Source organism: Sapajus apella, unplaced genomic scaffold, assembly GCF_009761245.1.
Source record: "Sapajus apella isolate SASKATOON/1434 unplaced genomic scaffold, GSC_monkey_1.0 scaffold95, whole genome shotgun sequence".
NCBI lineage: Eukaryota > Metazoa > Chordata > Mammalia > Primates > Cebidae > Sapajus > Sapajus apella.
Window position 1 is genome coordinate 6,774,995 of NW_022437035.1, and position 69,424 is coordinate 6,844,418.

Sequence of the window (69,424 nt, forward strand, 5' to 3'; positions counted from 1 at the left end):
TCATCCTGTGACTAAGAATGCCTAACCTCCTGGGAGTGCAGCCCAGTAGGTCTCAGCCTTATTTTACCCAGTCCCTATTCAAGATGGAGTCACTCTGGTTTGAAAGCCTCTGACATTAGGATTGGGGAAGACACTTGACTGGTAGCATCAGAGGTTGGACATTATACACAGGGACAGGATGACATGGGCACCCAACTGCTGTGGGATAGAGGGATAGAGAGGACAGAGTCAACGTCCTGTTGGTTCTAGTCTGTTTCAGCACCCGTCACTTGGAGCAGGCCCCTCCTACTTTTCTTAGTTCCTACTCTCACATCTATCATCCTCTTCGCTTCTCCCAGGGGATTCATGTCAAATGGTCTCTCCCGGCCATTTTGATATCTCCTCTCCAGTCCTGCTCACTCTACTTTTAAAGTGCCAAACAAATCCCCTCCCTCTTTCTCAAAGCACGGTGATGTGCCACTGAGCCCTGCCCAGCACCTCAGTGGAGGGGGCCTGCTGGCTCTTTCTTTTGCTCCCAGATCCTGGGGTGGGAGAGAGTGTTTGATGGACTGGAGTTGGGGCAGGGTTGGAGAGCTGCAGCCACCTACCGCTGCTGCACCCCAGGAATACAGGATGTGGACATGGTACCCTCTGCCCAGGTGATAATCATGAGCTTCCCAAAACATTCTTTTTTTGTTTTTTTTTTGAGACAGAGTTTGGCTCTTGTTGCCCAGGCTGGAGTGTAATGATGCAGTCTTGGCTCACCGCAGCCTCCACTGCCAGGGTTCAAGTGATTCTCCTGCCTCAGCCTCCCGAGTAGCTGGGATTACAGGCATACACCACCACACCTGGCTAATTTTGTATTTTTAGTAGAGACAGGGTTTCACAATGCTGGTCAGGCTGGTCTCAAACTCTTGACCTCAGGTAATCCACCCACCTCAGCCTCCCAAAGTGCTGGGATTACAGGTGTGAGTGACCAGTCATGGCGAAAACATTCTTTTAAACACATTCGAGGAGCCCAAGGAGGAAAGGGACTGCTTATTCCCAAGGGTTATTTTGGGGGAGGGAAGGCTGTGCATAGGGGCATATTCTTTAGAATCTATTTTATTCATTGACCTTTTTTGGGACATGTTACCCCAAAGGTGTTTCTAAACAAAACAAGACAAAAATAACACCGAAAGGCCAATCTCAGGTTCTAAAATGGTGATGTTCTCTGCAGGAGTAATTGGGGAAGTTGCATATCTTCTGACCTCTGGAATACAAGTGTCTATCATTTATGTCTACACTTTAGGAGAATTCAGCCTTTTCTATTCTCCTAGGCTGGTGGTCTCTTATTAGTTTTGCAAAGGTGGTTGAGTTTTGGGGTAAGGCTATCACCATTTAAACTATAAACTGTCTCCCAAGGTTAGCTTGGCCTAAGCCCAGGAATAATTAGGGGCAGCTTGAGGAACAAGGGCAAGATGAGGACTTGGCTAGATCACGTCTCTTTCATTGCCATAATTTTCTCACTGTTATAATTTTTACAAAAGCAGTTTCACTCTGGGCTCCCTCTAGCCCAACACTCCCTCCATTGCTGTAGTAGCTGCCTGTGGAGGCCTCTGCTTCTCCTCTGTGAGCCCGCATCTGTCCTGGAGGCTGCGCACATCATCTGTGTGGCTCTCAGACAGCAGGAGCCTCACTGGCCTCATGGTGAGGTGGGGCTAGCAACAGAGACTCCTCCCACCAGCTTAGGAGGGCTGAAGTGAGACATCCCAGGTGTCCGGCATAGAATGGGTAGTTGCCCCCTCCCAGGCAGCCCATCCCTTGCCTCTGCCCCAAACTCCCGGGGGTAGTTGCTGTGTTTAGCAAATAACAGGATGCTCAAATGTGAATTTCAGATAAACAGCAAAGGATGTTTCAGAAGTGTGCCCCTAACATTGCATGGGACATACTTATACTAAACTGGGCATCCGGTATTTTACCTGGCAACCTTACCTGAAGGGGCATCCACAGAGCTGGAATACCTCCTCCAAACACTCTAGCCGTGTACAAGTGGGAAGCCCTCTCTCCAGGGGAAGCCAGCCCCTTTCCTGGGCATGGGACCAGAGCCAATTCTTAGTGATTATCACTTCAGTGCTAACTCATTAATATGGATGGGGAAACACGTGCGGAGAGGTCAACCAGACAGGAGGTAGCAAACGCTGGTTGTGATAGAAAATCGCCATCCCCTGTGTGAGAGGATGGAGCAGACCCCAGCTGGGATGCACCTCAGGGGAGCGTGGATGGGGCGGGGTTTTTCTAGAGCATGCTGGGAGTTGGGTCCCGTGTGGCAATCTTCACGCAATACTAGCAACAACCGCAAGGGGGCAGCATCTCCCAACGTGCCCATGTTGGACGATTCAAACTGGTTATTGATAAACTCTTAGTGAATGGGCACCGGGTCCTGTTGTAAGCAATTCATGCGATGTGGTTCATTTAATCTTAATAGCCTTCAACAGAAACAGGGTACAAAAATAATAGTAATCTTCACGACCTCATCTTGAGACAGATGTTTGGTCTCCATCTCCTTAAGTTAAAGTCACTGACCCAAGCTCACACAGCCCCCTAACTCCCGATACCTCCCCTAGCCGAGGGCTGCTTTTGCCCACCGCCGTTACATCCACGACACAGGCAAGGGCAGAGCTGATTCATAGGCTGTGTGACCTTGGGCAACTTATCTAATGTCGCTGAGCACTGGTTTTCTAGTTGCACAGTACTCTGTAATGACCTGAAGCTGTTGTGAGGATTACAGGCAAAATGATTCACAAAGCATCCGGGCAGAGTGGGGCTCACAGCAAGAGCTCCACAAATACTGGCCACTATTTTTGTGGCAAGAGACAGCCACTTCGAGGGCAAATGATTGAATCGTTCCATCTGGTGTCTAACCCAGATACAAAAAATGCCAATTATATGGTTCAGGGATTCCACATTTAAGAATTTATTCAGAGGAACTAATTGGACAATTGTTCAGAGATGTGCATCTGAGGATTGTTGGGGTCTTATTTGTGTGAACTAAAAGCTTGGAAATTTCTTAATTGCCCATTGCACAAAGGAACATTCTGATCTGATCACACTGGTGGCTGAATCTCTCCAAGTCCCTCCTCTGTCCTGATACCTTTCATGACTCCTCATGGTCCCCAGGATCCAGTCTGAACACCTCAGCCTGGCACTCAAAACCCCCTGGCCTCAGCGGTCTCATCTGTCACCACGACACATCTCTGCACCCATGATATTGCCTCCCCTGAGTCCTCGTCATTCTCTGGATGTGCCCTGTGCGTCCTGCCTTTGCAGGCAGTGTCAGGCCCTATCATCTGCCAAGAACGCCCTCCCCAACCCCATTTCCCTCTTTTTCCAGCCTTCAAGGCCCAGCTCTAATGGTACCCGCTCTGTGAACCCTGCTTGGCTCCCTCCCCAAGACCGAGTCATCTTGTCCTACAGTCCCCTCCATCACGCGCTCGGGCCTCCCCTTGGACACCTGCAGAGAACGAGGATGGAGCTCTTTCCATGTGCCATGCACTGAGCTAAGCATCAAATCATGTAACCTCCCTGACAGCCTCATGAGACAGGTGCCATCATGATCACCTTCCTGCAGATGAGAACATTAAGTCCACTGTGCAGCCAACCTTCATCAGCATTAACTCTGTGAACCCAAAAGTATCTGAGACAGGTCTCAATCAATTCAGAAAGTTTATATTGGTTTGGCGTGGAAGGATAAGACAACTTGAAGCAGGGGCTTCCAGGTAATAGGTAGATTTAAAAATTTTCTGATTGGCAATTAGTTGAAAGAGTTACTATCGATAGAAAAGAATTATCAATAGAAAGTCTGGGTCAGGAAAAGGGGTCATGGAGATTAAGGGTTTTGCTTTTTTTTTTGAGACGGAGTCTTGCTGTGTTGCCTAGGCTGGAGTACACTGGCATGATCTCGGCTCACTTCAAGCTCCGCCTCCCAGGATCAAGAGATTCTCCTGCCTCCCTCCTGAGTAGCTGGGATTATGGGTGCCCACCTCTGCTAATTTTTGTATTTTTAGTAGAAATGGGGTTTTGCCATATTGGCCAGGCTTGAACTCCTGACCTCAGGTGATCCACCTGCCTCAGCTTCCCAAAGTGTTGGAAATACAGATGTGAGCCACCTTGTCTGGCTGAGACCAAGATTTTATTATGCAGATGAAGCCTCCAGGTAGCAGGTTTTGGAGAGAACAGACTGTAAATGTTTCTTATTAGACTTAGGGTCTGTGTTGACGTTCATCTTGGTTGGCTTTTCCTGAATTCCAAAACGTAGGAGGGTATAATGATGCATGTCCGAACCCACTCCCTTCCCATCATGGCCTGAACTGTTCTTTCAGGTAAACTTTGCAATGCACTTGGCCGAGAGGAAGGGTCCATTCAGATGGTTGGGTGGGTGGGGGGGTGGGTCTTAGAATTTTATTTTTTGTTTACAACTCTTACTAGCTTTAGTAAATCCAATGTGAGTGAGGAGGACTTTGGAGTCTTCCTTAAAATCAGGGGGCATTGCAGATAGGCGTGTGTGTTTGACAGGGTGGGGACGGGTGTTGCTGGTAGAGGAACGTGGAAGTGTTTGGCCTGGACCCAGCTCAGCCATGCCCTAGGTGTATCTGTAGGCTCCAGGTTCCTTTCCTGACCCTTCTGGGTCTATTTAAGGAGGCTTTGGGGCGGCGGGCAATGTTGCTTTTTGACAATGGCTGCCCCCAAAGGGCTTCTGCTGCTTGCTTCAGTCTTGCTACTTGGTAAGGTCTGAGCATGGGACTCCCTTGGGAGATGGGGTGGTGGAGCAGGAGCCTTCCTCCTGCCCTCTCTGCCCATGACCAAGCCCACTTGGCCAGCTGTGCACCTGGTAAGGCCGCTCCAGGATACTACCACCCTAGGCCTGGGCTGCAGCAGGAGCTGGTCTTGGCATCTTGGGGATAAGAGCAATAGAAGACTTCTTTCCCCATGACCTGTGAATCGCCCTGCTGGATGCCCTCTGACAGCCCCAACGCCCTATGCCCCTGACCCCTGGGGTCCCTTGCTTCTTCTCACAATGAGATCTGAGGCCACCAGGACGCTGGGTTACCCATTTCTTTCCCTTGACCATCACAGTGAAATCTGGGGAGCCTTTCAGGCTTGTTGCAGGCTGAGCAGGGCCCTCCTGGAGTCTAGGGAAGTCCTGCTTCCTGAGGCTAGGGCTCCCCAGCCAGGCCAAACTCCAGGGACAGGACCCACTCCTACCTTGATCCCCTGGCCTCTTGGGCAGAGCTTGGCGTGTAGTAGATACTCAGTAAACACCAAATAAATGCCTTACATTCTCCTTAAAAAAAAAAAAAAAAAAAAGCCCAGACAAGGAGAGGTGGCTCATACCTGTAATCCTATTTAATCCTAGAACTGGGAGGCCAAGGCAGGAGGATTGCTTGAGGGTAGGAATTTGAGACTAGCCTGGGCAATGTAACTATACCTCATCTCTACCAAAAAAAAAAAAAAGGCCAGGCACAATGGCTGATGCCTGGAATAAAATGTGCCAACCTCACAAAGCTCTTGGCAAAGTTTCTGGTACGTAGAGAGCACTCGCCAAAGGATAGTTGTTGTTTTCTTTATTATGATTATGCCAGATGTGACTTCCTTTGCTTCCAGGAAAGTCCCTAAAACATAAGCTATATGCTCCAAGGGAAGTGGGTGAAGGTGGGAAGCTGAGCATGCAAGTCAGACAAAGCCTGATGTAGGCAGCTCCTATCAGAGGCATGTGGCCTTTGTGGCTGGGACCCTCAAAAGACAGCCACTGCAAGAAATCTGTAGACTGAATTGCCTGGGTTTGCAGGAAAGAGTCCAACCCCACCGCACCTCCGCTCCTGTCCAAGGTGCTGAAACCCACCCCACATAAGCTCCTCCCAGTCATGTATAGCCATTGAGTCAGTCGCCTGTTCTCTACCTCTGGTCCTCCATTCAATACCGCAAATATACACTGAGCATCTACTATATTTAGGGGGTGGAAATAAAAATTATTTAGATATGTGTTCTCCAACCCAAGTTGCTCACAGCCACAGGGAAGGAATTCAAGCACACACATACATGCCTTAGGGTAGGTGAGGACAAAGGCTAGGGGATTCATTTTCCTATTTCTTGAGTTTCAGTGACACCCACTTCTTGCATTTACCATTGCTTTTTCCTCTTCTGCAACCTTGGTACCCTCCAAGGTTATGCCTCTCATACCTTTCTTGATTTGACCACAGCAGATGAGTTTTCCCCAGGGCAGCTCTTTCTGTACTCACTAACATCACAGAGTCAGGAGGACTAACAATCAATTTCAGGGAGGGAGGGAGTGTAGGATATAAAGAGAAAAATCAAAGGGTTAGGAGGTCTCTGAGAAGTGTGGGAGCCACCTAGACAGGGGTGAGCTCCTTATCATACTTCTGCATGCCCTCGTCCGGGAGCAGGACCTCCACTGTGAAGCTGACCTTCTTGGCGTGGACAAAGCTATAGGTGTTGTCGAAGCGTAGGACATCTGGGGGACAGATGGAAAGAGGGGAATTGGGCTTGGCTTTACATACTCTGTGTCCCTCCCCTAGCCATGGAGGAGGACAGGCTTGTGTTCCCACTGGCTTTGTTTGTCAAGCTTGGCCAAGCTTCCCACCACGCCTCTTTCCTTCCGCATGGGAACTGCCACCCCAAGCAGGTCCTGTAAACAGACACCCACTTCCTCTTGGCATGTGCCCAGGCCTGGCTTTATTGGCATTGAGACCAATGGTCATTACATCCCATGGCCTCATACCTGGGCACTCACATAACGGGGGTGTGAAGCACATGGTTGGGTCTGTTGGAGACCTCCCAGCCCCCTTAGATGAAGCAGGGTTCTGGAGCAGGCCTGCTGGACACTGTTTGCCTCTTCACAACCACACCAAAAAGCAGGCATTATCACCCCTGGCTCACAGGTGAGCAAACCAAGGGTCCTTCCCAGATTGGTCGGACTTTTGCCCAGAACTATGCAACTACCCCGAGGCTGGGCTGGTACCCTGGAATCACACTCAGCTTTGCAGCTCTGCACAGTCGATTTGTTTTTCAGAGCCTCGTTTTCCTCATGTGGAAAGCTACACCTGTTCTGTCACTTGTCTGTGTTCTGCAGTCCGGGTGCCCCCAATCCCTTCAGGGCCTGTGTGTCTCTGGCTCCTGGTGCACAGTAGGTGCTCATGAGTATGGACTGAGTGAATGACTGTATGAATGAATGGTGCTCACCTAGGCTGTGTGTCCCTGAATGGGGAAGGGGTGTCACTGCCCTTCTGTTTCCTTTTCTAAACCATGGAACAGGTGGCTCTAGCCTCCCAGAGCCAAGGCCCAGCTGGGGAAGACTTACAGACGCCGGCCTCCAAGCACGTGAGGCTCCCATCCTCAGGCACCATGTGGGCATTGTAGCGCTGGTTGGGTAGCACCTCTGTCATCTCCCCTGCCCGCTGTCGCTCCCCCATCTTGGTCTTCAGGAAAACTCCGAAGCCAATGTCGGCACCGTCAGATGAGAACTGCCACCTGTCAACAGGAGGGGGAGGAGATAGGTTGCTGCTCAGCCTGATGGGTCTCTGAGGGGTCAGGGCCTGCTCCTACCTGAGGACACAGCTTGGAAACAGGATCTCGTATTCCACTTGGTGTGACGAGCCGCGGTTGATCTGCACCGAGTGCTCATACTGAGTTTTCACCTGGTCCCGCACATACATGGACTTGGGAATCTCCCCGCCATAGTTGATCTGCGGACATGGATGAGATGGGCTTGCTCCCCTGTCTTGGCCATTGTTCATGTTTCTCCTGCCTGAGACACTTTCACCACCCCCTGGAAGTATCTACTTCATCCTAGCCCCACTCTCCCGCCTCGTCAAGCCTTCTTTGACCTTCCAGGCCAGGCCAGTGCTTCTGCTGGGAGCTTCCCCTTCTAACTCATCCCTCTGGGTTAAAATTCTTCCATTTCTTGTTGCCTTTACAGCTGCTAAGAGCTCTGTAAGGGCGAGGATTGGATTGTCTAGCTTAATACCTAGTTCTCGGGATCTCTCTATAGGTACCTGTGGAATTAATGACTGGGTGGAAGGGGAACCCAGCTTAATTCTTGAGCCTCTCTTGTCTGGGGAAGGACTCTTTGTACCTTGGTTAAACATTTGGGGTTCCCATCTGGGTCAGTCAGGGTGCCCCCAAACTGGGCAGGCAGTTCCTCAGGACTGATGAGTTTCAGCAAACCTTCCTTCCAGTTACCTGGGAGCAGTGGGATTCAAGGATGGTTAGCAAGAATGAAGGGGAACAACTGGCCTCCCACACCTACCAGGATAATCTGAACTTGGGGAGAAGCCCTAAAGGAGGTACGCTGCTAGAGTCAATTCCCCAGTATCCTAGGCCTGGGGCTATAGGAAGTGTCTTTCTCAGCATTGTATTGCTTTGGAAATCTATTTCCCCCCTTGGTAGATAGATCAGTACTTTTTTTCTTTTTTTGAGACAGTGTCTCACTCTGTTGTCCAGGCTGGAGTGGAGTGCAGTGGTGTGATCATGGCTTACTGCACCCTCAACCTCTTGGGCTTAAGTGATCTTCCCACCTCAGCCTCCTGAGTAGCTGGGACTACAGACATGTAACACCATGCCTGGCCAATTTTTGTTTTGTTTTGTTTTGTTTTTTTATAGAGATAGAGTTTCACCATGTTGCCCAGGCTAGTCTCAAAGTCCTGGGCTCAAGTGATTGTCTCACCTGGGCTTCCCAAAGTGTTGGGATTACAACTGTAAGCTACCATGCCCAGCCTACAGCACATTCTTTTTTTTTTTTTTTTTTTTTAGACGAAGTCTTGCTCTGTTGCCCAGGCTGGAGTGCAACTTCTGCCTCTCGGGTTCAAGCAATTCTCTGCCTCAGCCTCCTGAGTAGCTGGGATTACAGGCATCCGCCACCACATCTGGCTAATTTTTATATTTTTAGTAGAGATGGGGTTTCACCATCTTGGCCAGGATGGTCTTGAACTCCTAACCTCGTGATCCACTTGCCTCGGCCTCCCAAAGTGCTGGGATGACAGGCATGAGCCCCACACCTGGCCAGCAGCATATTCTTGAAGGTCTTCCAGTCATGAGCAGTGAAGCTAAGAGTTATCTAATTGCCTCAAGGAGACTTTAGAGCTCAATGATGTCAACGGCCTTCTTGGGGTCACTCCGTGAGTAAGTGGCATGCCCAAGTCAGAACTCCTAGTGGAGGATGGACAGCCTTGGGCCTTTGGAGGGACCCTCCTCACCTCTCTCTGCCTAATCACCATGACCATAATGCTTATTACTGTTCTTCATGCCCTATGCAAATCTCTAAGAGTTCTGGATCCTGGCTGTTACCATGGCCCCAGCCTTGTGGCTAATCTAGGCTACCCACTTCCCAACATCCTCACTTTGGCCATGAGAGATTCCTTCTCTACAGTGGGATTAAGGGGAAGACCACAGTGTCCCACATACCAGGGCCAAATGAGCAGAGTCACGTGGGGCAGAGGCTGTGGATTTACCGCCTGGACTCTGCTGGTAACCTACACTGCTCCAGGCCTCGGAGGCTTAGCAGGCATGAGCCTGGACCCTTCAAACCAGGCCCTCATAATCTATCAAGTTCTCTATCCCAGTGGAATTGGGTAGAGGCAGAGACTCAGGTACCAGGAAGAAAGAGAAAGTAAGGATTTGTAAGGTCCCCCTCACCGCTGGATCCTTGGTTCTCCTAATTCTGTGATCTGACCATCCTGCTTGGGAGAAGTTTTCCTCAAATCCAGGGTCATTGGTTTGAGTTTAAGAACTATTTCCCCTCTTTCTCTTTCTCTCAGCCTGTCACTTGTAAATGCAACTATTTTTCCTATTTATAAAATTAATATATATTCTTTTTCTTTTCTTTTTTTTTTTTTTGAGACGAAGTCTTGCTCTGTCGCTCAGGCTGGAGTACAATGGTGCCATCTCAGCTCACTGCAACTTCCACTTCCCGGGTTTAAGTGATTCTACTGCCTCAGCCCCAGTCCTTATTGGGCCCACCACCACGCCCAGCTAATTTTTGTATTTTTAGTAGAGACAGGGTTTCACCAGGTTGACCAGGCTTGTCTCAAACTCCTGATCTCAGGTTATCCACCCACCTCGGTCTCCCAAAGTGCTGGGATTATAGGTGTGAGCCACTGTGCCCAGCCTAATGAATATATATTACTATACAGAGTTTAGAAAACATAGAAAATACAGGTAATAAAATTTAAAACCACGTGATTTCTCACTGTCAACAAATAAATATTTTGTTGTGTTTTCCTCTAGAAATATATATTTATTGCCCATATATTTGTTTTCATAAAAATAAGATTATACTTCCAGTTGAATCTTATTTTAGTTTATACTTATGAAGATAAGTTTATAATCTACTTTAAAAAAACTTAATGACATTTCCCATGGCACTAAATATTCACTCACAGAGTTCATCAAATGGATGCATCATTATTTACTTATCCCGTTCCTTCTTGTTGGCGCTCCTTTCTCAGAACTGTGGCTACTCCTTCTGCTTGTCTGCCTCATCCTCCTCAGCCGAGGTTGCCTTTAGAAGCACTAAGCTTATGAGTGTTGAACACAAACCGAGGCCTGTATACCAGAAATTGACTAGCAACCAAACTGAAACCAGTGAGGTGGTAGGTGTGGAGGCCTTGTCCACCAAAGGGGTATGGCAGGGAAAAAAGCAGAGGTAACAAACTCTTTAGGATAAGACCCACCTCACTGTTGGGAAGAAGGAGCCTCTGACTAGGTGATGTGTAGAGTTCTCTTGTTGTTTTTAAGACAGGGTCTCACTCTGTTGCCGAGGCTGGAGTGCAGTGGTATGAACACGACTCACTGCAGCTTCAGGCTTCTGGGCTCAAGTGATCCTCCTGCCTCAGCCTCCTGAGCAGCTGGGACTACAGATGCAGAACACCACACCCAGGTAATTTTTAAATTTTCTGTAGAGATGAGGTCTTGCTATGTTGCTGAGGCTGGTCTCAAACTCCTGAGCTCAAGCGATCCTCCCGACTCAGCCTCCTAAAGTGCTGGGATTACAGGCGTGAGCCACTGCACGCAACCTAATGTGTGGAGTTATAGATGGGGTAGTGGACCAACCTCACTCCAAAGTTTATGTATAGGTCAGGAAATTGAGCTGGCACTACTTACTTCCCAACACAATAATTTTCCTGCGAGTGTCCTCACTCAGGAATGGCTTCATGAGGTTGTAACCCACAGGGAAGAGTTTGGTAGCTGGAGAGATAAAAGTAAGGATAATAGGAAGAAAAGAATTATATTGGGCAAACCCCTCCATAATGGTTATAACCAATGATACAGAGGAGCCATGACTAACCCTGGTCAATTCCAATGTCTGTCCTGCACCCAACAAACCATCCAAGCAACCAGTCAACCAGCCAACCAACAGCCAACTAGCCAATCATGCATCAATCATGCAATGCAATTATCAAACTCATTCAGCCAACAAAGCAGCAAACAGTTCAAACTTCTAATCAGCCACCTATTCAGTCAAGCAATAAACCAGCCAACCTACCAAACAGCCAACCAACTATCCAACAAACCAGCCAACTGACAACAAATAGTCAAGCAATTCATCTTCTAATCAGCCAACCTACCAAATAGTCAACCACCTAACAAATTAGCCAAACAGCAAAGTAATCAGCCAGTGGAACAGCCAGATGATTACTCAACTAACTGTGCTCTCTAGCCAGCCAGTCATCCAAATAACCAGTCAGACAACCATCCAAATAACCAGCCAGCCAGTCATCCAAATAACTAGCCAGCCAACTATTCAAATAACCAGTCAGCCACCATCCAAATAGCCATCCAAGATTCAGCCAAACCACAAACCAGACAACCAACTAATCAGCCTGCCAACCAGCCATCCAAACAACCTGCCAACCAAAATGCCAACCAGTCACTCAGTCAACCAAGCTAAGAACTAGCCAACCAAGCAGCCAGCCAATTCTCCAACCAACCATCAGTCAGCCAACTAACCAAGCAACCAACTGGACAGTCAACTGAGCAAGCAATCAAGCAACCAATTGACCAACCAACCAGCCAATCACCAAACATCCATCCATCCTTTCTTCTGCCCACCAACCCAAACAACAATCACCCAAATACCTATGGAGCATCCGCCATGGACCCAGGCCTGTGGGGGCTACAACAAAAGTTGAGAATCATGGCCCCTGCCTTCAAGGAGCAGAAAACTCAGCCCATAAAGCAGGATGAGCACAAATAAAACAGCTGGAGATCCCTAGAAGGCAGCAAATAGGAAAGGCTATACCAATTGCCAGTGCCAGAGGCAGTCTGGGGAGGGAGAGATCATCATGGCCAGGAGAAATAAGGGAGGATTTCTGGGAGAGCTGGGATTGAAGCTGCCTCCTCGTAGAGTAAGGCCAGCCCTAGAAGTTACCATTTATTGAGTACTTACTCTATGCCAGGCACTCTAAGTGATTTGCATACAGCCAAGGAACCAACCTGCCTCACCATAATCCTGGGACAAGGCAGTGTTATCACCCTCAGAGTAGAGATGAGGAAACAGAGTCATTTGTCACACACCTTTCACGATAAGCATGAACTTCAGGGTCTCTGGGTAATTCTCTTCAAGGAGGCAGAAGAACTGTGGAACCAAGAGGGATCCCTTCAGAGAGCACATTGCATTTTCTCCTACCTCCATCTCCTTTGCAATCTCCTGTTGGGAGGTCTCTGATGCCTCTGGAGGATTTTCCTTCATGCCATCACCTCCACTGCCCTCTGGAGGGAACCTTCTCACCTCAAACTATTATAGCCATACTCTAAGAATAACTATAGAATAATCATTTGTAGTAAATACTGTAGTAATGGTAGTATAATAATAATGAGTAGTTTATTAAATGTTCACTATTTGCCAGGCAATGTATATATACCTTACATAATGACTTGCTGAAATATCCCTACATTGCTATCTCCATTTTGTAGGTAAGGAAACTGAGGCATGGCAAGGGTTTAGTGGAAGCTGGCACGTGTGGTCTCAGTACAGTGTTGTCCCCAAAACCCATTCTGCAGGATCTTCTAGGAAACATATTAAGGCCTTTTGGGTTTTGAGTCACAGTGAGGGTGCCCAGGATATTTTTAAACTAAATCTTGGCTCTCAGTGAGCAGCTGGCTCACAGCAGGCCAAGCTGGTCATCAAAGCAAGTGGTAGGCGGCCATGGGCCTTCTCCTTACCTCCTGGTATACTTCTACCAGAGGTTTCCAGAAGTGCTTCAGTCCCAGGCCCTCACAGTCAAATATCATCACGATGGTCTCAATCTTCTTCCCTAGCTGCAAGGATGAGAGCAAGAAGCAGTTCCAGGGTTGAAGGTGTAGGCTTGGGAGATGGTGACCCAAGTACATGACCCCTTGGGGCTTCTTCTAGCCCCTGACTCTGTCCTCAGAAGAACAAGTGGACAAGCCAGTGGATGCATTTCCCCATCCATCCATCCATCCATCCATCCCCTTATACATCAATTCATCCATCAATTAATTGACCCATCCATCCATTCATATTGTCATTCATTTATCCATCCTTCATTTTTCCAACTGATATTTATCAAGCACTTTTTTTGTGTGTTAGACACTGAAAATGTAACAAATAATGCTTGATAACCCAAATTCTTGTCCTTAAAATGTTCACCGTCTGACTGGGGAGATGACAAGCAACCAGGTCATTCCAATCCAATGATAAGTGTTGTAATAGGTCAGTCACAAGGGCTGCAGAGGTACAGAAGAGGTTATTTAACCCAGGCAGGGGCTCAGAGAAGGTGACATCTAAGTTTCAGACCAAAAGGATAGATAGGAGAAAGTCAGGGAAAGTTGTGGGGGGTAGGTGTGTGTGGTAGGAACTCGGGTCGTTCTGGCAGAAGGAATAGCAAGGGCAAAGGCTCAGAGGGAATAGCAGTAGCTACCATTGTTCAGAAATGTGTATTGGACCCTGCGTGCTAAACTACATACTTGCATTATCGCATTTTGCATTTGCAACCATTATTTATTATTATCTCTATTTTATAGATGAAGGATCTGAGGCTCAGACAGGTGAAGTGACGTATTCAAAACACTGAAAAAAAAAGTCCCCGTCAACCAAGAATTCTGTTCCCAGCCAAAGTATCCTTCAAAAAACTGTCTTTCTGTGACTGTGGCTTTTCAAGGCCTCACAGCTGGTAAGCAACTGTTTGACCCAAGAGCCCTCTAACTGTGGTTGTCCGGAACAGGTATGTTTCTGAGACCAATCCTCGCTGGCAGCCTCACCTGCCCCCAGCCATCCACCCCACCTGGCCTGGGCCTCACCCTCTCTGTCTGCAGGTCACACTCATGCAGGATGCGCTCACAGTCCCTCATCTTGGTCTTGAGCAGGTCCTGCTTGGTGACTGAGAAGAGCAGCCCCTTGGGATCAAGTGGGCCAATGATGTCATACCACACGGGGCAGCCGTCACGGTCATAGCCACACAGACCGCCAGGCATGTACCTCTGGATCACCTGGGCATGAAAAGATGCACAGAACTTGGCATTACACACCTCCTTTGAGACCCCCAGACCAGGCTGACTTGGGTGGCCCAAGCCTACACACACTATGGTATACAGTACTGTCCCTCCCTGGAAGGCAGTGCTATTGTCGCAAGTGAGAAAGCTGAGGTCCTGCAGGGGAGGGCCTTGCTCACAGAGGGTAAATGGCAAAGCCAGGTCTCAGCAGGCCCCTGGGCTTCTTATGTCTGCTCCGACATCTCCCATGTCCCTTTCTGTGGAGAAGAGTTGGGTTGACTGACAAAGAACACAGATTCTGAGGGTTAACAGAGCTGGTTCAAAAACAGACACTGGCTGGGCAAGGAGGCTCATGCCTGTAATCCCAGCTGCACAGGAGGTTGAGGCAGATGGGATCTCCAGAGGCCAGGAGTTTGAGACCAGCTTGGGCAACAGAGGAGACCCCGTCGCTACAAAAATAAAATAAATTAGCCAGGCACGGTAACACATATCTGTAAGCTTGGGAGGCTGAGGTGGGAGAATCACTTGAGCCCAGGAGTTCAGTTCAAAGTTGCAGGGAGCCATAATCGTGCCACTGCACACCAGCTTTGGCAACAGAGTGAGACCCCATCCATTAGGGAAAAAAAAAGGCAGTGATACCACCCCTCTGAACTCCATTCTGCCTCCTGTTCTGTAAAATGGTTTGGATAATCCCTTACTCTTGGGATTGTTGGCAAAAGGCCCTGAGTTAATGGTGGCAAAGCAGAGTGCCCAGCCCAGAGTACACGCCCGACAAGTGAAGATGTGACCATTACTCTACCAAGATGCCCGTGGTTGTGCTGTTCTCATTGGCGCCTTGATGGGCTAAACTTCTTTCCCACCCAGACAGGATGCTTTAAGCAGACCCCTAGCGGGCAGGGGCACAGAAGCACAGGCTAACTGTGGTGGTAAAGAGCCTGGGTTTGGGGGCCAAAGAGGCCTGAACATAAACCCAGCCCTACCTTCGGGCTATGGGACTGTGGGCAAGTTACCTAGTTTTGCTGGGCTTCAGTGTCCTCATCCACAAAATGGGGACAATAGAATCCATTGTTGTGATGATTGAAGCAGCTCACACTGCTAACGTCTTAACCTAGGCCTGGACCTCGCAAGGCCCAGGAAACATTCATTATTACTATAAGAAAGGAGACTGTGGGCCCGCGGCTTCCACAGGCTTCTCAGGCTTGCTGCCCCTCATTCGTGGTCCCCAGTGACCTTGAAAGACTGAGGTGTTTGGGGGTGTTGGCTCACCTCTGGGGGCTGCCAATCAAGGATATGGTCAATATCCATGGTCTTCCGGAACTCCACGTACTGAAAGGGAAATGAGTGGTAAGACCCGACTGGGCTCCTAGCACCACGAGAATGGGGATGGAAGGAGGGGTTTGAGACGTAGATTGCCCCCGACAAAGCCCCTCTATAAATCTCCAGAGCGGAGAGGTCTCACCTTGCGGAGCATAGCCTCCGACTTCTGCAGGTCAAAATTCCGAGCTGTGGGAAAACAAAGATGTGAGGCCGGAAAGAGGTCTTGTCTTGTTCCTGGCCAGGGGGAGCTATGGAGGACACCGGGGCCTGGGTAAGACCTCGCTCCCCTACCCTCTTCCCTCCCCTGGACCCGAACATGGGAAGCAAGATTGTGTGGATGGATCCTGAGAGCCATGAGGCATTCTGGAGCAGTTGGGACCAGGCCCCTCTTGCTGCCCCCGATCCCTAACTCTGCCACCTCTGCCCTCACCTCGGAGCCAGCGTAGAAGGAAATAATCATCAGGGTTGGGCAGGGTAGGAAGCACATCCTGGACATTTTCTCGGAACTGGCAAAAGAGATGCTGGTTAAAGCGGCTCTCTCACATTGAGCCGTGGCTGTCAGACTCAAAGCTGTTTTCATCATCCCTCCTTTCCTCCCACATGCAGAATGGCCCACAGTGATGAAAGGATGGGTTAATGGTTGACTAGAAGGAGAGATGGATCACTGGATAGGTGGATAAATGGAAGGAGGATAGATGGGTGAATAAATGGTTAGAAGGAAGAATAGATGGGTGAGTGGATAGGTAGAAAGAAAAAGGAAGAAGAAATGAATGAATGGATGGATGGATGGATAGAGAGTGGGTACGTGGATAAGTCGGTGAAGGGACAGAGGAGACATGGATGGGTGATGGAGAGAAGGAAGGTTGGATGGATGGAAAGGTGGGTAGGAAGATGGATGGGTGGATGAAAGAAAGGATAAACCAGCTGGGTGCGGTGGCTCACGCCTGTAATCCCAGCACTTTGGGAGGCTAAGGCTGGTGGATCACCTGAGGTCAGGAGTTTGAGACCAGCCTGGCCAACATAATGAAACACATCTCTACTAAAAATACAAAAATTAGCTGACTTGGTGGCACACGCCTGTAATCCCATCTACATAGGAGGCTGAGGCAGAAGAATTGCTTGAACCCAGGAGGTGGAGGCTGCAGTGAGCCCAGATCATGCCACAGCACTCAGCCTGGATAAATGACTGGGTGAGTGAATAAGTGGATTGGAGTTTGGAGGTATTCATAGTTCCCTCCGTGTGTTGGCCCCCAAAACTTCTGCTTCTTTTTCTTCCCACCTTCTTTTAAAACATGGTTAGTAATTATATGTCCTCTCTGCTCTGTCTCTTGGGCTTTTACAGGTCAGTCATCTTTCAGGATCCCAAGGAGGGAGGGGTTAAAGGGCAGACCAGCAGCATCCTACCTACGGTCCTGGGAAAGGAGGAAGGGGTGCCTGGCTGCCAGGGAAACCTCTCTGGTCCTGGCTCCTGGATGAGAAGAAGTCAGCCTTGACCTTGGGTGGGCACCACCTACACTATTGCCCGGAAGTGGCACTAGTCCCTCATCCCCTGCCCTGGTTAGGGTAGATGTCACTGGGCACTGTAGGGCTTGACCCTTTGGGAGGTAACAGCAAACAGACAATGTCAAGGACGGGCTGAATCAACTGAGTGGGGCAGGGTTCCAGCCGCTCCTTTCCACCCCCAGCCCCTTTCCCCTGGTCTTCCGGAACTCCAGGGGGAGGGGCTCTCACCTTGGCCAGGGTCTCTGCCTGTTTGGGGCTCAGGTCTCCGACTCGGCCGCTCATGGTGCTGGCTGAGGCTTGAGGAGTGGTGACCGCTACAGGCAAGAGGCCAAGCCTAGTTTGTCCGCCCTGACCCAACTGGGTCCTTTTGCCCCCATTCCTGGGCGTGGCTCCAAGCACCTCCTCCTTGGCCAACTGTTTAAATTGCACATTACATAATTGGGATTAAGTGAGGTCCCGTGCTTGGCTCAGGGACAGATCTGAGGGGACAAGCGGGCATGGATCGTGTGCCAAAGTCCCCTGCAAGGAGGAGGCTGCTGGGAGGAAGGGAGGCTGGTCTCCCCTGGCCATGGAGCCCAAGGTGAGTGCCTACAGAACCCACTGACCCTCCCAGGCCTCCACTGACCACTGCCCTAGAGAAGCGGGAGTTGCAGGGCAATGAGGACCACTCCTTGTGGGTACCCTTTCTCCCTGAACCTCAGTCTTTTCACTTAGGATTCTGCAAAGATCACCCCCCTTTATCCAGCTCTGACAGGGTCAGATTCTGGGGCTTGGTCAGTGTAGCAATGAGTTCATTTACTTTGTTGGGGGTGGGAGGCTCAGGTTCTTCTTTCGTAACAAATGTCCACAGTCAAGAAGAGAACAGATGGCATCTTTTGAATGTCACTTGCTTCATTTATAAAATGGAGCTGTTAACACTTGCCCTGCCCTCCTTATGTGGCTGAAGGGAAGATCTAATGAGACGTAGGGACTGTCAAGGATTGTGTACATCTAAAGGACACTCCCCTTCAGCTCAGCTGGTCACCCCAGGAGCTGTGAGCTTCAGCCCCACGAAGGGAGAGGCCCTGTTATCCATGACTGTCTCTAAAGAAACCATCAGCTTGAGACTGCAGCATGGCCACATGGCCACACCTTGGCCTTGTGGGTGTGTGCATGCACTGAAGCCACCTCTGGGCTAGCTTCAGCCCTACCAGGTCCCCTACTCCAGGGCCTCTTTAGGCTATTGGATGTTGGTCAGTACCACATATCTTCTTGGAACATCTTTCTTGCTCCGGGCTCCTGATAGAATTGGATCCAGGAGAAGGTGGGGCTGACGCTGTCCATTTCCCTCTGCCTGGGGTGTTCGTGGCATGTACTCAGGAACAATTAGGTAACTCTCCACACCCCAGCCCTGCCCCATTTCACATTCCAGCCTCAATTTCTGCAAAGCCCCAGCTGCTGTCTACACCCACTTCCTGCAAGGCCGGCTGTGTGCAGAGATTGGGTTCCTCCACTGCCCTCTCCCGAGCCACTAATCCTGCCCATTTCTCACCAGTCTCCTTTCTCACCCTAATCCCTAGGTGTGCTAGTTACTTCTGGGGGCATCAGAGACTGCGAAAGGAGAGCCGGGAGGGAGGATTGAGGTCTTCTCAGGAATTGGGAGCCTTTCCTGACCCAGACCACAAATTTGAAGCACTTTATTATGTTCACAAATCCTCATCAGCTACAGCCTCGACACAGGGAAGACGTCACTGGGAGAAGCTACGGCGCGTTTCAGTAGAGCTCTCTGTGATGGTAGACATTTTCTGCCTGGGGATCCTATTAGACATATCTGGTAGCCAGCAGTTCCATGTGAAATATGGTTAGTGTGACCGAGGAACTGAAGTTTTAATTGAATTGGATTTTGATACATTTTACTTTAAATTGTTCCATCTGGCTCATGGCTATCATATTAGATGGTGCAGGTTGACCATTTTATTTTTATTTTTGAGACAGGGTCTCACTCTGTTGCCCAGGCTGGAGTGCAGTGACATGATCTCGGCTCACCACAGCCTCAATCTCCCCAGGTTCAATCAATCCTCCTACCTCAGCCCCCTGAGCAGCCCAGACTATAGGTACATTCCACCACACCCTGCAAATTTCTCGTAGAGATGAGGTCTCATTACATGCATTACCTCATTTTGGCCTGGTGCAGTGGCTTACACCTGTAATCCCAGCTCACACCTGTAATCACCTGAAGTCAGGAGTTCAAGACCAAACTGGCCAACATAGTGAAACCCCATCTCTACAAAAAATACAAAAATTAGCTGGGCATGCCTGTAATGCCTGTTACTTGGGAGGCTGAGGCAGCAGAATGACTTGGACTCAGGAGGCAAAGGTTGTAGTGAACTGAGATGGTGCCACTGCACTCCAGCCTGGGTGACAGAGTAAGACTGCATCTCAAAAAAGGAAAAGGCAGTGCATTACCTTATTTAAATCTCAGAACATACCTGTGGTGTTAGGTAGGTACTATTATTAAGCCCATTATAAAGATAAACTAACTGAGGTATAGAGAAGTTAAGTAACTTATCCAGGGGTAAGTAAACCCATGCAATTAACCACTCTGCTGTTGTGCTGTTAAGCTATACCCTAGTCTTGGCTCCAGAAGCTTCTGCCCTAGTTAGGGAGAGGGCCCAAGCACAGAAGTCACTCACATGTCATACAGGTGGCATTTGAGCCAGGCCTTGAAGAAAGGAAGGATTTTGATTTATGGAGGGCAGATAAAGGGCATCCCAAGTGGAGGGAATGGCACGGGCAAAGGCGTGGAGGGGGTTGGGAGATTACAGCAAACAAGACAGATTAGGACCCACCTTGCATAGAGCTCACAGTCTTCCATTGGGGAGCACTCCCTCTGTGCTGGGAGCTTTACATTATTATCATTCAGGAGCAGGTATAGGTATTCCCCATTTTAGAGCCATAAAGAAATAGAAGTTCAGAGAGATCAAGAAACTTTTCTGAGGTCACACAGCCAGTAAATGAGGAGCCAGAACTTGAACCCAAACCTGTCTGACTCTAGATGAGATAGACCGCCCTGCTTTCCCCTGAAGGGGTTCATATTGTGCCCAGAATAAAGTAAGTGCTCAATAAATGGTCTGAATCATTGTGTGGAACCTGCATCTACCTGGATTTGAGCTGGATTCAGGCTGCAGGGTGTCTTGGGGCCAGCAGGGTTAATTTTGCTTGCCTTGAAACAAAGTCCTTGGGGAAGTAGAGTCCCCTGCCCCCCACCTCCCCAAACCCCAGAGCACACTGTCTCCCAGTAAGGTCCCATGTGTGTTTGGCTTCTCACTTACCAAGCTCTCAGGGGACCATGGCAACCACAACCTAAACAACCAACCACAGGTGGGTAGACAGAGCTGACTGCAACCCACAGCAGAACCCCTCCTTCCAGCTGGTTACTAGGAAATCTGAAAGAGCTGCCTCTTCCAGCCCATCCCTGGCACATTCCCGATCACCCCTCCACCTGGATGGATCTTGCCAGAAGCAGTTGGGTAGATCCAGAGGGGCCCCTCTGGTACAAGAGTCTCAACACAGGGCAGGCATCACTGGGAGGAGGTGGGGGGTGTGGGCGGCACTTAGACCACACAGATGTGAGGTGGGTGGCCTAAAAAGGAGATGGGGGCCAGGGGCTGAGGCTCATGCCTATAATCCCAGTGCTTTGGGAGGCTGATGGGGGAGGATTGCTGGAGGCCAGGAGTTTGAGATCAGCCTGGGCAACATGGTGAGACCCTGTCTTTTCAAAATATTAAAAAATTGGCCAGGCGTGGTGGCTCATGCCTGTAATCCCAGCACTTTGGGAGGTCAAGGCGGGTGGATCACGAGGTCAAGAGATTGAGACCATCCTGGTCAACATGGTGAAACCCTGTCTCTACTAAAAATACAAAACATTAGCTGGGCATGGTGGCGTGTGCCTGTAATCCCAGCTACTCAGGAGGTTGAGGCAGGAGAATTGCCTGAACCCAGGAGGCGGAGGTTGCGGTGAGCCGAGATTGCGCCATTGCACTCCAGCCTGGGCAACAAGAGCGAAACGCCGTCTCAAAAAAAAAAAATATATATATATAAATTAGCTGGGTGTGATGGGGCATGCCTGTAGTCCCAGTTACTTGGGAGGCTGAGGCAGGAGGATCACCTGGGCCCAGGAGTTTGAGGCTGCAATGAGCTCTGGTAGGGCCCCTGAACTCCAGCCTGGGTGACAGAGTGAAACCTTATCCTTCAAAAAAGTAAAAGGTTGTGGGAAGATGGCAAGGGATTGGGGTGCACTTCTCCAGAGCCCCAGGGGTGCTCTCAGTAGCACCTGACAGTTCACTTTCTTTTACCGTTGGGCAGTTTCATCTCCTTTAATTTAAAAAAAAAAATTGTGATATAATTCATATACCACAAATTCATTTTTTTAAAAATAGAAAGTACCAGTTTTTTTTAATCTTTTTATCAGTATCAGACAACAGCATGAGACATCTACAGAGTGCTCACTCCAGCACCGTCCGAGGAAAAGGTCACCCAGGGTAGGAGAGGACCCATGCAGTGGGGACCCCGGCTTGGGGTGGTGATGGAAGCTAATAGCCAGTGGGTGCAGCAAGAGAGGGTCATTCTTGTCACCCCAACCAGTGGGGTCAGGAGGAGATACTGCAGAGACAAACTGAGCCACCAGGCCTCTCCTCTCTGGAGAAGCAGGGAACTAGGTAACAGGCCCCAGCTGGAGCCTCACCTAGCCCTTCCCCAGAGACACAAGGGTCATCCCAGCATAGCTGAGGCTGGGACTTGTGCAGCCAGTGGCATTCTCTAGAACAGTGCTGTTTGACAGAAGGAAATGCGCTGTGTGTGGCCAGCGCAGTAGCCATGAGCCACATATGGCGACCGAGTGAGCCCTTGAAGTGTGGCTAGTGCAGCTGAGTTAGATGGAGCAGGGATCCCTGAGGGGCCTGCTGGGCTCCCCACAAGGATGGAAATAAAGGAAAATCTTGAGCTCCTTCCAGGGAAATTCCAAGCCCCTACCTAGCCCTGAGAAGTAAACAAGCAACTTGATAAGCAAGAAGGTAATCGTAGCCTAAAACAACAGCCAAGGAAGTTAGGGTCAGATGTTTGTTCCTCTATAGAAACCAAAGACAACATCTGAGTATAAGTTTGAGTTATTTTGCAGAAACCTGGACCCCTCCCAAAAAGGATCCGCTGAAGACTGAACGCTTTGCTGTAAATTTCTTCCTGAAGGGCTTAGAAAAACTCACACCCACCAGCCCAAGTTAACATTCAATTTCTGCTGACCCCTAATTTTTAAACAAATCTTTACTTTAACCAACTGCAAATAAGAAAACTGACTCTCCCTACTACCTAAGCCCCAGCTGCAAGATATCCCACCCTTTTAGGCCAAGACCAATGTGTAACTTCCATCTTCCTGAAATTTACCCCGGCCTTAAAAAGCCTTGCCTGCAAACCGTCGGGGAGGTCAGGGTTTAAGCCTTAGTGGTCTGGTCCTCTTTGCTGGGTGCCCTGCAAATATACACTTTCTTTTCTACTGCTGCAAAAATCTCAGAATGGATATCTGGTCTTACTGTGCCAGGTGAGCAGACTCCAGTTTAGTCCTAGCACATGAGGGATGAATTAACTTTGTGATTTTAGTTGACTTAAACAGCCACACGTGGTTACTGTATTGGATAGCACAGGCCTAGAGCTTAGAGAAAACCAACCAAAGAATGCCAGCTGGGTCCCAGGCAGAAGAGGGTAGAATGGGCTACCTCAGCTATTCTAACCCAGTGAAAAGGCACCAGGTGCCACGTGCAGTGGTTCACACCTGTAATCTCAGCACTTTGAGAGTCCAAGGCAGGTGGATCCTTTGAGGTCAGGAGTTCAAGACCAGCCTGGCCAACATGGTGAGAGCTCCCCACCGCTTCCACCCCACAAATTTCTACAAAAAATGCAAAAAATAGCCGGGCATAGTGGTGGGTGCCTGTAGTCCTAGCTACTCAGGAGGCCGAGGCATGAGAATCACTTGAACGCAGGAGGTGGTGGTCTTGGTGAGCTATTACACCACCGCACTCCAGCCTGGGCGACAGAGAGACTCTGTCTCAAAAAAAAAAAAAAAAGCACCAGGAAGGAATGGGGCAAGAAAAGATGCCAAAATGCATCCAGCCACACGAAAATTCGCTCACTCAGTGGGGTGCGGTGATTTATGCTTGTAATCCTGTAATCCCAGCACTTTGAGAGGCCCAGGTGGGCAGCTCACCTGAGGTCAGGAGTTTGAGACCATCCTAACCAACATGGTGAAATGAAAAATACAAAAATTAGCTGGGCATGATGGCACATGCCTGTGATCCCAGCTACTTGGGAAGCTAAGACAGGAGAATCACTAGAACCCAGGAGGCAGAAGTTGCAGTGAGCCGAGAAAACGCCACTGCACTCCAGCCTGGATGACACAGGGAGATAATGTCTCAAAAAAGGCCAGGCATGGTGGCTCATGCCTATAACCCCAGCACTTTGGGAGGCCAAGACAGGTGGATCACTTGAGACCAGGAGTTTGAGACCAGCCTGGCCAACGTGGCGAAAACCCATCTCAACTAAAAATACAAAAAATTAGCTGGGTGTGATGACAAGCACCTGTAATCCCAGCTACTTAAGAGGCTGAGGCAGGAGAATTGCTTGAACTCAGGAGATGGAGGTTGCAGTTAGCTGAGGTCACAGCATTGTACTCCAGCCTGGGGGTGAGAGTGAGAAACTATATAATTTGAAAAAAGAAAAAAAAAAAAAAAAAAGAAAATACGCTCACTCAAGCACCCAGTCAACGTCAAACTGGGAATAGCACACCATTTCCAGCAATCTGTTTTTCTAGAACCAAGGAATAATATATTACAAGAACAGACACAAATATCCCGCCATTCTCTTCATTATACTTTGGGATCTGCTAAGAAACGTGTTTCAGCAAAAGCTACTTCTTAGAGGAAGCAGATTCAGAACAGATCAAAGTCATGAGCAGGGGATTGTGAAGTATTTAAAAAAAAAAGATGGAAGCTAAGCTATGAAGATGCAAAGCTGTAAGGATGTACTTTGGGGACTGGGAGGAAAGGGAAGGAGGGGTGAGGGATAAAAGAACACACACTGGGCGCAGTGAACACTGCTCTGATGATGGGTGCACCAGAATCTCAGAAATCACCACGAAAGAACTTATCTGTGTAACAAAACGTCACCTGTTCTCCAAAAACCTATGGAAATTAAAAAAGGAAAGGGTCTTAACGAAAGAGAGGAAAGGGGTAAGGGTGGAAAAAGAGGCCTTGTTTGAAGCTATAATTTTATTTTTAATTAATGAAAATCCTCCTCCTCAGCAGAGTGCGATGGCTGTAGTCTCAGAGGCTCAGGAGGCTGAAGTGGGAAGATCCTTTGAGTCTATGAGTTTGAGCCTGCCGTAAGCTATGATTGTGTCACTGCACTCCAGCCTGGGTTACAGGGCGAGACCCCATCTCCACAAAATAGTAATAAAACTGGCCAGGCTCACACTTGTAATCCCAGCACTTTAGGAGGTCAAGGTGGGTGGAGCTTAAGCCCAGGAGTTTGAGGCCAGCCTGGGCAACAAGGTCAAACGCCATCTCTACAAGAAAATACAAAAAATTAGCTGGTTGCAGCGATGTGTACCTGTGGTTCCAGCTACTTGGAAGGCTGAGTGGGGAGGACGGGGTTGACGTGGACAGGAGGCAGGGAAATGCTAGGCGGAAAAGGACAAGTTCCCTGGACAGAACCACGCCCTCCAGCCTGGGACCGTTGCCCGAAGTGTTCTCACTTTGTCTCTTTTCCAGCTCGAATGTTGCTTTCTGGCCTGCCCCACCCCCCATCTTTTACCCACCAAAGCCCCAGACTCCACTGGCAGAGGGGTGGCACAGTGGTGGGGTGGAGCAGCAGAGGAGAGAAGAGAAGCAGTAGCCAGCTTACCAGAGAGACCCCCCCACCCAGGCGGCGCTGAGGCGTTAAGCAGATACCCAGATAGAACAGTAAAGTGGGACTATCCAGGTTGTGGGGGGCGGCCAGCAGCCTTCCGAGCTGAGAGCCTCAGAGGCTGACAGCATTCTGGGCTGGGGGCCTTGAGCAGACGCTGACCCATGTATTTCTTCTCTCAGTACAGGTGATTATTGTTAACAAACAGGTGTTCCGTATTTTCTCATGAAACCAAAAATAAAGTAGGTAGGCAGCTGGTGCCTGCTTACCACTGATACTACAAAGTATTCTCCACGAGGGAGCCACGGGGGCAGGGTCACATAGCCTGTGCTTAAAAAAGTGTTTTAACAGGTATATGAAATACGTATACTGTCTTGCTACGTTAGAATGCCCCAAGTAGTTTTCCACTTGGGGGGGAGTCTTCTTAGCAAACAATATATTTTACTTTACACTCAGCATTTCTCAACACAGGTGTTGGAAAGAAGGAGTTTGACTTCAGAGGGATGGCTTGACCGTGAGACTTCGGAGAAGAGTTCCACCAGGGACAGACAAACTCCAGGGGAAGATCACCTTCCCACTCCATTCCTGTTCCAGCTCTCCATCCTGCTGAGAGCCACTTACACTGCTCAATAAAATCCTCCAGATTCACCACTCTTCAATTTATTTGTGTGACCTGAATCTTCCTGGATGCTGCTGGACAAGAACTTGGGTACCAAGAGGGCAGGTGCAAAAGGCTGTATATCATCTATGGAGAAATGCCTAGTCAAACTTGAAAAATGTCTATCTACTGTGCTGGGTGTGGTGGCTCATGTCTGTAATCCCAGAACTTTGGGAGGCAGAGGTGGGTGGATCACTTGAGGTCAGGAGTTCGAGATCAGCCTGACCAACATGGTGAAACCCTGTCTCTACTAAAAATACAAAAATTAGAATTCGCCTCCTGCCCCCCACCAAGCATCCATGGTGACAATGCACCCACTTGATAACTGATCACTGGCGTCACTTTTACCTCCCTCCCTCCATGAGTGCAAACCTCCAGTTAACACAGTTGAGTCAGCCCAGAGTCCACAGTGTCCCCAGGGCCTGCAGTGCCTGGTGCTGGGGAGATACTCAATAAACATCCAAAAGCAGGCTAGGCCCAGTGGCTCACACCTGTGACCTCAGCACTTTGAGAGGCTTGAGCCCAGGAGTTCAAGATCAGCCTGGGCAACATAGCAAGACCCCGTCTCTGCTTTTAAAAAATTAACATCAATGAATGAATGAAGAAACAAACTTTGGGCAACCCACTGCCCTTCCTTGGGTGACTTGTGTTTTTTTCAGTTTTGTAAAGAAGTGACAGTGTTAAGAATTGGAAATGAGGGCTGGGCATGGTGGCTCACACCTGTAATCCCAGCACTTTGGGAGGCTGAGGCAGGCAGATCACTTGAGGTGAGGAGTTTGAGACCAGCCTGGCCAACATGGTGAAACTCCATCTCTACTAAAAATACAAAAATCAGCCAGATGTCGTGGTACATGTCTGTAGTCCCAGCTACTCGGGAGGCTGCGGCAGGAGGGAGAATCACTTGAACCCAGGAGGTGGAGGTTGCAGTGAGCTGAGATCATGCCACTGCACTCCAGCCTGGGCAACAGACACTCTGTCTCAAAAAAAAAAAGAAGAATTAGAAATGGGGTTGCTGAGGACATGTGCTCCTGCTGAGCTTCCAGTGTGCCCTCCCACCCTGGCTTGGTAGGAGATTCTGCTCTCACCTCTGCAGGCCACCCCTGTGCTCACTGCAATTCTGTCACTGGTGCCTGCACCTGACCCCATTTCTGTTTGCCATCCCCCGGGCAGCCGGTATTTGTGATCACAGCCCTGTGATCAGAGCCTTGGAAACCCTTGTACAGGGGGCAGAGCAGTCCTTGCTACCCGCAAGGAAACCAGACAAGGCTGTGCTGACGGTGGAAAATTGACTGTGGGTAGTTACATGGGCAAGAATCAGAGTTCAAGTCTAGGAACCCCTGGTTTTTAGGCGGAGGACGTCAAGGCTGAAGTGAGGCACTATAATCCCCCATCATGACAAGGTGGGCCTTGTGACATTTAGCACAGGGTCCTCCCAACTCCAGTCAGTCACAGCCTGCCTTGGAAGCCCAGGTGCCTCTGGCCCTCCAGATATCACTGCATCTGGGGAAGCAGCAGACAGGGTGGCCATGCAGTGCAACAGGGTCGGGGGATGCCTGTCACATCTCAGATGCAGAGGCAGCCCCTGGAGATGGGGATGTTCTGTGACTCTTGCCCGACAGCCCAGGCCATCTCCATGGAGCCAGCACAGCCATTTTTTTTCTTGCCGACCTGCTCAAACACCCGGTTGGAACAGGGATGCCTCGTGGCACTGGCTTTAGGAGTTTAAATGGTTTGCTGTTTCTAGCAGCAAAGCACCTGTTCAGGTGCTACGTATATGCATCCATGAATGGTGCAGCTGCCGGAAGAATCAAAGCTAAATGTTGGCAGGATCACAGCAGGTGTAGAGAGAGGGGAGAGCACTGGGAATTCCCGGAGACTCAGTCGTTACCCACTCAACTGAAAGGCTGTGCGTGGCTTTTCCTCTGATGGTTACCTCTGCCAGGGCCCACCTCTCCATTTCCAGTTTTCTTTCATTTATTTGTTTGTTTATTTTGAGACAGAATCTGGCTCTGTCGCCAGGCTGGAATACAGTGGCAGCCTCACTGCAACCTCCGCCTCCCAGGTTCAAGCGATTCTCTCACTTCAACCTCCTGAGTAGCTGGGATTACAGATGCACACCACCATGCCTGGCTAATGTTTGTATTTTTAGTAGAGACAGGTTTTGCCATGTTGGCCAGGCTGTTCTCGAACTCCTGACCTCAGATGATCTGCCCACCTCAGCCTCCCAAAGTGCTGGGATTATAGGTGTGAGCTGCCGCGCCCAGCCCATTTCCAATTTTCCATCCAGTGGTGGCAGAACAAACTTGGATGGGCCCCAATGTTCTGCTGGAACCAGGACCCTCACCCTTGCCCTATCTCATTACCCAGCCGCCTCCAGCTGGGCCTGCCCACCCTGCTGACCTCCTACGTGCAGAGAACGGGGCTTCTCTGCTTTTCAGGCCTAAAGCAGTGATGCCCACAGGGCCTGGGCCACACACACCCCCTGAAGCCGGAACTCCAGGCATGGGCGAGTCCTGGGTGGCTGGACCTTGTCGGGATGGATGGAAGGGCAGTTTCTGCAGGCAGGACCCATCTTCAGTGGACTGGATCATCTTCCGTGTCTCATTCTCACCCCCATTCTCTGGGAACAGGGAAAGAGGTTTCTGTCTGAATCTTCAGCATGGTCTATGCCCTGGTGGCCTCTTACTGGTTGGCCACTGTGGTAGGTGGGTCCACAATGAGCTGAGATGGTGACGTGGGACAGGTGACTCTTTGCAGCCACCTTCAGCACCACCCTGCCTGGGACTACAGGGATTGGGGATGGGAGCTAAGGGGTTGGAGCACACAGGCTGAGGTGGCTAGGGTCTTCACTGTGTTGGGAGGGACTCGTTGCCTTGAGACTCTGCAGTGTCTCCTCAGAGGCCTTGTCGGGAAGCAGCACCTCCACAGTATAGCTGAGCTTCTTGGCGTGCATCCGGCTGTAGGTGTTGTCAAAGCGCAGGACATCTGCAGTGACAGAGAGGAGATCAGGGAGCACGAACCCCGTGTATCTGCAGGAAGAGAGAGCCCTGCATGGCTGCATCCCTGGAACCCTTGGGAATGAGCTGTCCAGGATGGTGGGTGGAGCCTGAGAGCCAGCCTGTGTCCCTCCCTAAGCCTGTTGCTCACTGCCATCCCATGGTGGCTTGCGCTACATAAAGGACTCATGACAGTTACCAGCCCACAGAATAGCACACAACCAGGAAGCCTGCAGCCTGGGAACAGGATCTTGGGCTCCACCTGCAGGGAGGAGCTGCAGCCCACGGACATGCTATGCCCATACTGCGTCCTGGCCTGGTCGCACAGGTAGTAGCTCTAGGGCCTCTCCATGCACTATGCATTCCATCACACGTTACGGTGCCCTGAATCCTCAAAGCAGGCCCATGAGGAAGGCAATGCCATCCTCATTTTACGGATGAGAAAACTGAGGCTTAGAGAAGTGATAGGATCTTTCAGCGGTCACAGAACAAGGCAGGGGAGGTACTGGGATTCCCTTATCCCGATGCCCTAACCCAGGGAGGAGCCCTGCCACCCCAGGAGGAAAGGGCTGGACTACGTAAGTCACTTTATCATCTTGCAGAAGGCATGTCCTTCAATGCCAAGGTCCAACATGAACTGATGAGTCGTGCAGACTTCTCTGTCTCTACTCTCCTAAGGCTCCCTTTCCACAAAGTGAAACAAGATCATGTGTTGACTTAAGCATAAGCAACACCCTTCTCCTCCATAGGAAATCAACCTTGGGCTCCCCTGCTTCTAGCTCTGTTCCCAATAGACGTGGAAGGGCAGTGGTGTCTCTCGGCAAGCTGCTTCCGGTGAAGCTGACTGAGCTGCATCTGGCCTGGGAGGCCTGAGAGTGAAGGATAAACACCTGGAGGAAGCCACCTCTTTGGGATTCCCGGAGTGGGGTGGTTCATGCAACTGGGTGGTACCCTTGCCAAGACCCCTGACTCTAAGTCCGTGGCCTCTTACTTACCTGTCTCTTAGCCCAATGAGCCTGGTATAGGGTCTTCTCAGCTGAGCCCAAGGCCCCAGGTTCTGAACACCAGCTCTTCCCCCACAATGAGTCTGCCCTCATACCCACACGTAAGGGCCACTCATCCCATCCGTGGCCCTGAAGCCAGCTCCCCTGAAGCTTACAGACGTCCCCACACCCCTCCCGAGAGCTGGAAAGAGAGGGCAAGCAGAGGGTAGATGGCAAGGAAAATAATTCCAGTAAACCCTGGAGCTCTTACAGACGCCAGCCTTGAGGCAGGTGAGGCTCCCATCCTCGGGCACCAGGTGGGCGTTGTAGCGCTGGCTGGGCAGCACCTCTGTCATCTCCCGAGCCCTTTGCCGCTCCCCCATTTTGGTCTTCAGGAAAACTCCAAAGCCGATGTCCCCGCCATCCGATGTGAACTGCCACCTGCAGTGGACAGAGCCCCATTGGCGACCCCCTGCCTGGGCTCTGGCACCTACCCAGCTGTGCCCAGGTGTGGGGTGGCTGCCATCCCTACCTGAGCACACAGCCTGGGAACAGGATCTCATTCTCCACCTGCAAGGAGGAGCCTCGACCCACGGACTCCGTGTGCTCGTACTGCAGCCTCACCTGGTTGCACAGGTAGTAGCTCTTGGGCACCTCACCCCCGTAGTTGATCTGTGGGTGAGGGGCGTGAGTGGGCACTAGATCACAGCTTCTCCCCTCCCTCCCCATCCTCTGGGCACCCTGTACCTTGGTCAGGCACTTGGGGTTGCCATCGGGGTCAGTCATGGTCCCCCCAAACTCCGCAGGCAGCTGGTCGGGGCTGATGAATTTCGTCAGCTCCTGCTTCCAGTTGTCTGCATGGGAGCAAGAGGGACTCCAAGACTCGACAGAGGGCAGAAGGGGCTGAGCCTGGCGAGGGGACCTGATATGTCCTGGGCATGCTCCCCCGGGCGCCTACTCCTAAGAGCACCCAAGACCTTTACTGGCTCCCAGCCCGTGGTCTAGGACCCATGTGTGTAGAAGCTGACCAGGGTCAGGCCAGGGCCAGTTCCCAAGTAGAGGGCAAGCCAGGGAGAAACAGGGTCTTTAGTGTCAACCTCTGCTTCCCAGGCACATGGACACAACCAGAGACCGAATCACTCACCTCCCAGAATTACAATCTTCCTGCGTGTTTCCTCACTCATGAACGACTTGACCAAGTTGAAGGCCACGGGGAACAGTTTGGGGGCTGAAACACATGCAAATCTCCTGAGAAGCTGGAGCAGAGAGGATGTGGGGATACAGAGCCACAGTCAGGAGCATGTGCTGGGCTGGAGCTGGACAGATACGGACTCTGCCGCTGTCTGCGGTGTGACCTTCAGCACCCTCTCTAAGTCTCAGTGCAGTTAACTGGAAAAGGAAGGTGAAATAACGTATATATAACACCTGGCACAGTTCCTGGCTTTCAATAAATGGTTGTCTCGGGCCAGGTGCGGTGGCTCATACCTGTAATCCTAGCACTCTGGGAGGCTGAGGCAGGCAGATCACTTGAGGCCAGGAGTTCAAGACCAGCCTGGCCAACATGGTGAAACCACGTCTCTATGAGAAATACAAAAATTAGCTGGGCATAGTGGTGCATGCCTGTAATTCCAGCTATTCGGGTGGTGGTGGCATGAGAATTGCTTGAATCTGGGAGGTGGAGGTTGCAGTGAGCCAAGATTGCACCACTGCACTGCAGCCTGGGTGACAGACTGAGATTCTGTCTCTAATAAATAAATAAAAATCGGAAAAAAAAGGTTGTCTCCCCAGCCCAGTTGTAAGGAGTTGAGCACAACTAGGTTTAGCAATGCTGATTCCCCAATAGTATCTCTTCCTTTCCACACTCCAGGCTGTCTGAAATCTTCTCGGGTGTGACATTTACATTAGACCTACTGTCCGCCCTGAATTGCTCATACTCAACTGAGCACTATGTGGGCCAAGCTCTGTGTTCCGTCTTCACACACTGTTTGGTTTAACCTCATAGTTCTCTTATGGGGAGGGAGCCACTCTATCCCCATTTTACAGAATGGGAAAACTGAGGCTCAGTGAGGTTAGGTAGACTTCAATAAAATCATAGAGCTAGTTAGATTTGAACCAGATCCTCTGACTCTGGAGCACAAGACATCACCAGTGCAGCCAGAGACCATTCCCACTCAAAGTGTGTCCATCCGCTAGCGGAGTCCATGGACTGTTCTGTTCCCAGTCCACACCGACATAAGTAACAGTAAACATTTAGAAACTTATAACTTATTTAGACTGGGCACAGTGGCTCACGCCTGTAATCCCAGCACTTTGGGAGGCTGAGGTGGGCAGATCACAAGGTCAGGAGTTCGAGACCAGCCTGCCAACATGGTGAAACCCGTCTCTACTAAAAATACAAAAATTAGCTGGGTGTGGTGGTGCATGCCTGTAATCCCAGCTACTCAGGAGGCTGAGGCAGGAGAATCACTTGAACCCAGGAGGTGGAGGTTGCAGTGAGCCAGAATCTCATCACTGCACTACAGCCTGGGCAACAGAACAAGACTGTCTCAAACAAACAAACTAAAAAGAAACTTATAACTTATTTGACATTGCTGCAACATACCAGTGCATGATTTTGTATATTACAAAATATCAGTCTGTGAAGGACTGGAACTAAAAAATAAAACCAGAGGCCGGGCGTGGTGGCTCATGCCTATAATCCCAGTACTTCGGGAGGCCAAGGCGAGTGGATCATTTGAGATCAGGAGTTTGAAACCAGCCTGGCCAACATAGGGAAACCCCACCTTTACTAAAAATACAAAAATCAGCCGGGCGTGGTGGCGGGCACCTGTAATCCCAGCTACTCGGGAGGCTGAGGCAGGAGAATCACTTGAACCCTAGAGGTGGAGGTTGCAGTTAGCGAGATCGCACCACCGCACTCCAGCCCGGGCAACAGAGGGAGACTCCATCTAAAATAAATAAAAAAATAAAAGTGAAACCAGAAGCCAACCACACAAAACCTGGTTCTTCACAAACGATGGCTGAAGAAGCCTTTAACTCCACGGCTTACCTACTGCACCCCCCATTCCTGCTTCTCCCTCCCCAGGAGGTCATCCCGGTAATGAGCTTACCTCGAATAACAATTAAATTCTTCAGAGTCTCAGGATAATTTGCTTCCAGGATGCTAAAAAACTGTGGAGTCAAGAGGAGTCTGGCTGGGGCTCTGTTCCATCACCTCCTGCCCACGGATTTCTGTGGCCTCTGATGCTGCTGAGACAAGAGGCCCCTCCCTGGCCCATCCCACCTTCCCCACGAGCACGCGCCTCCTTCTCTCTGTTATTCTTTTGTTTGCTTATTTGTTCTTGAGACAGTTCTTTACCCAAGGTGGAGTACAGTGGCACAATCATAGCTTACTGCAACCTTGAACTCCTGGGTTCACGAGATACTCCTGCCTCAGTCACTCAAGTATCTAGGACTACAGGCACGTGCCACTGCACTGGACTCATGTAAAAATTTATTATTATTGGCCAGGTGTGGTGGCTCATGCCTGTATTCCCAGCACTTTGGGAAGCCAAGGTGGGTGGATTACGAGGTCAGGAGTTTGAGACCAGCCTGACTAACATGGTAAAACCCTGTCTTTACTAAAAATACAAAAATTAGCCAGGCGTGGTGGCGGCCGCCTGTAGTCCCAGCTACTCAGGAGGCTGAGGCAAGAGAATTGCTTGAACCTGGGAGGCAGAGGTTGCAGTGAGCTGAGATCGCATCATTGCACTCCAGCCTGGGTGACAGAGTTTCCATCTCAAAAAAAAAAATTACTGTTATTATTATTAATAGAGACAACATCTCACCTGTGTTGCTCAGGCTGATCTTGGACTCCTGGACTCAAGTGATCCTCCAGCCTTGGCCACCCAAAGTGCTGGGACTATAGGCATGAGCCACCGCGCCCAGCCTCTTTGTGTTAATCTTGCTCCTCCTTCTCCTTGGAGGGTGGACTCTAGGCCAGTGGCTGGTCTGTGGAGCCCCTGCAGGGTATCCCCACCCCTCTATCTCATTGGATTCTCACAGTAATTCACAGCTAGGGCTCACAGCTGGGAGTCTCCGCCCACACCAGCCTCAAGCCAGCTGTGCACTTTACCTGCTGGTAGACCTCCACAGCTGGCTTCCACAGGTGTTTCAGGCCCAGCCCCTCCATGTCAAACACCATCAGCGCCGTCTCGATCTTCCTGCCTAGCTGCTTGGGACAGAGCCCCCATACAGGTCAGACAACAGCTCCAGCCAGGAGATCCTGGCCAGAGAGACTTGGGCACCTCTCCCCGCCTTCCTGCCATCCTACCCTCTGGCAGCCCATAGCATTTTCCAGACAAATGGAAAACACCTCACCTTTATGGGTGGCTAAGGGTGGGAGAAACCCACATTCCACCAGAGCCCTGAGTGCTGAGGGCTGGGGAAGGGGCAGGGGGCACCCTTCTCTGGTCCTGGTGCCACCCAGTAGACAGATGAGGCCCACCCCACCCCAGCTGCTCACCTTCTGAGTCTGCAGCTCACACTCACGCAAAAGCAGCTCGCAGACCTTGATGCGCTTCTGGATCATATCCTGCTTGGAGGCCGACAGCAGGAGACCCTTGGGGTCAAGGGACCCGATGATGTTGAAGTACACAGGGCAGCCTTCGTAGTCGTAGCCACACAGACCTCCCGAGTCGTACAGCCGGATGACCTGGAGGTGAGGGCAAGGTCCTGACTCGCTCCAGCTCACCAGGCTGGGTCCCTATTCCATCAGGTGGCTGGATGTGGTGGGTGGGAGGTGAGGTTGGGGGTGAGGGGCCTCAAACGGCCTGGGGGATGCTGCTCGAGGCTCACCTCGGGGGGCTGCCACGAGAGGATGTTGTCCAGGTCTTGTTGCTTCCGGAACTCCATGTGCTACAGGGACATAGCAAGAGCTGTAGGGTTCTGCAGGAAACTGGGGACACCAGGCTAGGTCCCTCTGCCCACAGTCACCAAGATCCCACCAGAGCATACCCATAGACCTAGGGATGGAGACAGGAGCTTGGGTCTGAGGCAGAAAGGGATCCAGGGAGGAAGAAAGAAGAAGCAGGAGGATGGGACAGGACCAGAGTCCCTACCCTTTTGCCACCAATCCCTGGGTGCATGGAAGGCAGGGCAGTAGGGATCATAGATGCTTACCCTCCGGAGCATGTCCTCGGATTTCTGCAGGTCAAAGTCTCGAGCTGCAAGAAGATGAGCTAAGTAGAAGCACAGGGCTAGATCTAGAAAGAGCCATTCCCTAAAAATTCGTGAGTTAATAGCTAAGGTGTCCCCAGCCTTTTCCTGACACCCCAAGAATCCATTGAGGATCCAGAAATAGTTGTTTTTTGAGACAGGGTCTTGGCTCAGTTGCGCAGGCCAGAGTGCAGTGATGTGATCAAAGCTTACTGTGGCCTCTGGCCCAAGCAATCCTCCTACCCCAGCTTCCCAAGTAGCTGGGACAACAGGCCCACATCACCATGCCTGGCTAATTTTTTTTAGATTTTTTTTTTTTTTTTTTTGGTAGAGATGGGGATCTTGTTATGTTCCCAAGCTGGTCTTGAACTCCTGGCCTCAAGCAGTCCTCCTGCCTCAGCTTTCCAAAGTGCTGGGATTATAGGCGTGGGCATCTGTGCCTAACCTAGAAATGTTTTTTTTTTTCTTTTAAAATATTTTTTGCTACAATTGGCTGTGAACTCTACCACAAGTCATGTTTTTTAAAGAGTTAAGGATCTTTAATCCTCTAAAAGACTTTGGAGAGCCCTTGAGTTCAGTTTCCAGTCTTCTTAAAACTTTCTGGAGGCTGGTCTAGCCTGTATTTGATGTCCCTCAGGAAGCAGAGACCCCTTGCCACCTGCACAGTGTTAGGGGTGGTGGGGAGTGTGGGGTTTGGATTCACACAGACTGGCGCTTTAAAGTCTAGTATTGCCCTTTTATTTCCTGTGCAGCCTCGAGCAAGTCATTTACCTTCTCTGAGCCTTAGTTTTTTTTTAATCAGTTAAATGAGAACCCTATCTTTTTCAGTTCTTCAGAGAACAACATGAGATAAAATATATAAAGTGCTTGGCCCAGTACCTGGCTCACAGTAGGTTCTCAATAAACTGTAGCTATCATGATTACCTATTTTAAAGAAATAGATATACTTTCATTGAAAACACAATGCTCTGTTTTAGAAATGCTTTGACTGTTGCTTTCTGAGACCCTCGGCTCACTGAGGACTAATTAGGGGGAGTAATTCGTCCACTCGAGGAGGAATTTGTTCACTCGTGGAGCTGAAACAATATGCAGGGTCAGAGATTTTGAAATGGAAGGGATCTGAGACGCCCTCCAGGCCTCCTCTGCTCTGATCATGAACCAGCTCCGGAAATCACTCCTGACCAGGCATGGTGTCTCACAGCTGTAATTCCAGCACTTTGGGATACCGAGGCAGGCAGATCATTTGAGGTCGGGAGTTCGAGACCAGCCTGGGCAACATAGTGAAACCCTGTCTCTACTAAAAATACAAAACTTTGCTGGGCATGGTGGTGCACACCTATAGTCCAGCTACTCGGGAGGTTTAGACATGAGAATCGCTTGAACCTGGGAGGAGGAGGCTGCAGTGAGACAAGATCACACCACTGTACTCCAGCCTAGGCGACAGGGTAAGACCATGTCTCCAAAAAAAAAAAACTCCCAATGCAACAGCTCAGCCTTGATTATCTCCCATGATGGGGAGTTCACTACCACAGAAGACATTATCATTCCATTCCTCAGCAGCTTTGACTGAACCCAAATCTGCCCTGTGGTGATTCCAACCCTGTCCTCAGAGGTCAAACAAATGTATGTAATCCCTCGTCAGTGTGGCCATTCTGTAAATATTTGAAGACAAGCCACCCAGTTCACCTGACCAATCTTTGCTCTAAGCTGTGTATTTGTTAAAATCATCTTCCGTGTCAATTCTGTCCAAGATAACGTTCTGTGATGGTGGAAATGTCCTATACCTGAGCTGCTCATCATGGTAGCCGCTAGCTGCCTGAGGCTACAGAGCAACTGAAACGTGGCAAATGTGACTTAGGACCTGGAGTTTTAATTTAAGTTAATTGTAATAGTTACATGTGGATAGAGGGTATCAAACTGAACAGGGCAGTTCTACATACTTCAGAGATTTTAAGATTTTTTCTGTATAGGTCTTGTGTCTTCTAGAATAAACTCCTGGGTTATTTTATGGGCTTTGTTGCTGTTTTGAACGGTATCTGACTTTTCGTTATCTTTTTTTTTTTTTTTTTGAGACAGAGTCTTGCTCGGATTCTAGTCAGAGCAAGGTGATTTCAGAGCCTATGTTCTTTACTTTACAGCTCCATTCCCCAAAGCCTCTACTCCTCTCCTGAGACCCTCCTTCCTTCCCTCCCTCTCTGCCTCCCCTGACCCCTGCCAGCCTCACCTCGCAGCCAGCGCAGGAGGAAGTAGTCATCAGCATTGGGCACTCTGGGCAGCAGGTCCTGGAGGTTCTCCCGGAACTGAGTGGGGGAGGAAATATGATCAGTGGGGTTCTCTTGACCTCAGGAACCACCAACCCCACCCCAGCCCTTCCACCTCATCTGCCAGTCAGCCCCACCTGGAGACCCTGCAGGGCGCTGCCCCAAACGACTTTGCCATCTGAAAAGAGGGCACCCTCCAGCCCAACATAGGAAAAACTATTGGGTCCTTCCCAAAATGTGGGAGCACCTTACATGCAGGGCTCCCATTCTGCATGTCTAAAGTGGGGCCCTGGCATCCTTATTTAAAATTTTTATTTTATTATTATTATTTTTGACATAGGGTCTCACTCTGTTGCCCAAGCTGGAGTGTACTTGCGTGATCTTGGCTCACTGCAACCTCCGCCTCCTGGGCTCAATAGATCCTCCCAACTCAGCCTCCCAAGTAGCTGGGACCACAGGCACACTCCACAACACCCAGCTAATTTTTATATTTGTTGTAGAGATGGAGTCTTGCCATATTGCCCAGGTTGGTCTCGAACTCCTTGGCTTGAACAATCCACCCGCCTCAGCTGCCCAAAGTGCTGGGATCACAGGCGTGAGCCACTGTGCCCAGCTGACAGCCTTATTTTTCACAAGGATCCCTGGGTGATTCTGATGCAGGCCAGCTAGATGGTTTTAGGAATGTTGTCCCTGATACTGCAACTTAAGGGTTGAGATTTAGAGGCAAGTTACCAAACCTCTCTGAGCCTCCGTTTCCTTATCTGTGAAATGGGGATAATAATGAACTTGTGCCAATCAAAGGAGTTTGTGCACGTAAAGCATTTAGCAGACTTGGCTCCAAGCAGGTGTCGGATAAATGTGAGCGCTCAGCCAGCGTGGACTGCCTGACGCCCTGGACAGTGGAACTTTGTGGAAAAAAAAACAGAAGCGGAGGTCAAAAGACAGGGGCTGAAAGAGAAGCCAGGAATGCCTTATCAGGACTGTGGGGGAGGAAGCGTGCCTTTTTCTACTGGCAGAGTAGAAGGATGTCATTAGCAGTTTGCGTCGGAGGCTGAGGCTTGGGTCTGAGAAAGAGAGGAGACCTCACTTCCCTGGGGACTAACAGGCTAAAGCCAAGGGCTGGGTTTGAAGGTGAATCTGTGAATCCAAATTTGGGATTAGAAACGTGAGGCTGGGCACGGCAGCTCCTGTCTGTAATCCAGCACTTTGGGAGGCTGAGGCAGAAGGGTTGCTTGAGCCCAGGAATTCAAGACCAGCCTGGGCAGCATAGTGAGACCCTTTCTCTACAAAAATACAAAAGTAGCCAGACATAGTGGCACACACACGTAGTCCCAGCTATTCAGGAAGCTAAGGTGGGAGGATCAGTTGAGCCTGGGAGGCAGCGGTTACAGGGAGCAGTCATTGCATCACTCCAGTCTGGGCAACAGAGACTCTGTCTCAAAAAAAAAAAAGAGAGAGAGAGAGAAAAAAAAAAAAAAAAGAAAAGAAAAATCAGTTTAAACAACTCCAGTGAGCAATAGCACCTGCTTTAATAATCTGAACAGGCCCCTGGCATGGAGGTTCCTGCACCAACAGCTGCAGCCTCTGGGTTCAGGAGGAAGTTTTACCTGGGGGTTGGACAAGAGTGGTGACCCCTGAGAAGCAATAACTCTGCACCCCTCAGACCCGCCAGGTGAGTGGGTTTCCTCCTTTGAACACATCCCTGCTTTGCAGATGAAACTTAGGCTCAGGGGGTGGAGAATCTTCCCCAGGGACACAGAAAGGAAGCGTCAAGATCAGGAAGATCCACCCTTGGAGGCCATGCCCCCCATGGAATGGGTACAAGTGCAAGAGAAGGCCACTAAGCAGGTGCTGGGAAGGGTGAGGAGTGACTGGGAGAAAACTCATCTTATTATGATGCCACTGGCAGGAAAGCAGTGCACCAGAGGGGCTGAAACTGAACTTGGGAAGGAGCTAGAAGAAAATGCTCCTAGACTTGGTTGCCCAGACCTCTGGGACCATGGGCGACCTCTTTCCCTTCTTCCTACTTTTCTCTTTTCCCCAAATTTAAAAAATAACAAGCATCCACTACTTTTTTTTTTTTTTTTTTTTTTAGACGAAGTCTTGCTCTATTGCCAGGCTGGAGTACAGGTCATTGCGACCTCTACCTTGAGGGTTCAAGCAATTCTCTTGCCGCAGCCTCCCGAGTAGCTGGGACTACAGGCATAGGCTGTCATCCTTGGCTAATTTTTGTATTTTTTTTAAGTAAACACAAGTTTCATCATGTTGGCCAGGCTGGTCTCGAACTCATGACCTCATGTGATCCACCCGCCTCAGCCTCCCAAAGGGCTAGGATTACAGGTGTGAGCCACCTTGCCCAGCCGCATTCATACTTTTAAATAATGGAAGAAATAAGAATTATAAGAATAATTTCTTCATATCATTTAAAGCTCTCTGGCCCACGGGCATCTACGTCATAGTTCACCTCCAAAGGCCAGAAAACCTCCAAAAATAGCTCCCACTAGGAGCACAGTGCCTGGGGCTTCCCAGGGGCCACCACCAGTGGGGAGACCCCCACCTTCCTCACCTGAGGGCCCCTCCTTCACTGGGGAACCCATTATTTCCCCTGAGGGCCCTCTTTCCCCTGGGGACCAGTCTCCTCCCAGGGTTCTCTCTCCTTCCTGGAGGGCCTTTCCACAGGGCAGAAGCGTTGAAGCACATCATTCCCCCCATAACTCTTAAGCTGCCTTTCATAGTGCCGAAGTGCGAGCCCCCATCCCCCCGGCCGGCTGTGACACCTCCTCTCCCCCAAACTCAAAGTCAGTTTCAAATCCTTGGCTATCAAAAACCACATTGTTGCTGTGATATCTAATTCCTGGACACTCTCTCCTTTCTCCACGGCTGTGACACTCCAGGCACAGCCTATAGGACTATCTCAAGGTCACCTCCCCAAAAAGACCCCTCCATTTCTCTCTCTCTCTCTCTTTTTTTTTTTGAGACAGAGTCCCTATCACCCAGGCTGGAGTGGAATGGCGTGATCTCAGCTCATTGCAACCTCTGCCTCCCAGGTTCAAGCGATTCTCCTGCCTCAGCCTCCCGAGTAGCTGGGACTACAGGCGCCTGCCACCACGCCCAGCCATTTTTTGTATTTTTTTAATAGAGACAGGGAACGCCATGTTGCCCAGGCTGGTCTCGAACTCCTGACCTCAGGTGATCCACCTGCCTCAGCCTCCCAAAGTGTGGGATTACAGGCGTGAGTACCTGGCCGCCTCCATCTCTTTTAAATAATTATAATAAAGGCCAGGCACAGAGGCTCACGCCTGTAATCCCAGCACTTTGAGAGGCCGAGGCAGGCAGATCAGGAGGTCAGGATATCAAGACCATCCTGGCCAACGTGGTGAAATCCCGTCTCTACTAAAATACAAAAAATTAGCCGGGCGTGGTGGTGTGCGCCTGTAGTCCCAGCTACTTGGGAGGCTGAGGCAGGGGAATCACATGAACCTGGGAGGCAGAGGTTGCAGTGAGCTGAGATCGCACAGCCTGGTGACAGAGTGAGACTCCGTCAAAAAATAAATACATAAATAAATAAAAATTAAAGATAGGGAAGCTTGGGCCCTAAGGACAAATCACAAAGAGAAACCAAACAAACAAATGTTGCAATCTGGGCATGAAATCTAGGAGGAGTCTGTCTACCCAAGGCTGCCCCAGCAGCAGGATGGCAGCACCACCCCCTCCCCCACAACCGGGGAACAAGGGCCAGGGCCGGTGGTGGGGAGCAGGCAAGGTCAGAAGACTGGATTCGGCCCCAAGTCCCTCAGAGATGGACTCTTGTCCCGCGCGCTGCACCTAGCGGCCTCAGCAATCTCGCGCGGATGGAAAGGCAGAACAGAGGAGCTCTCTCCGGGCTCGTTGTTCCCGTCCGTACAATGGGGGCTCCAGCCGGGTTCCGAAGCACCAGGCTGCTCGGGGCCCCTCCCCAATCCTCCCAGCCCGCTACGCGCCTCACCCTGGACAGCGCCTCCTGCTGCTGGGGGCTCAGGTCCCCGACTCGGCCGCTCATGGTGCCCGCGGGTGCAGAAGGGCGCAGGGCGCAGGTCCTCCGGGCCGCCGCCTGGCCCCGTGGCCGCCGCCGCCTGGTTGTGCCTGCAATGCCAGATGTTGGTCCCGCCCCGACGGGAGAGAGAGGCGCTGGGCCTGCCCCGCCCCGCCCCGTTCTCTCCTCCCCTCGAGGATTTTTGCTGCGGTCACCAAGGGCACCCTATCTGGGACAGGGAGGTGGTGACCCGCCCAGAGAGGGGTCTGGAGCACAACCTCGAGTCTGGGGCAGCTGGAGGCACCCCACTTCCAAGTCTCCTCACTGCAGGGGCTTCTACCTGTTCGCAGGTGGAGGGAAAGGAAACTTGCCCCTTCCCAGCAAAACAGAAGAAATAACAAACAAACAAACAAAACAACTTTTCTTATTTTTAATAAAATGGAGATGGGGTTTTGCTATGCTGGTCTGGAACTGGTTTTGCTACCAGGCTGGTCTGGAACTCCTGGCCTCAAGCAATCCTCCCCCCTCTGCCTGCCAAAGCCTGGGATTAGGGATGTCAACCACCACACCAGGCCAAGTGCTCAACCCTCTAGGATCCCCAGGGCTTTTGTCTAAGGACCCCTGAGCTCCTTCCACTGGCCTTGAGCACAGCCTGGGACCTGTCTGCTCACTGACGGATAGGACAGCTTTATGTGCAACATGGTGCCTGCCCTCAAGACGGTTGGAAGGATAAGAGGACACACCCTGGGTCAGCAGAATGCCTGCTGTTGACTACTTAGTAAGTGCTGGCTGTTAGGAATCTATTTCATAATTTTGTTATTAATGAGGCTGTCACCAGAGCTGGGAGCTGTAAGGGTGGAGATCCTGAGATGACCCAGGTGTGGAGCTCCTGGGTGAGAGCCACAGTCTGAAGGCAGAGGAATGCAAGGTGGCAGCCGAGGACTGATGGAAGCCCTGGGAGGAATGACAGAGGGGATGGAGAGCCAAGAGGACACTCTGGCTGACACAAAAGAGCCAGGTGGAGATCACTAGGAAAAGCGAGAAAAAAAGTTCAGCTGGGTTCAGTGGCTCATGCCTGTAATCCTGGCACCTGGCACTTTGGGAGGCCAAGGAAGGTGGATCATATGAGGTCAGGAGTTTGAGACCATCCTGGCCAACATGGTGAAACCCTGCCTCTGCTAAAAATACAAAAATTAGCTGGGCATGGTGGTCTGTGCCTGTAGTTCCAGCTACTCGGGAGGCTGAGGCAGGAGAATCGCTTGAACCTGGGAGGTTGAGGCTGCAATGAGCCAAGACCATGCCACTGCACTCCAGTCTGGACAACAGAGCCAGATTCTGTCTCAAAAGAAGAAAACAGAAGTTGGCTGTGTATGAATTTTCAAGAGATGGGTAGAGGGGACATGACCCTGACCTCATGGGCTCAAGTGATCCTCCCACCTCAGCCTCTGGAGTAGCTAGGACTACAGTCTCACCCCACCACACCTGGCTAACTTTTTATTTATTTTTTATTTTTTTATTTTATTATTTATTTATTTATTTATTTATTTATTTTTTGAGACGGAGTTTCACTCATGTTACCCAGGCTGGAGTGTAATGGCGCGATCTCGGCTCACCGCAACCTCTGCCTCCTGGGTTCAGGCAATTCTCCTGCCTCAGCCTCCTGAGTAGCTGGGATTACAGGCACGCACCACCATGCCCAGCTAATGTTTTGTATTTTTAGTAGAGACGGGGTTTCACCATGTTGACCAGGATGGTCTCGATCTCTTGACCTCGTGATCCACCCGCCTCGGCCTCCCAAAGTGCTGGGATTACAGGCTTGAGCCACCGCACCTGGCCTTTTTTTTTTTTTTTTTTTTTAATAGACGTGGTGTTTCACCATGTTAGCCAGGCTGGTCCCAAACTCCTGAGCTCAAGCCATTCCATCCGCCTCAGCCTCCCAAATCGCTGGGATTGCAGGCGTGTGCCACTGCTCCTAGCCTCATTAATTAATTTTATATAAGTTACATATTGAAATGATATTTTGGAATATATTGGGATAATATGTTGTTAAAAGTACTTTCACCTGTTTGTTTTGACCTTTTAATAATTTTCATTATTTTATTTTTTATTTTACTTTTGAGATGGAGTTTCACTCTTGTTGCCAGGCTGGAGCACAATGGTGTGATCTCAGCTCACCACAACCTCCTCCTCCCAGGTTCAAGTGATTCTCCTGCCTCAGCCTCCTGAGTAGCTGGGACTACAGACATGCGCCACCCCGCCTGGCTAGTTTTGCATTTTTAATAGAGACAGGGTTTCTCCATGTTGTTCAGGCTGGTCTTGAACTCCTGACCTCAGGTGATCCGCCCGTCTCCACCTCCCAAAGGGCTGGGATTACAGGCATAAGCCACTGTGCCCGGCCTGGAAACAATTTTAAAGTAAGCTATGGTGCTTAATTAATGTGGTTGATAAAGGGTTTATAACAACATGGAAACAATAACTACCAAACAGTTTGGGAAAGATGGGCCCACACAAAGTATTCTTTATGCTTCTGGAACATAAAGCAAAAACTACTCAGTAAAAGAAAAACTGGATAAGAAAAGAAAATTGGGGCTGGGCCCGGTGGCTCATGCTTGTAAACCCAACACTTGGGAGGCTGAGGTGGGTGGATCACTTGAGCCCAGGAGTTCAAAACCAGCCTGGGCAACAAAGTGAGACCCCATCTCTGCAAAAAATCAGAAAATTAGCTAGGTGTGGTGGCACATACCTGTGGTCCCAGCTACACCAGAGGCTGAGGCAGGAGGTTTGCCTGAGTCTGGGAGATTGAGGCTAAAGCGAGCCACTGCACTCCAGCTTTGGCAACAGAGAGAGACCTTGTCTCTAAAAAAAAATCTGTTTTAAATAAATTTGCTCCAACTTTTCCCCGTTTCTGAGGAGTGGAAAAAGTCATAGTTTGAAATACCAGAGGTAACAAATTACCTCCCAAGAGAGATTTTTCTTTAACTAGCACCTACAGGTACTTTCTACTTACCCGGTTATCTCTAAGGGTTTGTAAATATTATTATAGCTCAGGGCTGACCAGTGGAAAAATAATACAAGCTACACAGACAACTTCAAATCCTCTAGAGCTGCATAAAAATTCATTGTAAGCAGGCAGTGGTGACTTGCACTTGTAATCTCAGTTGCTTGGGAGGATCTGAGGTGGGAGGATCACTTGAGGCCAGGAGTTCAAGACCAGCCTAGACAACAAAGCAAGACCTTGTCTCTAAAAAAATTTTTTTAAAAATTAGCTAGAAAAAATTTACCAGATGTGGTGACTCGCACCTGTGGTCCCAGCTACCTGGGAGGCTGAGGTGGGAGGATTGCTTGAGCCCAAGAGTTTAAGGCTGCAGTGAGCTACGATCACATCACTGCACTCCAGCCTCAGAAACAGAGCGAGAATCCATCTCAAAACAAAAAATTTATTTTAATAATATATCATGCCTGGCATAGTGGCTCACGATGCTAATCCCAGCACTTTGGGAGGCCAAGGCAGGGGGGATCACCTGAAGTCAGGAGTTCAAGACCAGCCTGGCCAACAAGGTGAAACCCAGTCTCTACAAAAATACAAAAGTTAGCTGGGCATGATGGTGGGTGCCTGTAGTCTCACCTTCTTGGGAGACTGAGGCAGGAGAATTGCATGAACCCAGGATGCAGAGGTTCCAGTGAGCTGAGATCATGCCATTGCATTCCAGCCTGGGGAACAGAGAGAGACTCCGTCTCAAAAACAACAACAAAAAATATATCCAAAATATTACCATGTTAACAATATGTTAATCAATATGTTAATTATCTCATTAATAATTAATAGTATGTTGCATTCTTTTCATGTACTAAGTCTGAAATCCTATGTGTATTTAATACAGCACGTTTCAGTTGTAACTAGCCACATTTTGAGTGAGTGTTCAATAGGCCACATATGTCCCCCACTAAATTCGTGTCGAAGTCCTATTCCCTGGTACCTTAGAATGTGACCTTACTTGGAAACACGTCATTGCAGATGTAATTGTGATCATATGGGAATAGCATGGGCCCCTAGCCCAGTATGTCCTTATAAACGGTGGCATTTGGATGCAGATGGGGAGACACGCACATAGCAAGAACGTCACATGAAGACGAAAACCGAGATTGTGGAGTGATGCATCTATAATACATGTCAGGGGCACAAACGATTGCTGGCCAACCATCAGAAGCTAGGGGAGAGATGTGGAACAGAACCTTCCCCACAGTCCTCAGCAGGTACCAACCTTGCTGACACCTTGATCTTGGACTTCCAGCTTCCAGAATTCTGAGAATAAAATTCTGTTGTTCAAGCCACTCAGCATGGTCCCTGTGCTACAGCAGTCCTAGTGCACTCATAGGATGAGTGGTTGCCATAGAGGACCGTGCGGCATTAGTGCATTTAATCCTCCTGCCTGTGCTGTGCAGTCAGTACTTTACCCCGCTTTACGGGCTGGGAAACTGAAGCTCGAAGAGCCTCCTGAGGTCTCATATCCAGCAAGCAGCAAAGCCAGGACTGGAGCCCTAGTGCTCATCACTATGCCGTTGTCCTTCTGCCGGCTGAGCTCCCCTGATTGTAGGTCACTCTCATGTCCAACACAGGGCAGACATCCTCCCCTGAGCCTGCAGCACACAGATGCTTCCTTCAAACTTCAGCTGTTCCGGGCATGGGGAACTTTACTTCTAACCATCTGGGTGCCAGTGGCTTGAGGGGTGCCCTTCTCCTCTGGCCTTCCGGAATGTGGCTCACGCCCACAGTCCCTCCTGACCCATGAGCTGTTTGAGCTTTTAACCAGGAGGTCCGGGGAGACCCATGAGCTGAGAGGCTCGACTATGATGACGGCGCTGTCATGGCATGCAACCTGCATCCCACATCTTAATGCCCACACACGGTGATGCCTCTCTCCCACCTTCCAGGTGTTTCTAAAGTTTCTGGCATTGTTCATCAGCCGCAGGCCCCCTGCCGGCAGCCCTCGTTAAAGCTGGTGACCTGCCAACTGGAGAGAACTCTGTAGGGTGAATGGCATGCATTGCAGGAAGTGAGATGGGGCTTTGCTCCTGCATCAAAGCTGCATCAGCCTCTCCCTGAGGACGTCTTGACCAGACAGATGCCACTGGACGCTCCTCCAAGTATGTAGGACTTGGCTCGAGTGACTCTGGGGAGAAGGCCTGGAAGAAGCTGCCTGCCCCAGGTGCCCGGGGCAGGGCAGCCTCACACCTGGGCCTGACTGGGAGGTGGAGACGAGGCCCTAGGGCCTAATCAAAGGAGTTTTCTTGGCTCCCCTCACCAATCCAGGGTGACTTCAGGGAAAGGAGGGGCCTGGTGTGGCCATGCCCTCCCAACCTCCCCAAGGAAGGGAGATGGCCACTAGGGCCTGGGAGAGAGAGGGAGGGGGAAGGGGAACCTCACCAGCTGCTCTAAGGTCCTGGGACCAGGGAAAAAGGTGGGTTAGGGTTCAGGGGCCCTAGGGCCACACTTAGACTTCTTTCTTTCCCTACGAAAGCCAGGAGGAGGCCGGGCGCGGTGGCTCATGCCAGTAATCACGGCACTTTGGGAGGCTGAGGTGGGTGGATCACCTGAGGTCAGGAGGTCAGGCAGAGGTTGCAGTGAGCTGAGATTGCACCACTGCACTCCAGCCTGGGTGATAAGCGTGAAACTCCATCTAAAAACAAAAAAGCCAGGAGGAGGTGGGTGCAGTGGCTTATGCCTATAGACCCAGCACCTTGGGAGGCCAAGGTGGGAGGATTGCTTGAGGCCAGAAGTTTGAGACCACCTTGGGCAACACAGTGAGACTATATCTCCTCAAAAAGGAAAAAAAATTAGTCAATAGTGTAGCAAGCACCTATAGTCCCAGCTACTTGGGGGGTCTGAGGTGAGAGGCTCACTTGAGCCCAGGAGTTTGGAGGTTGCAGTGAGCTATGATTGTGCCACTTAACTCCAGCCTGGGCAACAGAGCAAGACCCTGTCTCAAAAAAAAAGGCTGGATATGGTGACTCACGCCTGTAATCCCAGCACTTTGGAAGGCTGAGGCGGGTGGATCACCTGAGGTCAGGAGTTTGAGACCAGCCTGGCCAACATGTCGAAACCCTGTCTCTATTAAAAATACAAAAAATTAGCTGGGCATGGTGGTGGGTGCCTGTAATCCCACCTACTTGGGAGGCGGAGGCAGGAGAATCACTTGAACCCAGGAGGCGGAGGTTGCAGTGAGCTGAGACCACGCCATTGCACTCCAGCTTGGGCAACAAGAACAAAACTTCATCCCAAAAAAAGAAAAAGAAAAAGCCAGCAAGTCCCTGGCCTTTCCCAAGCCACAGGGCACCAGGTCAGGAGTATATGGGGCCATTCAATCTCCCCCTGATGCTTTCTCCTACCACAGGGCCTTTGGACATGCTGCTCCCTCCCTGCACACTGCCTAGTTAATGCCTCCTCATGTCCTCAGACCTCCTGGCTAAAAGCTCAAACAGAACCCTACTCTTCTTTTTCAGGGTATGATTTTCATTAGGCATTGCTTATGGTGACAGCTTGACTCACCCCCTTAACTCTCACCACATCTGCCGCGCTCACCATGGTACCCATGGCCCTATTTTACAGGTGCAGAGACTGAGCTTCTGAGGCTGGTAACAGCCTGAGTCAGGATTTGAAACCTTATCCATCTGCACCCAAGGCCTCTTGCCCTTAACCACCACACCAACCTGGCTCCCTGAAGATAGTGTGTTCCAGGAGAGGGCTAAGCAACAGCACTGCACTGGGGGCTCCTGGAACGTCTCCTAGAGGAGATGGCATTTCAGCTGGGTCTCTAAGGTAGAAATGGGAGGAGGAAATTCTGGGTAGAGGTGACCACCCAAGGAAACTCACAGAGGTCAGAGAGAAGAGAAATATCATGAAGGCAGCGTACTTAAAAAGATCAAGGGGAGGCCAGGCATAGTGGCTCACGCCTGTAATCCCAGTACTTTGGGAGGCCAAGGGGGGCAGATCATGAGGTCAGGAGATCGAGACCATCCTGGCCAACATAGTGAAACCCCATCTTTGCTAAAAATACAAAAATTAGCTGTGCGTGGTGGCGTGTGCCTCTAATCCTAGCTACTGGGGAGGCTGAGGCAGGAGAATGGCTTGAACCAGGAAGTTGGAGGTCGCAGTGAGCCAAGATCACACCACTGCACTCCAGCCTGGTGATAGAGCAAGACTCCGTCTCAAAAAAAAAAAATTGAGGGTAGGTCCCCAAGGAACTTCAGGCCATGCTGGGGACTTTGGGCCATCCCCTCTCAGTGGTGGGGAGCCATGGAAAGTTTGAAAGGAAGAGACCGATGTGATTCCTCCTGTGCCTGGAAGATAACCCTGGGCCTGATCTGAAGAATGACCTGGGAATAGCAGACATTCAGAGCAGGGAAACTGGTCTGATGGCTGTTGCAAAGATTCATGATGGGTGTGAGAGTGGACCTTGTAGAAGCAAGCCGTGGGCAGGGAGAGGTCAGTGCCTTACCTTTGCTCCACACCAGATCTCTGTCAGCAAGCTCACTCAGGGAGTATTAAGGGCTGGGTATTGCTTGGTGCCTGGTCTGTGGACATTATGTTTTACCTGTAAATTACAAAGTCATTACAGCTGATTGTTTTGAGAATTTCAAATAACTTTGATGCAGGGCAGGCAAGCTCTAAAGTGGGGCTTAGCCTTTGGGGGTTCTTGACTTTGCCCAGGAAATAATTCAAGGGTAAGCTGGAGGTAGAAGAAAACAGCTTTATTGAAGAGGAAGTGTTGCAGCTCTGTGCCGGCCCCTGCAGAGTGGGACTACCCCGTAGGCAGGGAGTAGCAGCTCAGGGCAGTTTTGTAGTCACATTTATACCCACTTTTAATAACATGCAGATCAAGGGGTGGTTTATGCAGAAATTTCTAGGGAAGGGGTAGTAGCTTTTGGGTCATGGGGTCATTGCCATGGAAAGGGGCAGTAACTCCCAAGTGTTGTTATGGCAATGGTGAACTCACGTGGCACACTGGTGGTCACGTCTAATGGAAAGCTGCTTCCACCTCGGCCCTGTTTTAGCTTGTCCTCAATTTGGTCCAGTGTCCAAGCCCTGCCCCTGAAGCTGAATCCTGCCTCCTGCCTCACCTTGAACAGCAATAATGCAGAAATCCAGTGGTCCCCAAAATTAGCACTACACTTATATTTAAACCTATTCCTAAACATCCCACCTGAAATTAATCTGTGGATTGATTCTTTCTGTTCTTGCTTTTATATCTTCCTAGAGTGTAGTCACATGGTTACAGCATAGGGTTACAGCTGCACACTTTGACATCTTCTGTGAGTTTCAAAATTAGCACTTTACTATTTTGTTGGAGTTGTTATCTGAATAGGCCCAAATGAAACCATAAAATTGGCATTAGACATTTCTTGGTGTTACAACTCCAAGTTATTAACCAATTAACTCTACATTGCAGGGGACATGGAGCCTGGAAGCAGATTGCTGAGACCACGTTACTGCACTCCAGCCTGGGTAACAGAGTAAGACTTCGTCTCAAAAAAAAAAGGCCGGGCATGATGACTCACACCTGTAATCCCAGCAAGTTGGGAGGCTGAGGTGGGCAGAACATGAGGTCAGGAGATCGAGACCATCCTGGCTAACACAGTAAAACCCCATCTCTACTAAAAATACAAAAAATTAGCTGAGTATGGTGGCATGAGCATGTTGTCTCAGCTACTCAGGAGGCTGAGGCAGGAGAATAGTTTGAACCTGGTAGGCAGCGGTTGCAGTGAGTTGAGATCGTGCCACTGCAGCCTGGGCAACAGATTGAGACTCTGCCTCAAAAAAAAAAAAAAAAAAAGAAAGAAAGAAAGACAAAAGGAGCCTAGCATCCTGGAGTTCCTGTGTCTTCCCACCCCTGGTCGCCCTGTTGGGATCGTATCAGGACCCAGACCCTAAGAGGCTCAGCCTGCTCCTTTTGACAGAATGCACTCAGTCAGAGGGTACAGAAAGATGGGAAGGAAGGGACCCTCGGAGGGCAAGGTTAATCTCAGGAGTGAGGCAGAGGCGAGGCGGGATGAGGGCTGGATGGAAAACACTTGAGGAGGCAGGAGCTGTAGGGTGATCCTCCCAGTCCCAGGAGAGCCACACCAGTCTCCCCCTGTCCTTGGAAAGGGGATTAGGAGTTCCCTGAAGACTGAACTGTGGGAGGCTCAGCCACAAAGGTCTGCTATGGTGGTTAGCCTGGCCCAGGAAACTGCTGCCTGCCGAGTGCCAGCCGTGGGACATGAGGGTCTGGCTCTCAGTGGTGTCCTTGGCACCCAGCCTGAGGCCAAGGCCCAAGTGGCTGTGGGTCAGACAGGAGGCCCTGGGAGGTGTGGTGCAGAAGACGAATTCCTTAGCAGAGTGTCCTGCAATTCATCAGAGCCTCATGCTCAGCCGAGCCACAGGAATTTGACATCACTCATTCATTCATTCACTCATTCATTAATTCATTCGTGATGCAATAGCTACTCCATGCTGTGCACCAGCCCAGAGCTTGAGGTTGTTAGTGGAGAACTCTAGGTGGTAAATGTCAGGAGGCCCTGTGTGAACCACCAGGGCTTCATCTGGCAAGAGGCTTTTCAGGCCAGCAGCCCACCTAGCTCCTGATCAAGGGCCTATCTGTTCTTCCAGAGCAGAGACCCAGGCCTCCCCTTCCCTTTAGCGGGGGCTGCCACTAAGCTGGAGTATGCACAAGGGGCTGCCTGCCTGGCTGCTAGAGCCATCATCACCATGGCCAAGGTCGCACCCACCCATGTGTATACTGAGAGCTGAACCTGATGTCCAGGGCCCACATGGGCGGCTGCTGTCTGTCACCACTCCACAGTGCTTATTGAACTTCGATGGATACTACGCCATGGATTCAGTAGCATGCCAGTGATTCTCCCACATGCACACACCATTCAAAGGGAAGAGTCTGGCTGGGCATGGACTACTGTGGGAGACACAGGCGGGAGCATCCTTTGAGGCCACGAGTTAGAAACCAGCCTGGGCAACAAACAGAGTGAGACCCTGTCTCTACAAAACATTAAAAAATTTATTGGGGCTGGGAGCAGTGGCTCTTGTCTGTAATCCCAGCACCTTGGGTGGCTGAGGCAGGCGGATCACGAGGTCAGGAGTTTGAGACCAGGCTGGCCCACATGGTGAAACCTCATCTCTACTAAAAATATAAAAATTAGCTGGATGTGGTGGTACATGCTTGCAGTCCGAGCTACTCAGGAGGCTGAGGCAGAAGAATCACTTGAAACCGGGAGACAGAGGGTGTAGTGAGCCAAGATGGCATCATTGCACTCCAGCCTGGGTGACAGACAGAGAAAGAAAAAAAATAATAACTGTTGTGTGTGCCTGTAGTCCCAGCTAGTTGGTAAGCTGAGGCGGGAGGATCGCTTGAGCCCAGGAGTTTGAGGCTGCAGTGAGCTATGATCATGCTACTTACTGCACTCCAGCCTGGGTGACAGAACAAGGCCCTGTTTCTAAAAAATTAAAATTAAAATTAAAAAAAGGAAGAGTCTATGGAAAGTCATATAACTTCACAAGCTAATGGCAGCGGAAGCCAGTAGGTACGGAACCAGCAGAGGCTACACAAAGGCCACAGAGACACATGCCCTGAACCTGGAGCCCTGAGTCTGGACGAGGGGTCTCTGCAGGGTGAGTGAGGAGCCAGCCTCACATAGCCTGAAAGAGCAGGCACCCTTGGAACTATCCAGAAACAGGGCAGGTGGGAAGGTTGAATTCTGGGGCAGGCATAAGGGAGTCTCTGAGGCTACATGCAAGAGACCAGGGGCAGGGCTGGCCCACACTGCCGGTGGAGCTGGCAGCCAGACGGGAGGAGATTGGGGAGGGCATCGGGCCCAGAGTGCACCTTGAGGTCAGAACTGGGGGCACCTCACGGGGGCCTGTAGGGCAGCCAGGGCAAGCACAGGAAGGTGAGAGCAAGATGCATGGAGGAAGATTGTGGGACAGGGCAGCGCGGCTCCCTGGTGGGCTCCAACACAGTTTTCAGCTCCCAATAGCAGCTGCCTTCCCCCGGAGGCTTGCTGGTGCCTGTGGAATCTCATTTATCCTTATAGCAACCACTGTATGAGGCAGGTACTCTCTCACCCATTTGCCAGGAGGAAACAGAGGCTCAGAGAGGTCTGATCTCCCGCCAAAACCACACGGTGAGTGCCAGAAACAGCCCTGGAACAACCGCCTGTCTCATCTCACACACCAGGCCCTTTACTTCCCTTCCCTTCCCCTTCCCTTCCCCTTCCCTTTTTCTTCCCTGTCTCTTTCTCTTCCTTTTCTCTTTCTCTCTCTTTCTTTTACTTCCTTCTTTCCTTCCACCCTTCTTTCCTCCCTCCCTCCCTCCCTTCCTTCCTCCCTTCCTTCCTTCCTTTTCCCCCCTTCCCCTTCCCTTCCCTCCCCTTTCATTCTCATCCCTTCCCTCCCCTCCCCTTGCTTTCCCTCCCCTCGATTACCCTCCCCTCCCCTCCTCTCCTCTCATTTCCTTCTTTCTTTCTTTCCTTTCCTTCCTTTTTTCTTCCCTTCCCCTTCCCTTCCGTTCCGTTTCCTTTTTCTTTTCTTCTACAGAGACAGAGAACTCCTGGACCCCAGTGATTTTCCCGCCTCAGCCTCCCAAAGAACTGGAATTACAGGTGTGAGATTCACCACACCCAGCTGACCATGCCTTTTTCGTGTTCATGAAAAGATGCTCAGCATCACTACTCATTGAAGCAATGTAAATTAAAACCACATTAACCACAGACCTATTCAATTCGTTAATATCAAAATAACTGACAGCACCAGGCAAGGATGGGAAGCATCTGGAATGCTCACATGCTGCTTGTGGGAGAATGGTGCAACCTCTGTGCAAAACAGCTTGCCAGTTCCCATGACATTAAACGTACCCTTCCCATAGGTCCCAGAGGGACTCTACTCCTGGGTATTGATACCCTAGAGAAGTGATCACAAAAAATCTGTACATGAATGCTGATAAAAGGTTTATTCATCATCACTCCCACACTGGAAGCAACTCAAAAAGCCTTTAACAAGGGAAGGGATAAACATAGAGTGGTCCATCCATACAGTGGTATATTACTCAGCAACTAAAAGCAACTAAATATTAACACATGCGACAAAGTGAATGAATCTCAGAGGCATTATGCCGACAAAAGAAAGCCAGAATCAAAGGGTAGATATTGCACAATTCCATTTATATGGCATTATTGAAAAACTCAGAAGTGTAGGGACGAACAGATCAGTGGCTGCCAGGGGAGAGGCTGCGGGAGAGCAAGTCCTGCTGAATGGCCACGTTTCCATTTTTGGACAGGATTCCTGCAAAGTAGGCAATTAGGGAAGTACTTTGGCTGTCACCTGGGGCTGCCACATTGAGAACAAGCTGGGACAACATATGAGCGACAGGATTCTTAGAAAGAATCTCAGCTGATGGCATAGCCAGATCAAAAGAGGCCTAATCGCAGGACAAGGTTCTCGTAGGACTGTGGGCTGACCTCGTGTGAGGCTCAGTCTGACATCTTTTTTTTTTTTTTTTTTGAGACAGGGTCTTGCTTTGTTGCCCAGGCTGGAGGGCAGTGGTGCAATCTCAACTCACTGCAACCCCTGCCTCCTGGGTCCTAGAGATTCTCCCACCTCAGCCTCCCGAGTAGCTGCAGGCACTTGCCACCACACCTGGCTAATTTTTGTATGTTTTTAGGGACAGGATTTTGCCATGTTGCCCAGGTTGGTCTCAAACTCCAGGCCTCAAGCAATCCACGTGCCTCAGCCTCCCAAAGCGCTAAGATTACAGGTGTAAGCCACTGCTCTCGGCCAGTCTGAAATCTTAACCAGGAGATTGGATGAAGATCCAGAGCTCAAGCAGATTCTCAGGTGTTGTAACAGTGGGAGGGAACATGTATATGGAGAGTTTAAAATTCTTTCTAGGCCGGGCGCGGTGGCTCAAGCCTGTAATCCCAGCACTTTGGGAGGCCGAGGCGGGTGGATCACAAGGTCAAGAGATCAAGACCATCCTGGTCAACATGGTGAAACCCCGTCTCTACTAAAGCTACAAAAAATTAGATGGGCATGGTGGCGCGTGCCTGTAATCCCAGCTACTCAGGAGGCTGAGGCAGGAGAATTGCCTGAACCCAGGAGGCGGAGGTTGCGGTGAGCCGAGATCGCCCCATTGCACTCCAGCCTGGGTAACAAGAGTGAAACTTCGTCTCAAAAAATAAATAAATAAATAAATAAATAAATAAAATAAAATAAAATAAAATAAAATTCTTTCTAGACGGGAAACGTGAGGTTGGAGTTCCATTCAGAGCAGCACTGCCAACTGCCTGCCAGGGAACTGTTTGAGTCATGTCTTTTATTTTCTGCATGCTTTAACATCTGAGGTTTTGCTGGCCCTGGAGGGCCTGGCTCTCCTAGAGATATGGCAACTTGCCCATAAATGCACTTTCGGAATGCAAACCAACTCATATAAACCATCTTCCAACCACCTCCTTTATCAGACTCTCACACTCCAGACCACCAGCCACCTGCTGTAATCACCCCAGGGCAAGATACCAGACAGCTAGTGACAGCCCTTATTCCACAGAGCCTGCTGAAATTATTCAAACTAGGAAATCTTAATTAAGCTTGCTTACCCTGCCTCACCAGTTCCTTCCTGCAGGAACCTTTATAAAAGGAAAGTTGCTTTGCCTGGAGTTTTTTCCTCTCATCTGGGTTGTGTTCGGCCCTGACGCCTTCCTGGGAACACCTCCTCCTCTCCCCATGGCACAGTGTCCCTTCCTCTTGGGAACTGTGGGTAATAAACTATCTTTTCATGGTAATTATTTCCTGATCTGTCAGCTATACTAGATTTCAAATTTTCTGTTAATGCCATTTTATTCTATTTTTTTGAGACAGTCTCACTCTGTTGCCCAGGCTGGAGTGCAGTGGAATGATCTTGGCTCACTGCAGCCTCCATCTCTCAAGTTCAAGCGATTCTCCTGCCTCAGCCTCCCAGGTAGCTGGGATTACAGGCATGCACTACCACGCCCGGCTAAAGGGGGAAAGAGGGAGGGAGGGGGAAGCCAAGAGCCTACAGGACCCCATAGTCCCAGGCAGTCTCCCGTCCAAGTCCTAACTAGGCCTGGCCTGCTTAGCTTCCGAGATCAGACAAGATCCAGCGTGTTCAGGGTGGTACTGCCGTACACCAAGTGGTCTGTTTTAAGCCTTACAGCAAAGAGTAACCTGAAATCACCTGATGTTAACCAATCAGTTATCTTTCTATGGTTCTGTCTCCCTGTCCTTGACTTACCAGAAAAGTATTGTAGCTTTGAAATGATAGATCTGCTTTTTGTTTTGTTTCTGCTTTCTTCAGCCCCTTTTCTGTCCATAAAGCCAAACTACTCTGCTTGACTCATTGGAACACTTACTCTATCTCATAATATGAAATGTCTGATTCTAGAATTGCAATAGAGATCATTGAGACCTTTAATCCAAATTTGTTGTAATTTTGTCATTGACAGTTCCCTCCCACACTGAGCAGGGCTGAGCTGTGTACCTGATACATTGCTGTAGAAATGATGAAATTTGGCCGGGCGAGGTGGCTCATGCCTGTAATCCCAGCACTTTGGGAGGCCGAGATGGGTAGATCACCTGAGGTCAGGAGTTTGAGACCAGACTGGCCAACATGACAAAACCTCATCTCTACTAAAAATATAAACATTAGCTGGGTCTGCTGGCACATGAATCCCAGCCACTTCCAGCTACTTGGGAGGCTGAGGCAGGAGAATCACTTGAACCTTGGAGACGGAGGTTGCAGTGAGCTGAGATCACGCCATTGCACTCCAGCCTGGGTGACAGAGTGGGACTCCATCTCAAAAAAAAAAAAAAAAAGAAATGATGGAATGTGACTCCGAAAGCTTCATTGTAAAGACATCACCACTTCCTCCCTGCTCACTGGGATACTCATGGTGGAAGCCAATTGGCATGTTGTGAGGATGCTCAAGCAGCCCCTGTGCGGAAGAGCTGAAGCCTCCTGCAGCCTCCTGCCAACAGCCAGCACAGACTTGCTGGCTACATTTGACACCTTGGAAGCAGATCCTCCTGCCCCAGCCAAACCTTCAGATGACTGCTTCCCTGATGGGTATCTTAACTGCAACCTCATGAGAGACCCTGAGTCAGAACCAAACCACGAAGCCTCTCCATAATTCCTGGCCATAGAAATCATGAGAGATAATAAATGTTTGCAGTTATTTTAAATGGCTATGTTTTGGAGTAATTTGTTACACTCACTAGGTACCTAATACATTCCTCTTTCATGCCACTGACCCTACCCTAGCCCACCTCTGTCCTTACCTCGGAGCCAGAGCAGGAGGAAGTAGTCATCAGGATTGGGCAGGGCAAATAGCACACCTTGGATGTTCTCCTGGAACTGAGGACACATAGGGAGAGACCTGGGTCAGAGACCAACCACTCTCAGTCCTGCAGTCCTCAACTGTCCTTGAGGAAGGGGATGTTTGAGTGAAGAGGGCCCATCCAGGCTGGGAGGATCAGGGCCTGGGTCAAGCTTGACGGTTTGTTTTCTCTCTCTTGGAAATGGGATGAGATAAAGAATCAACTGCATTAAACATCAGAGACAATTAAATGTGGATTAAACGCAGAGAGGGTTTACGAGCCTGACTCAGGGATGTGGGGGCAAGGAGGAACCCTCTTTAGGGCCCTTATCTTCATCCTTAGGAAGCCTTCAGGCCTGCCTTTTGCCCAGCCAACAGTCCTGCCCACATTTATCACTGCCCAGAAATTCCACTCCTTCCTGTCAGCCTCAGGGCAACTGGTGGAGCTCATTCTTTACTAGGTGCCACAGGCACTGGGTCCTGGACTCAGCCTGCCCTGAATTCACAGCATCACTTGCAAAATTAGGACAGTGATACTTCCTCGGAGTGTTGGTGTGGGTAGGTTGAAATTGACACCGCCTGGTGTTACACACAGGTGTTTCACCCTGCCTCTCAGTCCCCTACCCTCTACTCCTGTGGTCCCATCAGATGCCTCCTTGAGCCAGAACAAGCCATCTCTCACCTGTAACAGAGACCCAGAAGTCACTGTCATCATGCCGTCACTCTTGTCCCAGGCTTCATCTACCACCTGACATGTCCAGAGCAACTGCCCATGATTCATCCCAGCTGTTTGGGCACATGGCTTCAGGGTTGAGGAAGAGACTTCTAGGCCCAGACCCAAACAGGTGGATGTACAATTCTGAGCTGGGCCACACCTGGCCTGGAGTCCGGGATGAGAGGTGAGGAAGGATTCCTGGCTACATCTGCCTCCACCACCCACTGGACAAGCAGAAAGGCAGAGCCCAATATGAGGACACATGAGAGCACGCAGTGTGCTCAGGGCCTGGAACACAGTAGGTGTTTGCAGGAGTCTGGGTTGCCCTGAGACAAGGAGTTCAGGGCAAGTTTATTAGGGAGATGTCCTGAGAAATACAAGTAGGGAAGTGTGGAAATGAGACAGAGAATGGAAGGCAGCTGTATAGGGCTGGTTATCAAGAAAACAGAAGAGCTCAATCCCAGCAGGGATTCTGGGAGACAGCAGGGAACCTGCCCATCAGAGTTTCCTTGCCTGAGTGGGGAGGGAGCTGGGGTGTTTATACTGCAACTCAGGACAGTCTTTGGTCGAGAGCTGCTCCGGGGGCTGTCAATTCTGCTGGCACTTCTGGCCTGCTGTGCACAGAGTTCAGAAGGCTGGAGAGAGTCCTTAGGTGGGGACACAGAGGTGCTGCAGTTGGGAAGTACTGAGAGTGGGGTGATATTGAGACCGGATTCTGGAACGTGGGGGAGGCTCAGCTCCTCTGCTAAGATGTGTCCTTCCAGGCCCTTGGTCTCTCACTCACCCAAGAATGGGAGGGAGGACCTTGCCAGGCATGGTGCACTTGTTTTAAGTAAATATCGAACCCCAAAGAGTTTTGCAGAAAGTGATTCATTTAGGCAGAGAGAGAAAAAAAGAAGAAAGAAATAGAGAGAGCAGCTTCCACAATGTCATGGAAGAGGATCCAGAAATGGAGTCTGCCCGGATGTGGGAGAAGGGGACTTTTAACCTGGGAGATATTCCCGCTCTATTCAAGTTTTCTGTCCTATGAAAGGAGTTCCTTTAAACTTCCGCTGGAGTGATTGACCTTTGATTTCCAACCCCACCCCCGCCCCACCCCCGCACCTTTAATCTCCCTGGTGGAGACCTGGGTGGAGGTATGGTGCTGGGAAGTTCTTGCCTTTGAAACGACACCCCCTTGTGGACCCAGGGAGAGACTACATTCCCTCAGTCCTCTGTCTGAACAGGAAAGTCCAACTGCTGTTGGGACACGGGCGTCGATCGCTCTTTAGCTAATTCCCGCTGAAATGGGGCATAGAAGGGGCCCTACAGTTGAGGTTTCCCTCAGAGGGGAGTCTTTCAGTGGTGCAGGTTGATCCTGAGGTCCATGATAGCGCTCATGAGCCAGGGACATTGGGGTTCCAGTTGCAGGGTTATTTGTGGCCTTATGGTTCTAGAAGAAACGAATGTGACAAGAAGGTTAAAGATGAAAAGCCCGGAGGCCAACGTACATAGAATGGTTATAAACAGGCCTAGGAGAGAATAGAGCCAGGACAGCCAGTTGTTAGACAAACTCCACGATACTATTTCTGGAAGGTCTTTAGTTCTGCCTTCCATTGATTCCTGAGTTCTTTAACTTTGCTTAAATCAACACTCAATTGATTTACAAAGTAGCAGCATTATTTTCCTAGAAAGAGACAGGTTCCTTCTTTCTCTGTTGTTAGCAGATTTAGGGCTCTTCCACTTTGGAGAGCTACAGCAGCTAAAGAGTTAAGGTGTTTCTGCAGAGGGAATTAGCAACTTTTTATGTTATTAATGAACCCCTGAGGTAGCTTATAGTAACCGAAGAGAGGTACTCATTTTTCTAATGCCAGCACCAAGTTTTCCGATTCCTTCCTCAACTTTCCCCCCACTCTGAAAGGGATAATTGGGGTTGGAGAGGTAGTAGTTAAGAGTGACAGTCCTGCTAAGGCCAGGATATAAATTAGACTCAGGAGTAGTTACTTTCCTGGGGAATCTCGTCGGAAGAGCAGGTGTAGATCCTCTCATGGCTCACAGGTGTATGAAGGGTCGTCTCCGGGAACTTCAGGCCGTGGAGTGGAGGGTTTATGACTTTCTTCAGGAGGTGTCCAAGGCTTCAGCTGAGTGTGATGAATCCATGAGTCAATTCCCACCACCTTAACTGCCATTGGGGTAGACAGAATAATGGAAAATGGTCCTTCCTAAGATGGGCCTAGAGAGGCAGAGTCTGAGGGGAGAGCCTTAACAAGCAGCAAGTCTCCAGGGCAGAACAGCTCTTTCCCTTTTTCCCTAGGGTATCCTTCAGGTAAAGTTCTAAGAGGCCTGTTGGTACTTAGCCAAGGAGTTTATATCTTTTATTAGATCTGCTGTTTCCTTGTCTAATACAAGATCATTAGTAAGAAAGGCCCGTCCATAAAGCATCTCATAAGAGCTGAGTCCTATTTTCTGAGGAGAGTGTCGAACCCTTAAGCGTGCCATTGGTGATAGAGAAGGCCATGAGAGGTGGGCTTCCTGTGCCAGTTTCTTTAGGTGTCTCTTAAGAATTTCATTCATCTTTTCTATTTTGCCTGAGGACTGAGGCCTCCAAGCGCAGTGGAGATGATCCTGTATTGCTAACACCCTGGCATGTCCTTGGGTGACTGCAGCTTTAAAGGCAGGGCCATTATTGCTTTGAAGACAGCGAGGGAGTCTGAACCTAGGGATCAATTAGAACTTTTATTACCTCTTGGGCTTTCTCTGTTCTACAGGGGAAAGCCTCAACCCCGTTTGTATGAGTATCCACACATACTAGCAGATATTGATGTCCCCGAGACTTAGGCCTATGGACAAAGTCCATCTGCCGGTCCTCACCTGGGTAATGACCGGCTCGCTGTTCCCCTGGAGGAGCTTTGCGATGTGCTGAAGGATGATTTTTCTGGCAAACTTCACATCCTTTGACTATTTGTTGGACAGCCTTAAAGAGACCCTTTTCTGTAAATATAGATTTGGCCATCCGACGTGTATTCTCTAAACCCATATGGAAGGTTTGATGCAGAGTTTTAAGTACTTCCCACTGGCTGGCAGCACGTAGGAGCACTTTTCCTTCCTCAGTAGCTAGCCATCCTGAAGGAAGAAGATTGTGTCCCTGGGAGATTGCCCACTCTACCTCTTCTGAGGAGTATTGACGTCTAGTTCCCTGCAGCGGGTTTTCCCATATTAAAAGTCCTTCTAGGAATTCTCATCTAGCTGCCCTCTTTGCCTCTAGGTGAGCTCGGGAATGGCCCTCGACTGCTTTCTCATTTCCCTTCCGGTGACCCCCGCAGTGTAAGACGGCTACCTCTTTTGGTTCTTGGACAGCTTGTGGTAGTCTAAACTTTCCTTGTGATATTCAATGGGAGTTCCTGCCGAGGTTAGGAGCTGCCTTTCCTTCCATACGGCAGCATGAGCACGCAGAACCAGGTAAGCATATTTGGAATCGGTGTATACGTTTAAACTCTTTGCTTTTCCTAATTTTAGAGCTTGAGTGAGGGCTACCAGTTCTGCCAGCTGGGCACGGGTCCCAGGAGGAGGGAAGTGCGTTCAAGCACTGTTGGATCGCTGACTACTGCATATCCGGCTTTTCGAACTCCATTTTCCATAAAGGAACTTCTGTCAGTGTGTAGGTTAAGGTCAGGATTGGCTAGAGGAGTATCTGATATCCTCTCGAGCCGCATAGTTCTGAGCTATAACCTGCTGACAGCCATGTTCTGTCTGCTCCTTCCTCAGAAGAAAAGTAGCTGGGTTGAGGGCTGCACATGCCTGGCTCACGGCAGAGGCATGCACACAGGCAGAGGCCTTGCTAAGTCCCAGGACGGTCCCCCTTAGCTGCATGGGCGTAATGAGCAGATCTGCCTCTTCTGCAGGGTGGGGCCTCCCCAGCACCCCACACAGCACAGGCTGGAGCTTGAGCCACAGAGGTAAAGTCAGGAACCCTCCCCTGCTCTCGTCCCTCCCACTGTGTCCCTGCTCCCAGCACCTCTGGCCCATCTTCTTTCTTTCTTTCGAGACAGAGTCTTGCTTTGTCGCTAGGCACCAGGCTGGAGTGCAGTGGCGCGATTTCGGCTCCCTGCAACCTCCGCCTCCCGGGTTCAAGCAATTCTCCTGCCTCAGCCTCCCAAGTAGCTGGGACTACAGGCACGCGCCACCACGCCCAGCTAATTTTTGTATTTGTTTAGTAGAGATGAGGTTTCAACATGTTGGCCAGGATGGCCTCGATCGTCTCGATTTCTTGATCTCGTGATCTGCCTGCCTCGGCCTTCCAAAGTGCTGGGATTACAGGTATGAGCTACCACGTCCAGCCTTCCCTTCCTCCCTTCCTCCCTTCCTTCCCTCCCTCCCTCCCTCCCTCCTTCCCTCCCTCCCTCCTTCCTTCCTTCCTTCCTTCTTTTTTTTGAGATAGAGTCTTCTTGCTTTGTCACCCAGGCTGGAGTACAGTGGCGTGATCTCAGCTCACTGCAACTTCCTCCTCCCAGGTTCAAGCAATTCTCCTGTCTCAGCCCCCTGAGTAACTGGGATTACAGGTACACACCACCATACATGGCTAATTTTTGTATTTTTAGTAGAGACAGGGTTTCACTATGTTGGCCAGGCTGGTCTCAAACTCCTGACCTCAAGGGATCTGCTCACCTCAGCCTCCCAAAGTGCTGGAATTACACACGTGAGCCATTGCACCCGGCCTTGGCCTCTCTTCTTCAAGCTGGCTTCTGAGTACATCCCTCCTCTGCTCCAAAGCCTCCCTGGGCACCTTGTTACCCTCAATAGAAACTGTAAATGCCTTCACCTGGACTCAAGGCCCTTTTGGGTCCCTCCTGAGCTGATTTCTCCCTCCCTTCTCCCTTGTCTCAGGTCCCTTGCCTCCTCTCCATTCTCCTTCCAGCTTTTTCTTCTGCTGTTCCCTCTCCCCAGAATGCCTTTCTTGCAACACCCTGCAAGTTACATCTATCTTTGATTAATAAAAATGAGGAAGGCCAAGCATGGTGGCTCATGCGTTTGCTTGATTGATTGATTAATCCCAACACTAGGATGGTGAGGCGGAAGGAGTTGGAGACCACTCATCCCTATGAGAAACCAAAGATGGGGGCAGTTATCTCATGAATTTGGGTCAGTAACAGCTTTTCCTATAAATAGTCTTAGCTACCGTCAGTGGGTTTTTTCCCTTATTTCCATATGAATTTCAGGCTTCAAGAGTGTGCTACAAAGAACATTATTTCTTGCCACAGAGAACATTATGAAGGTGCAGGCAGTGGCTCTAAGGGATTGGTGGTGTCAAACCTCTCTCGGGTGACAGACTGTCCTGGTTGCCTGGGACTAAGGGGTTTCCTGAAAAATAGGAGTTTCAATTCTAAAACCAGGATAGGCCCAGAAAACTGGGACAGTTGGTCATCTTAACTCTTCCCCACGCTGCTCAGGCCAGAAGCTCATTCCTAGGAAGCATTAACCCAAGCCCAGTGAGAGGTTAACAGCTGACTGGCATGGGTTTTAATTCTGACTCTGGCACTAATTTGCTGTGTAACTTTGGGTAGGCCACTTAACCTCTCTGAGTTTTGGTCTAAAAGCTGGCAGGTTGAATATATTTGGATAAGGTATGCAAGCACCTGGCCTGGAACCTGACACAAATAGGCCTCCAATGAAGAGTCACTTGAAGGTAGGCGTAGTGGCATGCTCCTCCACTATTGGGGGGAGGCTGAGGCAGGAGGATCGCTTGAGCCCAGGAGTTTGAGACCAGCCTGGACAACATAGTGAGATCCTGTCTCAAAAAAAAAAAAAAAAAAGTCACCTGACTGTGGTTTCTGCTATCCAGGCCTGGATGCTAGCTCCTAGCTAAAAGTGTGAAAGTCCAGTGCCCCAGGACTTTCCCTCCCGCTGGGGATAATGAATCAGGCAGGTCGTTAGAGCTGGGCGTGTCCACACCCTAGTCAGTCACACCCAGCCTGCACTGGCTTCTCCTCGGCCATCTTCCCCTCTGGATATGAATCCCTAGGAGGGATTGGTCAACTTGTTTTTTGTTGGGGTGGGTTTTTGTTTTGTTTTGTAGAGACAGGATTTCCACATCTAGCCCAGGCTGGGCTCACTCGATCCACCCACCCCAACCTCCCAAAGTGCTGGGATATTATAGGCAGGCACTAATAACAAGTTGGCTAGCTTGTGAACTGCTGTATGCTCAGAGCAGCTCAGGGCTGGGGGCGCACAACAGGGATTTGCTGGATATCAATTTTTTTGTTTTTGATTAATTGAATGGAATCTCATGGTGGAACAGGAAGACCCAGAGTTTGTCGGGGGGACAGAGTACAGGCAGGTGTGGGAGGCGGCCTGGGGTGGGGGAGGTAGAAGTGGGAGGCACAGGTAGAGACGAGGTGAGGTAGGCTAGGTGCCAGGGACCAGCAGGGTTGGAGGGGGAGGGTGGAGGAGGGGAGAGGCAGGCGCTGGAGTTGGGAAGGGTTTGGGGTCCCTGGGAGATGGTTTGAGTCCCTGATCTGATACGTCCTGTGACATGACCTCCAGCAAATCCCTTCCCCTGTCTGAATGTCAGTTCCCAAATCTGTAAAATGGGATGGTAATTATGACAACCTCAGTTACTGTGAGGATTAATGAAGTCTGTGCAAGAAGCCCTTAGCATGGGCCCAGGGCCTCTCTCTCTCTTTCTCTCTCTCTCTCTCTCTCTCTCTCTCTCTTATGATCTGGCCACACCCTCTACCCACCCAGCCCCCTGCTCTAGTCCTACCTGTGTGATCTTGTGAAGTGACTGTCCCCTTTCTCGTCTCTAGCATGAGACAATAACAGTCCCTAGGTCGCCGAGTTTTGGTGAAGATGAGTTGAAATAATACCCTCAGCCTAGTGCTGGGCACACAGTCAGAGTGAGTGGCTGTTGTACTCCTTAGGATGATCACACACAGACATGCACACACGCACATGCATACACACATGCACACACACGTGTGCCCACACACGTGAACACACACACATGCTTGCCCATACACACGCATACATACACATGTGCACACACACATACACACATGCACACACGCACATGCGTGTTCACACATACATACACACATGCAAACATGCTTTTCCAGGCTTTGGTAGCTCCTGGGAGTCCCTGAACGACACAGGACTATAGCACATAGCAAATACACATCAAATCCCTGTCAGCCCACTGGGCTTTTTGCCCACAGACTCACCCAGGCACCACCGTGCTCTCTTGGGGGCCCCCCACCCCAACCCCTACCCCAAGTCACCATCACTGAGACTGATTAACAAAAACACATCAAATTCCTTTACTTCTGAGGTCTCCCCTTTAAGGGGAGGCAGAAATAGAACATTCTTTTTCGGGGAGGGAAAGGGGTTTAATAAAAACCGGTATAATTAGTTAAATACTGATCTCGGTTAGGCCCTCTCTGCGTGTGGGCCCAGTCTTGGATGGCTGCATCCTCCAGGGAGCCCCCCTCACCTCGGGGTCCGAGGTGGCACCAGGAGGGGGCTGGAGGTGGCCAGCACCAGCGGCTTCCTGCTCAGCTCCCTGAGGCAGGCCGGCCGCTGGGCGGTGGGACGTCACCACCGCAGGAAATCGCGAATGAACTTCCAGAGCTTGGTGACCCACAGGTTGACGCCGAGGTCCATCAGGTACTGGATCTCGGGCGTGAGCATGCGCCGGCAGAGCTGCGCGTGGCGCTGCCCGATGCTCTTCTTGAGGTTGTAACCCAGGATGGACTTGGTGCCCAGCGGCTGCCAGGGCTGCATGGCGTCGTCCTGGATGGCGGCGGCATCCACGGCGTGGCCCCCGTCGATGCAGATGGTCCGCATGCGCTCGTTGGCATGGCGCAGGGCGGCCACCTCGCGGGCCATGCGTTCCCGCCCGAAGGCCTCCACCTTGCGCCAGAAGCTGGCGTTGAAGTGGCGGTAGAGGTGGGCGTCCAGCATGTTCCAGGCGGTGGCGCGCCCATACAGCTCCCCGGAGAGCCGCGGCACCGGCGAGTCGCGGCGCGCGTTGAGCTTGAAGTAGAGCACGTCCTCCAGCTCCCAGCACAGCAGGTCCTTCAGCAGCACCAGCGACTCGTCGAAGTACTCCTGCAGCAGCACCAGGTGGAAGCGGCGCTCCACCTCCAGGATGTGCTCCTGCACCTGCGGGCTGCCGGGGTCCAGGCCGCTGTCGTAGCCCAGGTCGAAGAAGAGTAGGTTTCGGAGGTAGTGGGCATTGAAGCCGTTGGGGTCATAGTAGCGATCGGGGTCTTGCAGGAACTCGGCCAGCTTGTCAGCGCCCGAGAGCTTCCACGTGAGGGGCACCACCGGCCCGAAGTAGTGGAAGGAGGACTCGAACAGGCGGGCGGGGTCGCGGAGCACCGTGATGAAGGTGGCGTTGGGCGGCACCAGGCCGCGCACCTCGTCGTAGTGGAAGCGCATGTGGTTGCAGATGATGTTGAAGCAGGCCCCGGGCCGGTAGTCCTGCACCAGGCTGCGGGCGAAGAAGGTCGGGTAGTCGAAATCGTTGCGGCCGTTCGGGAAGGCGAACTTGAGCCTGTGCTTCTGGCCGAAGCGGAAGAGGATGTTGAGGAGGGTGCTGCTGGCCGTCTTGTGCGTCTTCAAGAACACGATGTTGCGCCGCGGCTGGCACTCTCCCGCCGAGCTGTTGGCTCGGGTCACTGCCTCTGGCTCAACCAGGGGTGGAGAGCAGGATGCTGCAGCCTCTGGGGTCCTGCTGGGGACAGAGAGGTGGGGAGAGCCTCAGGGGCGTGCTGGGGCCCTCAGGACTCTGGTAGCTAGAGAGGGAGATTGTTGGGGACAGACAAAGGAGCTAGGACAGTGGGACCTGTGGGGCCTGAGTCCAGGCTGGGTGCCTGGATGGGTGATTTGGCCTCTCTGGCCTCAGTTCCTCCTCTGTGAAATGGGGACAATAACAGGCTCTATTCACGGTGCTGTGAGATGACGCACACAGCTCTCGTCTCATTCATGGCCACTGTGTTGTTTGTGTCATTCAGTTTGGGCCACAGGAAATTACCATATTTTTTTTCTTTTTCTTTTTTTTTTTTTGTTTTTTTTGAGACAGAGTCTTACTCTGTGGCAAGGAGCCAGGCTGGATAGTGCGATTCGGCTCACTGCAACCTCTGCCTCCCCGGTTCAAGCAATTCTGCCTCAGTCTCCCGAGTAGCTGGGATTACAGACGCACACCACCACACCCAGCTAATTTTTGTATTTTAGTGGAGACAGGGTTTCACTATGTTGGCCAGGATGGTCTCAATCTCTTGACCTCATGAGCCACCCGCCTTGGCCTCCCAAAGTGCTGGGATTACAGGTGTGAGCCACCGCCCCCGGCAAGAAATTGCCATTTTATAGGACAAAAATGGTCAGTTTTTGTAGAACTTTGCAGCTTTATTTCAACTTAATATCACCAACCACTGGTATTATACCAGCTACCGGCTGTGTAGGGTCTGTGCAGAGCAGCCCCATGAGGAAGCGGGAGAGTCTGGTTCTCAGGAGCTGGGCCTGGAGTCAGACAGACCCCAGTTTGAATCCATGCCCGTGGACAGGTCGCCCCACTGTGGCCCCACTGTAGTCTCAGATGATGCTACTCCAAGCCCTGTACACAGACAGTGCTACCTGATTCTCATGCCCCATGAGGAAGGCTCTGTTTTTTTATTTGTTTGTCTTGTTTTGTTTTTTTGAACAGAGTCTCACTCTTGCCCAGGCTGGAGGGCAGTGGCGCAATCTTGGCTCACTGCAACCTCTGCCCCCCGGGTCCAAGCGATTTTCCTGCCCCAGCCTCCCGAGTAGCTGGGATTACAGACACACACCACCACACCCAGCAAATTTTTGTATTTTTAGTAGAGACGTGGTTTCATCATGTTGGCTAGGCTGGTCTCGAACTCCTGACCTCAGGTGATTTGCCAACCGCGGCCTCCCAAAGTGCTAGGATTACAGGTGTGAGCCACCACATATAGCCGAAAGGCTCTGTTATTATTCCCACTTCACAGATGGGCACACCAAGGCTCAGGGTTACATGGTGAGTTCTGCCATCAGTGGAATTTCTGTTTGGCAAAGCATAGTGCAGGTGCAGAGCCCAAGATCACAGGGGCAGGCCCTGTGGTAATTATGGGGTCCCATGGGTGGGGCGCCATCCCTCCCCCCCATACCCGTCATCTGCCCAGCTGGAGCACTCACGTGGAGGCCAGGCTGGCATGCAGTGGGGGCACCACATAGGAGTACAGCAGCAGCAGGAAACTGGTGAAGAGCGCCCCCAGCACCAGCCCCTTAGCCATGGACTCCCAGTGCTTCTTCTGCGGTGGCGGCATCTCAGGTACCTGCGGAGGCAGCAACAGTGGGCAACTGTCAGGAAGTTGGCCCCAGGGCTCACCCAAGACTGCCCACACCTGGCAGCCAAGACCTGCCTTTGCCTGCTCTATGGCCCCCCAGCAGGGTCCAGACAGGGACAGAGAGATGCTGAAGAGACTGAGAGGCAACCACCTGGAAAGAGACAGCCCCAGGGCTGCAGAGACAGTGGGCGAAGCACCTCAAACAGAGGTTGGGGAATGGGGCAGGGAGAAGCTTAACATTTAACAATTAAAAAGAACCAGGTAGCAGAACCAGGATCCCAAACTTTCCACTCCTTTTAATTTTTAAGCTGGCTGATAATAAAAGAAAAAGAAGAAAAATAAGGTAACAAATATTTGTTACCTTATTTTTTAGTTATCTTGTCTTCGATTCTTTTTCTTTTCTTTTTTATAAAAATATGTATTTTTGAAAATTCTTCGATTTTACTTTAAATTCTCCCAGATCCTGAAATTATCTTATTGTTTATACCTTTTAGGTCATCATAATGAAATAATTCTCTTTTTTATATTTTAATTTTTTTTTTGAGACAGAGTCTTGCTCTGTCACCATGCGCCAGGCTGGAGTGCAGTGGCGCGATCTCGGCTCACTGCAACCTCCGCCTCCCAGGTTCAAGTAATTCTCCTGCCTCAGCCTCCCGAGTAGCTGGGACTAAAGGTGCACGCCACCACAACCAAATAATTTTTTTGTATTTTTAGTAGAGACAGGGTTTCACCATGTTGGCCAGGATGGTCTCGATCTCTTGACCTCGTGATCCGCCCGCCTTGGCCTCCCAAAGTGCTGGGATTACAGTCATGAGCCACCGTGCCTGGCTATTTTAATTTTTGAAAAAATAGAGACACAGTTTTGCCACATTGCCCAGGCTGTTCTTGAACTCCTAGGTTCAAGCAATCCACCTGCCTCAGCCTCCCAAAGTGCTGGGATGACAGACATGAGCCATCGCACTATACCATGAAACACGTTTCTAAGGAAAAAGGCTGGGCACAGTGGCTCATGCCTGTCATCCCAGCACTTTGAAAGGATGAGGCAGGTCGAGTGCTTGACCCAGGAGTTCAAGACCAGCCTACACATACGGCGAGACCCTCTCTACAAAAAAATTTATTACTATTTTTTTTAATTCACCAGGTGTGGTGGCACGTGCCTGTAGCCCTAGTTATTTGGAAGGCTGAAGCAGGAGGATTGCTTGAGCCTGAGTTCCAGTGAGCCATGATTGTGCCGTGGCACTCCAGGTCTGGATGACACAGTTAGACCCTGTCTCAAATAAATAAATAAGAAGGAAAAGAAGACTGTCTCCCAGTGCCCTGTGCTCCCCCAGGCCTGAGCCAGAGCTGTCTACAGGGAAGGCCAAGGGCTCTCCGGGCCTGAATCCTTCACTTTTCAGAAGCCTCAGCCAGCTGTACCTGTCCCATGCTCCACCAGCCCCACAGTGGTGAGGGTGACCTGCCCAGTAAGAGACCAGGGCTGTTCTCTCTTCACTGGCCCTTGTGCCCCCAGAGTCTGTAGGGGTGGCTGATCGAGAAACTGAGGCTCACAGCTGGGAAGAGGCGGGCCCAGGTTACACAGCTGGCCAGGCCTCTGCCTACACACCCACCCACTTTCCAATCACCAGCTGGTAGGGTTGCCCAGTTAAATTTGAATTTCAGATAAACAA

The 69,424-nt window shown here is 50.5% G+C and overlaps 3 protein-coding genes and 1 long non-coding RNA gene across 10 annotated transcripts in view; 1 reads left to right on the forward strand and 3 right to left on the reverse strand.

Moving 5' to 3' along the window:
• Nucleotides 1-5,565: 5,565 nt before the first annotated feature.
• On the reverse strand, nucleotides 5,566-17,690 carry SEC14L3 (SEC14 like lipid binding 3). Its single transcript, XM_032256888.1, has 12 exons — nucleotides 17,536-17,690; nucleotides 16,235-16,310; nucleotides 15,947-15,990; nucleotides 15,754-15,813; nucleotides 14,296-14,484; nucleotides 13,198-13,293; nucleotides 12,550-12,610; nucleotides 11,137-11,220; nucleotides 8,111-8,217; nucleotides 7,582-7,721; nucleotides 7,337-7,506; nucleotides 5,566-6,490 (listed from the first exon to the last, which is right to left on the reverse strand). The coding sequence occupies exons 1-12, from the start codon at nucleotides 17,587-17,589 to the stop codon at nucleotides 6,369-6,371; spliced, it is 1,203 nt and encodes a 400-aa protein (XP_032112779.1). The 5' UTR covers nucleotides 17,590-17,690; the 3' UTR covers nucleotides 5,566-6,368.
• A 9,139-nt stretch (nucleotides 17,691-26,829) lies between these two features.
• On the reverse strand, nucleotides 26,830-41,463 carry LOC116535641 (SEC14-like protein 4). Of its 2 annotated transcripts, none has more exons than XM_032256890.1 (12): nucleotides 41,319-41,463; nucleotides 37,297-37,372; nucleotides 35,037-35,080; nucleotides 34,713-34,772; nucleotides 34,381-34,569; nucleotides 33,991-34,086; nucleotides 32,987-33,047; nucleotides 31,021-31,104; nucleotides 30,624-30,730; nucleotides 30,409-30,548; nucleotides 30,148-30,317; nucleotides 26,830-28,882 (listed from the first exon to the last, which is right to left on the reverse strand). In XM_032256890.1, the coding sequence occupies exons 1-12, from the start codon at nucleotides 41,370-41,372 to the stop codon at nucleotides 28,704-28,706; spliced, it is 1,260 nt and encodes a 419-aa protein (XP_032112781.1). In that variant the 5' UTR covers nucleotides 41,373-41,463; the 3' UTR covers nucleotides 26,830-28,703. The 2 variants fall into 2 exon arrangements, with proteins under 2 accessions (XP_032112781.1, XP_032112780.1); XM_032256889.1 differs by having other exon boundaries at nucleotides 28,682-28,882; nucleotides 33,991-34,089.
• LOC116535643 lies at nucleotides 30,312-31,346 on the forward strand. The gene is made up of 2 exons (XR_004262301.1): nucleotides 30,312-30,512; nucleotides 30,987-31,346. It is a non-coding gene; the product is annotated as an uncharacterized LOC116535643 (long non-coding RNA).
• Nucleotides 41,464-64,703: 23,240 nt separating the features above from the next.
• Nucleotides 64,704-69,424, reverse strand: part of GAL3ST1 (galactose-3-O-sulfotransferase 1) — a 17,551-nt gene continuing 12,830 nt past the window's right edge. For 5 of the 6 annotated variants that reach the window (XM_032256892.1, XM_032256893.1, XM_032256896.1 and 2 more), the window contains exons 2-3: nucleotides 67,606-67,745; nucleotides 64,704-66,142 (exon numbers count right to left, since the gene is read on the reverse strand). In XM_032256892.1, coding sequence (XP_032112783.1) covers nucleotides 65,002-66,142; nucleotides 67,606-67,736 — 1,272 coding nt within the window. In that variant the 5' untranslated portion in view covers nucleotides 67,737-67,745 and the 3' untranslated portion in view covers nucleotides 64,704-65,001. The remainder of the gene's footprint in view (nucleotides 66,143-67,605; nucleotides 67,746-69,424) is intronic. The other variant, XM_032256897.1, reaches the window with a different exon arrangement.

Excerpts from the sequence above, each read along its gene's own strand:
- SEC14L3 (XM_032256888.1), bottom strand. The coding sequence starts at position 17,589 with ATGAGCGGCCGAGTCGGAGACCTGAGCCCCAAACAGGCAGAGACCCTG. Across the intron at positions 16,311-17,535 it reads AGGCAGAGACCCTGGCCAAG|TTCCGAGAAAATGTCCAGGA; the intron begins GTGAGAGCCCCT and ends CTCTTTTGCCAG. Across the intron at positions 8,218-11,136 it reads GAAAATTATTGTGTTGGGAA|GTAACTGGAAGGAAGGTTTG; the intron begins GTAAGTAGTGCC and ends CACTGCTCCCAG.
- LOC116535641 (XM_032256889.1), bottom strand. The coding sequence starts at position 41,372 with ATGAGCGGCCGAGTCGGGGACCTGAGCCCCCAGCAGCAGGAGGCGCTG. Across the intron at positions 37,373-41,318 it reads AGCAGGAGGCGCTGTCCAGG|TTCCGGGAGAACCTCCAGGA; the intron begins GTGAGGCGCGTA and ends TCCCCCACTCAG. Across the intron at positions 33,048-33,990 it reads CTGTGGAGGTCTACCAGCAG|TTTTTTAGCATCCTGGAAGC; the intron begins GTAAAGTGCACA and ends TTGACTCCACAG.